At 39.3% G+C, this 72,089-nt stretch overlaps 1 protein-coding gene across 1 annotated transcript; it reads left to right on the plus strand.

Moving 5' to 3' along the window:
• Window positions 1-21,178: 21,178 nt before the first annotated feature.
• On the plus strand, window positions 21,179-50,208 carry LOC145991398 (neuropilin-2-like). Its single transcript, XM_083127387.1, has 5 exons — window positions 21,179-21,323; window positions 22,275-22,397; window positions 25,729-26,005; window positions 27,753-27,898; window positions 47,243-50,208. Exons 1-5 carry the CDS (start codon window positions 21,179-21,181, stop codon window positions 47,353-47,355), a joined length of 804 nt encoding a protein of 267 aa, XP_082983513.1. The 3' UTR covers window positions 47,356-50,208.
• Window positions 50,209-72,089: the final 21,881 nt, after the last annotated feature.

Here is a 72,089-nt window from a genome sequence, read left to right on the forward strand (position 1 = left end):
ATGGTTAGTTTCTCTTTCTTCATTTCTACCATTCTTTCTTTTTCTCTTTCACTTTTCTCATTTCTGTGTTTCGTTTTATCTTTCTTAATTTCCATCTTTCTTCGTTTCTATCTTTATCTTTCTTCTTACTTTATTTATTGATTTTCTTTGCTTCCTCCTTCCTTTCCTATTTTTTTTCTTTCTACCATCCTCCCTTTGTTGATATCTCTGTCTGTCTTTCATTCTCTATCTTTTTTATTATTATTTCCTCTCTTCTCTCTCTTTATCTCCACCTTCCATTATCTATCTGTTTCTCTCTTTCTTTTTCTATCTCAATGTTGTGTTTCTCTAGCTTTTTCTAATAGTTATTATGTTATTTTTTATCTCTCTATCTATCTATCTCCTTCTCTCTTTCCTTATCTATCTTCCTCTCTCTTTCTCTGTGCGTGTGATTCTCGCTCTACTAATTCTGAGAATTTCACATTTAAGACTATTGCACGGTAGGCTGCAAACCACCATCGCACACCCGATGACAACGCCCCTGGTCACAGAATATAGTTCTTTTCCGCCTGCTATGAATGTGTGAAACGGTTAGAAAATACACAAAACTACAGATGCTTATCATTGCTCCACTTATCATCCTTAAAAAATGCAAGTATTTCCTTATAGTTGTAAAATATTATATACTACATTATATATATACTTAGACGGTCCCACACAAAACAGCTTCATTTGCTTACAAATGGTTGAAAACCTGTGCACATAAATAACCAGTACAAGCAACGGAGAAAGGTCGCCCAGACATTTTCACCTTGCCAATAGTAGTAAAGCTGGAGGATTTCACACAGCAGACTTCTGCGTTTTCTCACTGCTGTTTAAGTTTACATCAGACCCTACTTGTCACTGCCCCGTGTTTACAGGTAAACTTCTTTTATTACCCGCATCCTGGGAAAATACTTTATAATTATGTATTTTATTGCTGGGTAAGAAAAAAAAACTTGGAAGAGCATATTTCATTGTCTGTACTTTCTCATCGCAGATGTTCCCTGCCATCGTTTCATATTCGTGACTCTTCTGTACAGCCTTGCTTTATGCTTCAGCCTCTAAAAATAGTCACTATGTTACGCGATGGGCTCTGGAAGATGGGCTCATTCAGTGTGCAGCAGTAGTTCACCAAGGTCACGTCAGGGTCGTGCTCTTATTCCGAAGTAGAGTCAGGTTATTTTGGGAACAACTACAGTTGACTGTGTGATTCTAGGCAAGGAGTGAACCCACAGTGCAGAGCAAGAGTACTAGAACATTTCAGACCGAAGCGACACGCGGATTTCACACCTAAGCGGCACGGGCCCATTGACTCTATAGAAAGACATCCATTCACCTCGCATGAAGAACAGACCGAGGCGACACGATGAACGGTACTGATTGATTGATTGATTTAGTTTATTTTACTTCGCGTTTTGTGCCTCTTGGCTAATTTGCGAAGATGGCGATGAGTAATGAAATGATGAAATTGATGAATGAACATTAACAAACAACCAAGCCCGAGCGGGATTCGAACCCGGGACCCTTGGCGTCACAGCGCGATGTGCTAACCACTCGGCCACAGGGTCCGGCTAACGGTACTGAGAAAACAGACCAGTCCGAGCGACACTTGCAGTTTGTAATGTCACTTCACTTTGGAAGATGGTTGATTTTCAAGCGACACATTTCGGTTGTTGCGTGCTGTTTCGGTTTAAAAGCTTCCCAAAGAAGATTTCATACCGAGGTGGCAAGCGGCAGGCGACACGTGTCTTTTGAGGATTTCACCAATCGAACGCAGGGTTGTGCAGTCAGTCATGGCGATATGGTGTGCAATGTTGCTGTTGATTGGCTCGTTCCTAAGTGACATGTCGCTTGTCGCTTTGGTCTGAAATATCTATAAGAATTTCACCAATCGAATGCAGGCTTGTGTGAAACATTGCTGTTGATTGACAAGTTCCCAAGCAACATGCCTCACGTGTCAGTTTAGTCTGGTGAACTAGCGATACGGAGCTTTCAGACCAAAGCGACACGCGCAACTCTAGTGTGTGAAAAATCACTGTACATGCGCGACCACAAGACCGAGACGACACGATGCACAATACTGAAACAACGGTCGAGGTCGTGCAGCTTGTAACGTCACTTCGGTCCGAAAGGCTGCATTTATTTTCTTGGGTTCGTTTCCAAGTGACACGTGTTGCGTTTCGCCTGCGGCTTTAGTTTGAAAGTTCATGATGATGTCACCGGTTAACTTGGCAGTTATGACTCGCTCCTAAGCTGCAAATGTGGAATAGCCTGAGATTTTACGAAGATAATCTCACGATATCAGCGAAAAAAAGTCAAACAGCTTCAGGAAGAGCATTGAAGCATACACAGGCAATAATTTACTATACCCCCACCTTCTCCTACATTTTCCCACAAAGACCTACTACTTGATGGTCATTTCGTCATTAATTTACCTTAAACAAAGTCATATTACACCCCTCTCCAGATCAATATTTATAGATATATAGAGTTGCCACATGAGTATAAGGGAAAAAAAATAGGACACAGTCCCAAAATACAAGCGACAACCATTCACAGTAAAAGTTAACTATCAAAAGTTAACAAACATGTGAAATTAAAACATTTTCAGTTCAAATAATGCATTTTGTAGTGATTGCATAATTTATAACAGCACTTCACGTCATCAACTGGATTGTCTTTATAAAAAAACAATAAAAAAACAAAAACAAACAGGAGTGCAGGAGTTAATTATACTCTTTATGCCAGGCTGCAGAGTAACAAATTATCCCAGGAGAGTTATATACAGTAAACACTCAGTCACACACACACACACACCCACCCACCCACACACACACACATATCCGTGGGTGATATGATCTGAGTGAATTGACATGGAATGGTCCCGCCATTATGTCCAAATTCCTATAAAAAACTACTGTCCAGATTATGGACAGCAGTTTCTGTTCCATGTAATAAATGTTTTTCCTTGTTCATTGAGGACTGCACTCGTAAATAATTGAAAATAACCCAGAATCAGTGCCGGATCTACAAGCCGCAAAACCCTCGGTGCAGGGGCCCCGGAGACAAATAAGCCTTTAGGGGGACCCTTAGCCATTGCCATAGTACAGGGTTCGTATATATATGCGTATGTAAAATTAAATGTAGTTACTCAGGGGTACAGAAACGAATACAATATACCTTGGAATACAGGTAAAGGTAATATTTCCTGTCCATATAGCACCGTGCCATGAAGGCACATTTAGGGTATGTGGGCCCCTCATATTTTCGATGTCGGCAATCTTGGAGGTGATGTGATCAGCACCACGCTGCGGCCGCCTTTAGTCCTTCTCCCCCGGTACCATTTGATTTGAGGCTGGGTGGGTCCTAGAGCCGTATTATGTTGGGACAAAGCCGGAAAAATCTCGACCTAAGATCACCCACTCCGTGTTTTCCGCGTGGCAGTCAGACTATAATCAAATGAGGCTAGAATTTCACGAGAAATGCAGTGGTGAAGATTTCGTCAACCTATCTTTCTTTAATCAGGAAAGAGTTACGACTGAATGATTGCAACAAATGTATCATTTTCCAGGTGTAAGAAAGCAGTGTAATATATACTATATCACATCACGCTCTCTGACATCACCTCCTTCCCATTTAAAAATTGTGACTTGAATTCAATATGGCAGACGTCCGCTTTGAACACAACAATGTGGTTTCCCCCCTAAGCCTAACCTGTTTCGATCATGACCATTTGTACCCAGCCTAACTCCTTTACTTTTTATAGGGGATATTAAGTGACTGGAATCACTCAGTATGCCCTTATATGTGACTTTGTCATTATGAGGTCTATAATCACACACACACGCATACATTATATATGTATATACATTTTTATATACACTCATGCTCATCAATTAAGGATAATAGAGGTTTTGGTTCCCCACGATACAGCACTGAAACAAATTAGTTGTGGTAGCACAGACACATGTTGAACACACAAGAGACATATCCACATTCCCTGTTTAACCCTGTTTATTACCGAAAACGTGAGAAGCGCACATATGATACAAAGCAAGGAAGATTGTAAAATGTTGTTTCACAGTTCTTTGAGCATGTGCACAGGTTTCAGTATGGAATGTGATGCCCATGCACATTGACACATGCAGTACAACAACTTGGCATACTCTGGAAGGGGTTGTCGAGCAGCTGTTAGGGTATGGCCTCCCATTCTTGCACCAGTAACTGTCGGAGCTCCTGAAGAGTCCGAGGAGGTGGAAGACGTGCGGCGACACGTCGGCCTAGAGCATCCCAAGCATGATCGATTGGGTTGAGGTCAGGGGAATAGGCAGGCCACTCCATTCGTATGATGTATTCTGTTTGAAGGTACTCCTCCACAATAGCAGCTCGGTGTTGCCTGGCATTGTCATCCATCAGGAGGAACGTAGGACCGACTGCACCTCTGAAAAGACGAACGTTATCTTGCAGAATAACATCCCGGTACACCTGACCTGTTACAGTACCTCTGTCGAAGATATGCAAGGGTGTACATGAACCCAGGATAATGCCATCCAACACCATGACACCACCACCTCCATACTGGTACCTTTCGACGATGGTACCGGGTCGGTATCTGGTTCCTGGTTCACGCCAGATGGTTACACGACGAGAATCATTGTTGAGACTATACCTGGACTCGTCAGTGAAGAGTATCTGAGACCATTCTTCCATTGCCCATGTCCTGTGTTCTCTACACCAGTTGTTACGGGCTACTCTGTGACCCTGTGACAGTGGAATGCAAATTGCAGGCCTCCGGACGAATAAACCGTGCCTGTTGAGTCGTCTGTACAGTCTTAGAAAAAAAATACCTGGGCCACGGGACGTAGAATTTCGTAACGTCTTAAAGCCTGTTGTTTACGCAACCCAAATAACAAAATATTCGCTTAAGTTTGCCTGGTGATTCTGAGTTCTCGGGAAGGATTGAGCTTTGATAGCATGAGTCACATGACTCGTGCCCCAGCCACAACAAACAGCTGGGTGCTACGATGCCTCCAGAAGAAAATTTCAGGAACTGGTTTCTTGACAAGAGCTACTCGTAAGGAAATACTATTCTTTCAAGTGATATTAGAGTCATTATCAAGAAGGTTCGCTGAAATGATGGTTCACATGCCACATGTTAATTGTTTAAGTCCAGTTCATGCACTGGACCTACAGATTAAAATGGGATCCGAACCAAATCCTCTCTATTTGGTATTGAATTCGGAAGGCTTTCATTACATGGCGAAGACGTTACCACTACGACATCAGAGAGGCAATGAAACGCCTTGAGAAAGAGATAAGCGAAAATTGCTACGTGACAAACCATATTTGCCCGTAAATTTTAAAAATAAGACAATATTTTGTACTGACAGTTTCGAACCGTGGGAGAGGCATATATATTTTTGTACCATCGTCCATTTCACGAGTTTATAATTCTTCCTCACCGACACGAGTAACGCGAGTGGTAGAAGAAAAGCGAAGTAAAATAACTGAAATAGAAATAAAAGGAAAAAGCGAAATAAATTTTATTCATAATATTCTGCAGTCACTTGAGTTGTATTCACGGGATGCTATCTTTAAAGAAAGCCGTGGTCTCTTCCTTGTCTTTTTCGCTTCCTTTGTGCTCTTGCTTCCCCCGTCACGATTGGTCTAAAACTAATTAATGCGACGTTAATTAAACAATCCAAACAACGAAACAATGCACAATCAACTGCACAAAACAACATTCCAAATGTTTTCGAATCGGAAAACAATTGAGATGCTGTAAAATGACTTAAGATGCAGTAATAAAGTGGGAATTCGGTACCGTATAGAATTAAATCGGTAGAGATGTTCGATTTGATTGGATGTTTGTTATTTAGATTTGCTATTCTTTCACTTTTGGCAAATAGCGACGATGAAGATGAGTGATGCTGTGATGAAATTGATGAAGGGACACTTACCAAGGACACCCACGCCCAAGTCGAGATTCTAACCAGGGACCCATGGCATCGTAGCGCGCTGTGCTAACCACTCCTCCATGGAGTGGACATTATAGCATATTTTGTGTGCTCAATTTGGATCAATCAATGGAATGAATAGGCATATTATATTATTAATAAATTCATATCATAATACCACGTCATATTATTCGGCACGAAGTAACATCAGAGACATTCAATCTTGGATTTTTGCCTTTCAACTAATTCTTTGAATTCAGGTTAATCACAACAATAAGATAAATTATGAAGCAAATCATAGTTATTACGAATTACCTGACAGAAACAACATTAAGCAGGCTCGGTGGTCAAGCTCATTAAGTGATTGACATTCGATATCGTCGCCAAAGTTCCCGGGTTTGAGTACCGTCCTTGTCGGGGGTGTTTGACTATTTCGTCATCAATTTCATGTAATGGTCACTCGTCCTTATCGTCGCGATCATCGAACAGGGAATAAAAATTATAAAAATAAATACGATGGAAGAGTACTTACTTCATCTCTCACGAAATCTCCTACAAAACCGGAATATATAAAATACATGTATATTCATTCACATACATTTTCGATTTCTATATTTAACTAATCGAGACCGAGAACGGGAGAGCAATTTTCAATTCGAGAAACCGAGAGACGGAGAAACTGCCAAGTCTCGTTTCTTCTTGGCACCTCCGTAATCGAGTTGTTCTGTTTGTCATTGGCTTTGTATTGGCAATTATTGTCATTATTCTTTCCCTGCAGGTAAACCATAACGATGAATTATGATGAAATGAAGCAGATAAAAGGGCAAGAACAAGAAAGCCATGCCTGTTCGGGACTCCAACCCAGAACCTTACGTAACGAGATTTGAAATTCTGGAGAAGGCGTCCGTGTTTCGCTTGGTTTTCTCTTTCCTCTACTTCCCTTATATTATCATACATGTATAATAAAAATGGATCTGATACGATATGTTGCGATTCATAATTGTGCTGGTTAGATGCTACAGATGTGAACTCCAACCTGCAATATATTATTCCCTTTTGTTTCGTATCTGGTTGAACATGAAATTTTCTTACACTGTGACAATTTCTTTCTTAGTTTTGGTTTGGTGCACAGATATGCTAATCTGGACTCGACCTTCAGTTTAAAGTGGGATACTAGCCACTATGTGCATCCACCGTGTATCAAACCCGGGATCCACTGATTACAAGGCGACGACGTTATCACTACGCCATCGAGGAGGCCCCATGACAAAATGTTATTCACTCGATCTCTACCATAATTTATTTCAGCATTTACATTTTCGTTTTCTTCTTCTTTTTTCCTTTTATTAACTACTCTTATACAACTCTTTTTGCGTCTTCGAATTTCTTCTTGTTTCAGGAAAAAATAATACATGCAGGCTGTATAAATATCCCCCGTTCAAATAGATAAAACGTTCACTCTCGAGAACTAATTTACATGTTTATCACTAACGTAACCATTAGGAAACTATTGAAATGTTAACTGATATAACTGCAGATGAAACAATACTTACAGCCATTAACGAAATATCTATTCTTGTGTACCCTCACAGACAACAAGTATCTGGTGAGTCATTCACTCTTGCTGACTACGGGCGAAGGTCACTGAACTAAAGGGTGGTGGCAAGCAAGCAGGCTTCTGCTCTACCAAAGACGAGGTCACGTGTTCCAGTTATCAATGGCGTACGAAATAAGGAGAAACACAGCTATCTGACGTATGTTTTGGTCCCGTCATTGCACGTAGAACACTTTATCGTCGTGGCCTTGAAGTTCCCTCAGGGCAGTACTACGTAAAGGCTTCTCAGCTAGAAGGATATCTTCCCCATTGAGTGGAGGAAAAGTGGGTGCGTATAGAGGTCCTTCAACTTTCGTATTCTTTTTCATTTCAGAACCCGTGCTGTATCGTCGACTTAATCCAATCTATCCGATGTAGGTTTAGGTTCTGTTTCTGTTCGGTTATTTCACGTTGTCTTCCTGCTTATGTTATTCGCGACAAAGGCTCTGGATTCGATAATCTGGACAATAACGGGATTGTGTTGGTTGCTTGATTTGGTGTCTTAAGTCCACTTTATGTCCTGTTAGGCTAATCGTGAATGGACCTACAGTTTAAAGGGCGATCCGAACCACTATGTTCCTCCACCGAGTATCGAACCCGGGATCCCTTAATTACAAGGCGCCCACGATCCCACTCCGCCATCGGGGATTGTGTTCGCAACGAATGAATCAAATTTGAGTTATATGATATGCAACCATTGGAAGACTATTGAAAGAAAAGCAATGGGAACCTGCCAGTTTTTCTACTGCAGACAGGAAACCATAAACATGGAAGAGAAGCTTATATTCTATGAAACCTGACGCTATGTGCTCGAATACTGGCTAAATATAATCCATAGAGGCATAGCAACGTTAAACAACCTCTTATATGATACATATAGGTTTAAAAAGGTCGAAATACAAAGATTGTGTGCGCCTCACTGATGGCGTAGTGGTAAGGCCTTGTAATCAAGGGGTCTCGGGTACGATACCAGGTGATCGCACATAGTGGTTCGGATCCCACTTTAAACTGTATGCATTTCAGATTAGTCTATCTGTGCCGGTGACTCAGTCGGTAACGCGTCTGACTACCATGCTATAGGCCCCGGGTTCGATCCCCGGCCGGTTCAAGCCCGGGAACTTTTCTAACGTTGGAAGCGACCCCGGCGCCCACCCAGCGTCGAATGACATGGGTACCTGGGGGAAACCCTGGGGGTAAAGGCGGTCAGGGGCGTGATGCTGATCACATCATCCACACTCACGAACGAATCAAGAAAGTGTGGGGCGGCGTGATGCTGGTCACATCACCCCCACTCACGAACGAATCAAGAAAGTGTGGGGCGTTACCCCCACACCCCCTATACGACTTCATGCCGTAGCGCAAAGCACAGGTGAGAACTTTACCTTTTTTTTTTTTTTTTGCATAAAGTGGACTTACAACAAAATTTAAACTTGCGATAAAGATTATGATAAGGTATTAAAGATTTGGGTCTAACACATTTTTTTATTGTTTACCAATGACATTGTTAACTAATATTCTTAATTTCAGTTTCAAGATGAAATGAGTATGATTAAATGAGTATTTAATTCCTGTTTTAGCAGCTTTAAGAAACCTGATTTGGGGGGGGGGTTACAAATGCCCTTTCTGCTCCCGTCAAGTTACGCCTATGACAAACAGGAATTCAAAGTAAAAGACTGTCCCGACTAAATCGGGAGACACGTCTGATAGATTTACAATTGGGAAAATCATAATTAAGCGTGTAGTTGAAAACAACCTATTTTCATATATTGCATGCAGCTCTACTTTTTCTGCAATGTGGATCAAGAACTGGGGACGTGGAGAAGCACAACACTCCACGTAACCAATAGTCACGTGACCCTCTTTGCTTTCCTGTCATGTTGACCTTCGCGTGGAACACATTTCTCGGTGTTAAGACAGGCAAAATCATCCGATCATCGAAGGGTGCAATATGTGTTGCCTACCCTCCTGCATTACTTGCTCCTATTAAAGCCTTATGGGGAAGAACTTTTTTCCATGACTGTACACAGGGTGTCTGGAAAGAACTGTTCCAGTGGCAGTTGCAAGGTCTCGAGCAAGGCCCCCGACAGTACTCCGTCAGTGTCTCTGGGCACTTACGGTGAGATACCTGTCATCTCGTGGTGTTGTACACTGTGGACGTCCACTGCTGTAGCGCCGAGACACGTTTCCAGTCTGTTGGAATCGTTGCCATATTCATGGGATGACACTTTGTGGCACATGGAGCACCTGTGACACGACCTGCTGTCTTTGTCCCGCCTCTAGCCGCCCAAGTATCCTTCCCCTCATTACATCATCAATATGTGTTCGTTGAGCAATTTCACACAGGCACTCACCATTAGCACAACCGAACACAACTGCACACTTCCTATAGGCACTGTACTCTGGTCAGAAATTTCGCTCCTGTGAGTCATTTGTCTGCGTACAGCGCCACCACACACTGGATCAACGTCATAGTCAACACAGGTTCTTTGGTACAGTACCCGGACATCATTTCAAGCTTCAACGTGCAAATCAAATCTTTCTTTGTACAAGATTTAGCATTATCCTTAATTTATGAGCATGAGTGTATGATGTGTGTGTTTGTAAAAGTAGGTAGGTAGAGGGGGCCTTTGATAATATTTTGCGGGGGGGGGGGCAAGCTTTGTAGATCCGGCACTGCCCAGAATACTTTGTTTCTTTACAATAATCTAAATATGCTTTCCGCAGAAGTGTGCTTCCACGACTCCACAAAACAATGGATGATATTCAATGTGACGTCAGCGGCGGAGAGCATGATGGGAAATCTGGCCAAACCGCACGTGCTCCGGGACTTAGTCCGGCAAGCCATAGAAAGCGTGAAGCAAAGTAAATGCTGCTTGCATGAAAATGAGCCGATGTTTAACAATTTTAATTGTATTATTACTATTATTGTATATTTTCAAATGAAGTTTCCTTTTGGCGAATTAATGTGTATGTGTGTGTGCCATTGATTATGTATTAATTGTGAGAGAACATCTTACCTTTATACAGTTTCGTCGGTGATTAAGATGGCGTGATTTTTCCAATCCGGGGTGAAATATGAATCGTATTTTAAGGCAAGTACTATGTTTATAGCTAGCGTTAAATGGCTTTTGTGTTACTCTTTACATCCGCATGCTTTACAACACGTGTAATTGTTGTACGATCTCTAATAATGTTCACATAAAATTTGAAATACTACTTATCAATCAGCGGGTTCGAAGTATGCGTATATTTGTATATACTTTTCAGCATACTCTATGTGATCAGAAGTATCCGGACACCCACCTGAAAATAAAGTACAAGTTTGGGCAACCTTCCATCGGGAACACTGGCAGTCAATACAGTGTTGGCCCACCCTTAGCCTTGATGACAGCGTTCACTCTCAGAGGCATATTTTCAATCAGGTTCCGGAAGGTTTCCTGAGGAATGGCAGCCCATTCCTCGCAGAGCGCCAAAATGAGAAGAGGTATTGATTTGGATCGGTGCGGTCTAACACGAAGTCGGCATTCCAAAACATCCCAGAGATGTTATATGGGAATCAAATCAGGACTCTGCGCAGGCCAGTCCATTAGTGGAAGGTTGTTGTCGTCAAACCACTCCCCCACAACCTGCAGTATGGACGGGTGTTCGGTCGTGTTGAAAGACACAATGGTCATCCCCGAACTGGTCTTCGACGGTAGGCAGCATGAAAGCTGTTAAAATGTCAACGTAAGCTTTTGCCGTGACATTGCCATGTAAAGCAACAAGGGGGCCAAGCCCCCTCCAGGAGAAACATGACCACACTGTAATCCCGCCACCTCCGAATTTCACTGTCTGCACTACACAGGCTGGTAGATGTAGTTCACCAGGCATTCGCCACACCCACACCCTACCATCGGATCGCCACATTGTGTACTGTGATTCATCACTCCACACAACAGTCTTCCACTGTTCTATGGTCCAGTTTCGACGCTCCTTGCACCACACAAGGCGTCGGTTGGCATTTGTCTGTGTGATGTTTGACTTATGGGCAGCTGCTCGGCCATGGAAACTAAGTTGCCGCACCTTGCGCCAAACAGTAATGGTGCTTGCAGTAGATCCTGATGCAGTTCGGAATTCCTGTGTGATGGTGGCGATGGATGATTGACGATAATGCTGTACGACCCTCTTCAACACTCGATTGTCTCTGGAGGTCAACATGGGAGGTTGGTCTGCACGCTTTTGGGTTGTACACATCCCTTCACTATAACATCGGAAACAGTGGACAGAGGGATGTTTAGGAGGGTGGAAATCTCACACACAGACTTCCTACACAGGTGGCACCCAACCAACTGATCACGTTGAAAGTCTGTGAGTTCCTCAGACCGTCCCATACTGCTGTCTCACACTGTCTGCAGACTACTGAGTTCGCTGACTATATGTTCCATGCGGTAGATGGCAGTACTGTGTCGCCTTCTATGATAAACACACGTTTCGCGGTGTGTCCGGATACTTTTGACTACATAGAGTATCTTCTATGCCTGTCTCAATACTCACACGAAAAGTGACAGTGATACGTTACGGCCTTAAAAAATATAGTATACAATTTTGTAATTCGGAACATTTCTATAAATTATTATCATTTTCAAGAGACAAAGTTTGTTTTAATTCACTTTTTTGAAAAAAAAATATTTTTAATTTTCTTTAAAATTCCCTCCAGCGGGAATCGAATTTCGAATCCTTCGATTACAAGGGGATCATTAGCCACTGCACTATGGGATAGGTTCGATTGATTCCATGAGAAACAGGTTTCATAGTCCTGTATTTTTTTCGTATGTTACGTAGCTTTATACAACGTTGTTTTGTAGTAAATAGCAGTTTTTTAGATACTCTGGTCATTGTTGAAGTCTACGTTTCGTATATAATCTAATGTGAAAGTCTAAATTTGGTTTATAATCGTTATATTTGTACCTTGAATCACTGTCACAAAAGCTGTGAGCGCAATGCTTATCAAACGTGTTTTCAACACGCTCAGTGCGTGCTGCGAAACGTTTGCCGGAATCATGGCCGCGGGTGTGCTCTCGCGCAATGAATTGTGGGGGAAGGTGTTCGCTGAATATCATCCATTCCTCTAACTGCCCGAGCATAATGTTGTCCATTTAAAGCCCTTTCAGTTGAATGTGAGTCCATCGTTCAAGTTTTTACAAAAAAATTCAAAAACTAGGACATTTCGGTAGGCTGAGGAGTATTATTATTGCAGAGAAGATGGAAGTAATCAATAACTTCAAATATATCATATTAAAATACATTATAATTACAATCATTTCACATTTGTGCACAGGACCAGAGACGACGCGACGGGTGGGCGAGGGTGGGCAAGCGCCTACCCAAATCCTCTGCCCACCCGATTGCACATCTGAACAAATTCAAGACGAAAGTGTTTAGGAAAATATGAATGCTTCAATAAGAAAAAAGTATATTCTTGTCTTGACTCCGTACACATTTTTATATTGAATATTGTCGATACTAGAAAGGCTCACAAATTATCCTATAAGAAGTTTCGCTGTTTTTGAATTCATTGGAAAATTGTTAGATAATATGTTGATAAATTTACCTCATATTTAAAACTTGAAACATGATATAGTTAATACTTCTGTGGCTAGAAGTAATACAATTAATATCTGGCTACAGCCAATCTGCACGTTTTCCGAGGTGGGGAAACAAAACCATACAGGATAAAACAAATATCTTAAAACAACCAAACACGTAAATAAAAACACCTTCTTCACCTTACTTGCATGTGGTATGAAAAAGAGCTTTGATCCGTGACAAGGCTTCCCTATCCTAGCGTTTGAGTAATGGATGTCCCATTTCGATAGTGTGAATCAGAGGGTGCCACCTTCATATAAACATTGCGGAGGGGCAAAATAGACAATATATTTTTATGTATAATGTATACACTTCTTGAGGAATTTTGGGGGGGGGGGATGGGAGCGTTTTAAAGTGTCATGAACAAGAGAGGTATTGCCACGTAGCTTGATCAAATTCGATGAATTTTTTGGTCTATATTACTTTCCACAATATAGTATGTTTATTTCCTTGGAATCCCATTGAGCATCTCTTTTCCTTCATTGGCCACATGAAGATTTACTTCAGAAAGGGATCGCTTCTGTAATGACGTCAATTTTTCGACATTCATTTTGCATAAATTCATTTGTTTTTACTATTCAGCTATATCTTGTGTGAAAATTCTAGTTTTTATGCTGGGAACGTTTATTGCGGATTGAAAAAAAATTGCGCATTCCTTGTATGTTATAAAAATTTCCCAATAAGGCATTAATTAAATGCAAAGGTTCATGAGCACTTATCAATTTGGAAAAGCCGCCCCATGAGCCAAGTAAAAGGATTATTCATTAACCCTCATCTAGGAAGGAGCACTCTTTTTAAACTCATAATATTAAAACTGCATATTCAAGATCACTCAATTGAATTATGAAGATAGCAAAAAAGTATTTACTGTGGTCGGTGATTACATACTTTCTGTCGCCTATAATGTACATAGAGCATGTGTCTTGTATTGAAAGGAAAAAAACAAAGTATTTCTTTCGTAAAGGACGTTAATAGTAGCAAATAAAAAAGGGCAGTTGAAACTTGCGCAACTGTAAATGCAGAATTTGGGCATAACTTGCTTCCCAAATCTAAAACGCTAAAATTACATTACAGTTGTTAAGTCCATTTTATGCACAGTAAGGCTAATGGGGACTGGACCTACAGTTTAAAGTGGAATCGTGGAATCCGAACTACTATGTGCCTTCACCGGGTAAATTAAAATTACATTTCAAATATTCTTGCTGCTAGGTTGCTTCTCCCCATGTAGCACGAAGCCTTGCTCCTCTTCTGAGGCGACGCTGGTTTCACACACGTAAATACTTCTTGTAACCTAATAAATTTCGCTGCCCCTTGCATTGGGAAATAATTTCTTCCATACGTTTCATAATTTTAGCATGAATTAAACAGTACAGCCCTACTGGTATTTGCTTCGTTCACCTAATAAATTCCTTCTTAACTGAAAGGAATCAAAGCGAAGTACACAGTGAGCAGTTGAAAGCATGGGCAGGCAGGTACAATGAAAGGAAGAGGGACTTAAATGAGAGAGGAATAGGGAGATTATATCAAGACTGGCACAGGAGAGAAAGAAGAAACCCTTGAGCAGCTACAAATCTTTGAGGGGGAAGACCCGCCAAGTATTTTTGCAATAGGTGATGATGGCATCGAATCCCTTAGCCACATCTTTCTAGAGTGGAGTGGATAGAGAGCATGCAGTGAGAAATTTGATTAGATGAATTGACGAAAGGATTACGCTATGTGTGTATGTGTGTGTGTGTGTGTAAGAGAGAGAGAGAGAGAGAGAGAGAGAGAGAGAGAGAGAGAGAGAGAGAGAGAGAAAGGGTAAACACAAGCAGAGGGAAAAGGTATGCAACGGATAAATAAGAAAATGTACACCAGCAAAAATAAGTGGGGAAAGAAATACAAACGAAATCGGAGAGAGAGAGAGAGAGAGAGAGAGAGAGAGAGAGAGAGAGAGAGAGAGAGAGAGAGAAAGGGTAAACACAAGCAGAGGGAAAAGGTATGTAACGGATAAATAAGAATTGTACACCAGCAAAAATAAATGGGGAAAGAAATACAAACGAAATCGGGAGAGAGAGAGAGAGAGAGAGAGAGAGAGAGAGAGAGAGAGAGAGAGAGAGAGAAAGGGTAAACACAAGCAGAGGGAAAAGGTATGTAACGGATAAATAATAAATTGTACACCAGCAAAAATAAATGGGGAAAGAAATACAAACGAAATAGAGAGACAGAGGGACAGAGAGAGAGAGAGAGAAAGGGGAGAGAGACTCATGTGTAAATTGTCTTATATCTACCCACCCTAATATATCAATACATGGATCCTGCCCACCCTGGCGCCGCTCCAGTACAGGACCTCGTCAATATCGTATTCAACATCGCCTTTTAATTTCCGGTGAGAGTGCAGAGCATAAAAGTGGGCTTGAAATCCTTTCATCTATGAGGAAGTTGGACGTTTAGTTTAAGAAACGAAGTATATGAATTATTATGAGTTATTCACAAAATAATAATAAAATGACGGAATCTTGATCAAACTATTTATAGAAATATTAATATCAAATTGTCATCAATTTTACCGATACACTGATATGGCCGACACCAATACAGAACTTGTTAATTCCATACTGCAATCACCGTTACATTTATGGGTTTGAAGTTCTATTTAAGTCCACTTTATGTAAAGGTATGCTAAACGGGACTGGACCTACAGTTTTAAAGTGGTATCCGAACCATTATGTGATTTCACCAGGTATCGAATCGAAGACATCCCTCATTACAAGGCGACGACGTTACTACTATGCAATCGGGGAGGCCTAAGTTTACTGGCATAATTTTGGTAAGGCGATATTAACGCAATCTTCGAGCCAAGTAATTATTTGACCTGACCAGTGTGCGAATTAACGGGAGGGATGCCGAGGATTACCCCCCACAAAAACTAATTATCCCCTGCAAAGAAAATATATTGTTATCCCTGCCAGGGATGTTTTTAACCCCCTCAAAAGATTAAATTGAAAGCATATAGTATACCACTTCTTAACTACGAGTATGTAACCAACACAAATGAAAAATAATTTGTATCCATTAATGGTTCAGCCATCAAAGATTTCCCTGATGAAAAGAATGCAGCCTATGGAATAAAGGACACCAACCATTCTGCAACTTGATTCGTTGATTGAGTTGGCGTTTTAAGTCCACTTTGGCACATTAAGGCTAATTGGGACTGGACCCACAGTTTAAAGTGGGATCCGAACCACTATGTGCCTCCACCAGGTATCGAACCCGGGACCCCCTTGATTGCAAGGCGACGACGCTGCCATTCTGCAACTGAACAACTGACCGAGCCAAGACACAGCAGGCTGTTTTCCACTTAAGTTTTCATGTATAATAGTGTCCACAATAAACTTACGTTAGATGGACACTAAGTTTGAACTTGGCATAGAAATTTGGTCACGTTTTCGATAATACTAATTCGTTAGCTCTTTTCGTTTATGTTTTATTAGCATGTAAATATCCGAAGTGTTTCTAAATTACGTGTAAATATTATCATAAGACTTAATAAAAACCAATGTACTAAGGTAGTACTTAGAACGGCAAGGCGATTGTTTCGTTTACTGAGTGACAAATTTGTTTACCCAAAACAACTTACCTCCGGAAATGAAATCACAAATACACCGGTTAGTGGGTATCCGCCCCAAGAAGAAAAAAGCTTAATTCGCACAGTGGACCTGACCATTCCAAACATGGCGTACATGTTCATGAACACGTTTCAAAAGTAGCAAGCACCAGCATTTAAGCTAGTTTGTAGAATCGCTATTAATCTTCCGAGCGTAGCATGAAATCGTGACTCGCCTCGCAGCTACCGTGAATGTAAACGAAGGCAGCTGCATAGATGACGCTATTCTCGTGCACAAGGTCAGCCTGCAGTACGCAGGATTATTTTCAAGAAACAGCAAAACCGGACCGAGTAGCGGCGAGGCTAGAAGACAACAGATATAAATATGTGTTATTACGACTTTATCAAATCGTAAATTCCTGGAAAGAATTTTAGCTGAAGAAGATGCTGGGAACTCGATGCTATCTTGACAACGAAAAATGAACATTCCCATAACTACAATATACACCTACCCTTGAAGATGCCGCCGTTCACGTCTAATCTTGTTAGGATGATAGATTTATGTACCACATTCTTCCACACGCACACTAACTATAGTGTGTAAATGTTTTCCAAATGTATTTTCAAATTAAATTCTAACGTTTTTCTTAATAATCGACCACTAATATTCTTACCACACCATTATGGACAATTGAGTTCTATGTCATTACTGCACCGACTCCTTGTTTTGGAGAAAGTAAATGCGTCACGATATTATTTTTATTGCTGGATAAATTCTCTGCGACAGCTGATATCAAAGTGACGTCATACTGGTGTACGTACCAAGATCAACTACTGACGTCATGATGTAAGGATGACTGATTTAATTTATTTTAAGCCATTTTTTACTATTCGTGACTGAAAGGATGAAGGGTGAATGGATAAACTGCATGAGGGGATATTTACTACCACGCATGGACAGGACAGGATGTAAATTAAATATGTGTACTCCAGTAACACATCAAAATGCATATCCTGCTAGTGATGCACTTATGGTACACTGAATGCAGGATACTTTTATTAGCTGTTGTTCTACGCCAAGCACTTAAAATGCATCAGTTGGGAAGGTCAGACACCACCATTTGAAATGAACTAAAATTACACGGTTATCTGTGCCAAATGACTTGATTTTTTTCTATATAAACCAACCAATATATATATATGTGTACGTTTATCTGCCGTCTGTAATTGGAGGTTTTACCTCTGTTCACGGTATTAAATAAATAAATTTCTAATTCTGTGACTGTGCACATACTAGCTGTAGGTTCAGGTACGAGAGAGATAAAAGAGAAAGATAAACATAGCAAGAAGGAAGAAATAAAGGAAGATGGACAGAGAAACAGGGAGAATGGAAGATAGTGATAAACATAACAGGAATAAGAGGGAGAGAGACATAAACGAGGAAAGATATAGAGAGGAGAAAAGATAGAGAAACATGGCAAGAATAAGACAGAGAGAAAGAGAGAGAGGAAGGAAGAAAGGTATGGAGAGGAGGAAAGAGAGAAATACACATAACAGGAAAAAGAGAGGGAGAGAAAGAGAGATATAGATAAACATAGCAGGAATAATAGAGAGAGGGAGAGAGAAGGATAAAGAGAGATAGATACATACAGGGTTTGTCCGGAAAATAGGACTGATTTTTTTTCGCCGCGACTGTACTTCGGAGCGCGCGCGCACTGACTGTATTCGGTAGAGGGGGTTCCTACCTAACCTACAAGCGGCTAGTCAGTTGTCTCCGAGCACCCGGAGAGTCAGGACAGGCTTTTTCGCGCGACGTGTTTCTGTGAGTGGTGCAAGCCGAAAATGCAGCGTTCGTTAGAGCAGAGGTACGCGATTAAATTCTGTGTGAAACTCGGTAAATCTGCGACAGAGACGTTTGATATGATCAAGCAGGCTTACCCAGATGATACTTTAGCAAGAAGTGGTGTGTCACAGGTGACGAGTCATGGATCATTGAGTATGATCCCGAGACAAAGAGGCAATCTTCCGAGTGGCACACGACGGCGTCTCCTCGCCCAAAAAAGGCAAGAATGAGCAAATCCAAAGTGAAAACGATGCTCATTGTCTTTTTTGACATCAAAGGCATCGTCCACCATGAATTTGTTCGTCCTGGACAAACCGTCAACGCCAAGTTTTATGTGGAAGTGCTCAAGAGACTCAAACGAAGGGTCAATCGGGTCCGACAAGACATCGCAGCCGACTGGAAGTTGCACCACGACAACGCCTCGGCTCACACCGCCTTTCTTGTGACCAGCTACCTGACCAAGGCAGGCATCCCAACGCTTCCGCAGCCGGCCTACAGCCCAGATGTGGTCCCCCGGACTTCTTTTTGTTTCCTCGCCTGAAAAGGCCGATGAAAGGCAAGCATTTTGAGACGACAGAGGGGATCCAAGCATCTTGCACGGCGGCTCTAAAGGCTATTCCGGAGAATGCCTTCCGTGACGCCTTCAATGATTGGAAATCGCGCTGGCAGCGCTGTATCGACGCAGAAGGAGACTACTTTGAAAGTTTTTAAAGAATTGTAACGATTGGCTCAATAATTTTTTTAAAATCGACTCAGTCCTATTACTTTCCGGACAAACCCTGTACTCACACACACAGCACGAATAAAAGAGGGAGAGAGAAACAGAGGAATATAGAGAGATGATTGAAAAGATGGAAGATTGAGAAGCATAGGTAGGGAAACAGAGAGAGAATCTTAGCATCCATTATCATCGAAGCACATTCTACAACACTAACGAAGATATCGTGCCACTTTACTGCTTACTACAATACAACCAACGTAGTAGCATACCAGTATGTATCTATTATTTTGAGACACGGTTGAAAATGTTCCCATTTAAACCGAGAACTAGTCATATTTGCAATTCGAGACTGAGAACGTAACAAGTTTAATCTCGGTACCAGCACAGACAAGAACCCATAGCTGTGGTACCATTGTAGAAAATAGCTGCACACTAACCCAACCTCCCATTTTTAAACCCAGTCAGTTGATACTCCAAACGTTGAAATTAGAGATGCTGTATAAGGGGAAATACTCTTCGACTTCATGCGTCGAATCAAACTAAAATTCTGGGCACTTCAGCCACACCTTCCCAATCCAACAATTAGTGAAATTGGATTGCAAAATCCACGGGGACACATATATAAGCTGCCAAGGATGGACGACTAATAAAGGAACATAAAAATATATCTAGAACTGCTACGACGGTATTAATTAAATAAATAAATTTCTAGTTCTGTGAGTGTACACATACTAGCTGTAGGTCAAGGTACCAGAGCCTTATTAGCCTGTATGAATCCAGTTCCAGGTTGTACTACGCTTGAAAGACAGGGTCATGGTGTATGACATACATACAGGGGATGCGAAATTTGGTGATAATTGTTTTTGCCACAGATTGAGCTTTTTTTTTCTTTTGTCTTTTGCTAACATTAAAAATTAGATGTCTAATGTCCCTTCTGAAATTACTGTACCTTCCGAGAGATATTTGACAGTGGTAGCGTCGTCGCCTTGTAATCAAGGGGTCCCGGGTTCTAAACCCGGTGGAGGCACATAGTGGTTCGGATCCCACTTTAAACTGTAGGTCCAGTCCCGATTAGCCTGACTGTGCATAAAGTGGACTTAAAGCACCAAATCAACCAACCAAAATCAACCAAGAGACATTTGAAAATAATTTAACTTATACTTATGAAACTATTTATGCAGATTGTGCTAGAATTGTAATAGCAAAAAATAACGATATGCATAATTACTCATCTAACATCGAGTTCTGTGTTTATTTAATAGACGCATCCAGTTCGTTGGTGTTATTTTAATATCTTGCCGCCTCTGATACAGGGAAATGAGTTGTGAACTCATGATCTTTCTTCGACCGAAGGTTCCGAGTTTGAGTCTGGCATGCCGATGGCATTTCTTGTGGGTGTCCTATCACCAATTTCATGTAATCGATATTTACTTTCATCGTGCGATCGATTGTTTATTGTTTTTTTTTTTTTTGGTTTATTTTACTTCGACTTTCTGCCACTTTTGGCTAATCGCGAAGATGAGGATGAGTGATGATGTGATGAAATTGATGAGGAACAACTAACACCCATGCCCAGTCCGTGATTCGAACCAGGCACCCCTAGTATCGTAACGCGACGTACTAACCACTTCACCACGGAGGTCGGCTCGTGTGATTGAACCCGATTCTCTTGGATTATAAGGCAACAACGTAGCACTTACGCTACCGGAGAGGTCCTGATACATATTGTATTCGTATTTAATTAAATAGGATAAATTGTTAATACATGCTGATTCTGATATCATTTTCATCAATCTAGATAATTTTATTTTATTATGTTATTACAGAATCGATGCCCATCTCCTGCTACGTTCGCTTGGAGGGGGAGGAAGGGTATTTGGAATCTCCGAATTTTCCCAAACCATATCCGGCAGAACACGATTGCTGCTACGACATATTACGTCCGTCAGAAGACTATTGCGGGGTTAAATTGTATGGTGAGTTTTTAAATTGTGCATTCTTAGCAATTAGGCATTCTTCTAATTAGGAAATTTTATCAAAGTGTTAATACGAGGGTAGCTGATTTTTCTTGTTTTTGCAATATGTTTGCTCCTTCTTTACCTGAAAAAGTCACAAAATATTTTTATAATAAAAACCGATAACTTAGATCCAAGTAATCTCCTGAAATGAGTCAGAATAATAGCAATAATTTTCCTTCTTGATACAACAAGAAAATATTGAGAAATCTAAATTTCCGTAAAAGAGGAGAATATATAAGTATTTTCTAATAACGAAATGCGTCTAGCTTTTTTGTTAGGTTAACGAAATTCTTTCCTAAAAAGAATATATTAAAGTTTTCCATCAAAAAGTAGAACAAACCAGTAATTTTCAACTATTTATTTGTATATTCTTTGTCAGAACTACAAAAATTGATAAGAATTTGTTGCTTTCATTTCATATTGTAAATTTTCATTGCTGAACAGTCAGGAAGAAAGAAGTGAACTGTTCACTTTAAAATTAATAAGAAGAAAACGCTTTTTTATTAAAGAAACGAAACAAATAGTATCTTTAAAATAATACAATATTCTTATTCTTAAAATGAGACACCAAAGTACCTGGTTTAAATAAAAGGAAATTATTTTCTTAAAAACAAAGAGAACAAAATCTCATTCTTGTGAGTGAGAAACGAGTTTTTAACCTTTCCCAAATCAGAAAACAATAAAATAAGCCTTCTCCAGTCAATAGAGTGGTTAATTAAGCAAGAGAGATGGGTTGCAAGCTTTGTTTAAACGATGGAATGAATAATTTGAAGGTAAAAATTCAATTCAAATAGTTCTTACAATTGTGATCTATAATTTTTATGCTGAAAAAATATTTTCTAAAATTAATTACCCTTTTCAGTAGATCATGCATTTATAATTCTCTCATTTTGTTTTGTTTTATTTCAGCGGAAGAGTTTCAAGTATTCGAAACTCCAGGTGAAAATTTCTGCAAAGAAGATTGGTTGTCAATGGAGTCATGTGTTCCCGAAGGAGGAAGCAGGTTTTGTGGAAACCTTACAGGAAGTACATGTAAGTATAAATTATGTTCTCTGTTAGTGTGAGGCAAATGCCGGAATAATCTAATGGAAATAAAGATATAACTGCAGTATACGCTTTCACATTCACCTCATGGTATTAATGCCTTTGAATGTACTCAAATATATGTGCTCACATTGAAAGACACACACCACTCATAATACTTAATATACACATGTCATAATAATTAGCACAATGTATTGATAACCGTTTCGTGGTCAAATGATAGTAATGTTAGTAATAATAACTGCAGAGTTGTCATATTGTAATTTTATTAAATTTCTATAAAGGTTTTAGGCACATACGTACCTCGTCCACGCCTTACATTTACTGTAACCTCTCAAGAAGTGGGTTCTTAAATTCTATTTAGAAACTGAACAAACTTCAAATAATAATTATTATTATATGTTTATTATAATGGATATAATAACTAAATCCATTTAAGGCGAAGAGGGACAATTACGCACTGCTATTTAAAAAAGGGATTAGTATGCAAGAGAGTATGAATTTCTCTCAATGTTGCAAGTGGAAACTGTTTTTCAAATTTATTAGTAAGCTAGACACGATGTTTGAAAAATATGATTAATAAGTATTTACAGAATCCCATGTATTCCTTATGGGAAATGAACTTCAACTTCAAGTTACGGCTAATCAAATGGGAGTTTCGACTTTTCCTACTACTATGACATAGTTCAACGTGTCCTTTTTCCGTCCGTGTACTTTTTTACATCATTAGATGTCTCGTATTACCGAGAGAACGAATAAAAGAAAAGCCCCATAAGCGTAATGCATTTCTCCTTGCCTCATACGGCCATCCTGGTAGTGTTGCCAAACCTGATGTGCATAAAAGAGCTACATTTAACCATTAATAGAGCTAAATATGACTTTCAAGGAGGTAGGTTAACGAAGGCTGCATAAAGTGCCTCCTAGGCTAATTTTAGTTGTCAGAGGGGTGGGGGCGCTGCTATTACCGTTAGCTTTAAAGTGACGGCAATTTATTCTTAATTTTCACTGCCTAGATTTGGAGGCGTCACGCATCTTAATAATCCACTGATGCTCATATGAAATCGAAAATAAAGGATTCCCGGATAACAATATTGTCATTTTCACCTTGGCCACGGCACTATATAAAAGTAGCTGTGAAGGTAAGAGGAGGTGGGTGACGCAGACAATATAACAATATCAAGTCACGTGCAAAATGTACACTCATGGCAAAAGTTGGTCCTTGTGAGCCGGAGCCAGTGGTGGCATCATAGTGGGACAGGGGGCGGGTGCGACAGTTCACAGCCAAACGAGTTCACGAAAGAGCCAGATCTGGCTCCAAAAGAACGGAGTTAGCAACAGTGATCGGCAGCTGCCGCAGGAAAGACCTTAGGGAAATTGTCCTTCTCCCCCTGAACTTAAATATATTAAGTATTCCCTAATTACTCTTCTGAGAAATAGTTTTGCAGATACCTGAAAAAGGGTGTTTTGCAAAAATACAGAGCATTCCCTGCAATTCGCTACGAGACTCGGCGGAAAGCTGCCCGGCATCAGTGCTTCTGTTTCCCGGTGAACGGGTCCGCGACAGTCGCTAGAGTCGGCTATTAAAATTACAGTTTTCATATTGTGTAGTAACCTTGACTGCAGAAGGTGTTGAAAATGATGTCCCTCTGCTGCAACACATTCCTGGCATCTCCGAAGGAAATTGGCATTTCCACGTACAAGTTCGTCTACTGTAATTCTCCCGATTTCTCGTACAATACTCTCTTTTAACTCACGGATGGTGTGCGGATCGTCTTTGTATACTTTATTTCCCCATTTTTCTTTCCACTTTTATTCATAACTGACTTGTTACTCTAAACTTTTTTACGAGGTTTAATATATGCGACTGTGGCGGACCCGTTCACCGGGAAAGACAAGCGCTGATACCGGGCAGCTTGCCGCCGAGTCTCGTAGCGAATGCCAGGGAATGCTCTGTAGTAAGTTTCGAATATCCTAAATCGAATAGCCTGTGCAAAATTGCAGTTGAATGTTAATGCATAAAGAAACATTTCTTTCGAAAACGCTTCGTTTGTGAGATATTTCGAATTATCAACTTTAATAGTCTACCAAGTGTGTGCGTGCGTGCGTGTGTGTGTGTGTGTGTGTGTGTGTTCACATATTCGGAACAAGAGCTTCAAAAACCTTATAGTATTATTATTGGGGATATTCTGCTTTTCGACTCTCAAGACAATGAAAAATGCGTTTGTTTTTCCTTTTGCCTACAGATTAAATGTACCAGTAATGTATACGTGTGTGTGTGGATTTTTAACAAAAATTGTGCAAAATGTTACAAGAAGGACACGCCCTAAGAGTAAGGTGCCTAGGGTATGAGCGGGACTTAGGAGCGGAGGTCTATAATGAAAGAAAATCAGATGAATTTAAGATATCTAATAAACCTCTTTGTTTCTCGATCAGAAGCACATGTGTCTATTCTAAATCGTCACAATACGGAAAGATATAGTGGGCAATACACTAAACATAGCGCATGATACTGTCTTGTACCATAAACGTTCGAAACCTCGGAGGGAATTATGAATCACCTTACCCCCCAAATATATATATATATATATATATATATATATTGGTGTGTGTGTGTCACATGTGTGTGTATTTGTAGAAATATAAATATGTTTATTGAAAGTGTTGTGAACAGTACATCCTTTACACAACACTGGAATACATTAAACATAATAAGATAAATTATGTTCAATTAATTACATAGTCGATACCCGGTGGAGGTACATAGTGCTTCGGATCCCACATTAAACTGTAGGTCCAGTCCCGATTAGCCTTACTGTGCATAAAGTGGACTTAAAACCCCAAATCATTCAATTAATTACATAGCGTAATATTTAAACCAGACCAGAAATTAATTTGGCATGAATTAATATTTAATATACTTTAAAACCACACATACAACTACAAGGATAGTTTCAATGGCCTAAACAGTGGTTCTCAAAGTGTGTACCGCGAGATGATCCAATATTTTCACTGAAATGACACTTACTTGTTAGTCAATGATATGATTGTTCCAAATATGTGCTTATTTAGTACTTTTTGCACATAAAATGTTTCTGAATTTGAAATATGTGTTTATTTTTTAACTAAGGCAAGCAACGTAAACACATTAACTGAGCGTTTCAAGTGTTAGATAGGCCTATATTTGAACTTGGGCGCCGCGGAAATATCTTGAAACATGAAGACGCCGTGAAACATATTGAAAAATCTACAATATAAGTTTTAATTAAACATAGTACGAATGTATACAAATATAACATTTTCTTCATTAATCTTTCTCCAGATCAATACTTATTCCAGCCAGGGTCCATGGCGCTGAGGTTCCACTTCCACTCGGGAAAAGCCTCGAAGTCAGCCAATCGGAACCTCGGGTTCAGACTCCGGTACAGGACTCTGAGCAACTGCGGAGGGCTCTTCCAGGAGCCGTCCATATCGCAGATACCGGGGACGGAGGACACGCCCTGCTACACGCGGATATCAGACAAACGGGGCAGCATCAACACGCCTTACTATCCGAAGAACTATCCAGAAAATATAGACTGCGTTTACGAATTCGTCAGGTAAGAACTTGTAGTTTTTGCTTTCATTTATTTATTTATTCAAAGTTTCAGATACAGCACTTTTAAGGCCATTTTACACTGAAAACTCTAACAAATAACAAGAACAAGTCAAGATGGTTTAAGGTAAAAACAAGAAAAGTTAAATATAATCATAAGGCATAAACAAGGAAACAAACAAAGATTTACAGATTCATTTTTAGGGAAGATCGGAAAATGCTTTCAGGGGCAAAAATGTCTATGTTTGTGGGTAGATTATTGTAGAACTGGGGCAGCCTGTGGAATAGAGCGCGCTGTATAAGGGAAAGCCTAGCTGTGGAGGTGTGGAACAATTCAGTGTTTCGGGTCGATCGAGAGGGAACTCTGAAGTTGAATTCTGTAAGAAGAAATTCAGATCTTAATTTCCCATTGATGATTTTATAGAAAAATTTCATATCGGCCATATCGCGTCGGGTCTGCAGTAACTGAATGTTCAAAGTAGTCAGGATATCAGATTTCTGAAGATGCCGCAAAGAAGGAATTCTATGACGAACAATGGCGGTAAAGAAGCTGAGGACGGAATCCATGCTAGAAAGATTTGTATTGGAAGCCATGGCCCAGACTGGAGAGCAGTATTCGAGAATCGGAGTATTGAATGACTTGAAAAACAGGCTAAGAGAAGTTGGAGTATCAATTTCAGTGAATCTGTAGAGGAGGCCTAAGAGGCGCATTGCACTTTTAGTTGTAGCTGCGATGTGTTCCTTAAAGTTCAGTTTTTCATTTATAACACCTAGATCTTTTTGGGTTGCAACTGTAGTAATATAATTGTTTTCAAGAACATAATGAGAATGTATTTTGTTCTTTTTTAAAGAGACTGTGAGGGAGGAACATTTCTGTGGGTTAAGTTGTAGATTCCACTGCTTACACCATGTGGCTAGTTCGGAAATAGCATTCTGGAGAATCACAGCATCTTGCGTGGTTGTATGTTTGAGTTCACTTTATGCTCGGATAAGTTCATTGGGACTGGGCCTACAGTTTAATGTGAAATCCGAACCACTGCGCAATGTGCCTCCATAGGGAATCGAGTCCGGTAATTATTGTTCTATACTGGTTACTTCACTCGTTTTTCTGCTGGTTCGAATACATATTGAAGGACGCACATCCATTTCGAAGCAAGATACCTATCGTCGTATGGAAGTAAAGGGTTGGTGGCTTCTAGGCTACATAGGTTATTTAGAAATCTACGAAGATTGCAAATATAAATGAAATGGGATACAAACAGCCTCTTATTTTAACTATGTTATATTCTATTTCATCTTAGTCTAAAACATTTTCTAATAGTTATCAAAATAATGAAAGATTTAAACTCTGCATCGTTTTATTAAAAGCGCCGTGTTTTGAACTCTTTAAATCCTTTCAAAAGTTTCACGTATTTAATTGTTTGCTAGTCTCGTTTCGCAAAATTTCATTTACAAGCTGTTAAGATACAGATATATCATTAACGTGATGGATATCTCGTGATGATTGATTTGGGTATTTTACTTCGCATTTCTACCACTTTTGGCTAATCGCGAGGATGAGGATGAGGATGAGTGATGATATGATGAAAATTGATGAAGGGACACTCACAAAGAACACCCTTTCCCATACCGGGATTCGAACCCGGCGTCATTTTCTCGTATTCATGGCTGGGCATATATTTCAGCGCCAGAAAAAAAATGTCCATCCCAAAACATTTACATCCCAATACTACATGTTGTTCTCTTTGCAGGCCAAATCCTTTCATCTGTGGAATCAGGATGAGGACAGTCCAGTTCCAGCTGGAATCTTCTCTCCAGACGCCCTTCGGAGGGGCTTGCTCGGATTTCTTCCAAGCTCCAGGATGTGGATTTCTGTGCGGGAAATTTGATTTCGTGTGTAAGTATACAAATAAACTTATCATTGAGCACATGTTCTTGTGAGTCAGACATTCTGGTAAAGAGTGGAACAGTAGGATGTCTGTGATCCAATAGGACCAAAACAATGAGTCGTGATCTAGTTCAAGTACCGGGTGGCCAGAATTAAAGTTACCCTATTCAGAGCCCTCTGTAGTCTGTTTGAGGCATCGTAGAACTCTGAAATTTGGTGAATCCACTATGCAGGCCATGGGGAAGAAGATGTCAATAAAAAAAAACCAAATAGTTCAATTTTCCGCCACCAGGTTGAAACGTGGCTGGCGCTGTACTTCCATGATGGGTTGTACGTACAAATAATCGCATTAAGTGATTTAGCTGAGTTATTAATTAGAAACACATTTGTTAGTGGCTAGAAGAATACAAAATCTGTTCCGTCATATATATATATATGTTTGTGTGTGTTTGTGTGTATGTGTGTGTGTATAGTAATTATTATTAAACAGCTTATTATATTTTATTGTTATATTTATATATTTATTACATATGATAAATATATAGTTATTGAATATATGAATATCCACAGTGACAAAGCCTCATAAGAGATAAGAGGAGGCCCAGAGGCCTCTATTACGAATAATCTTATTACTTATAATTCCACTAAACGACGCTTAATACAAGAAAACTGAAATATTATGTCTTAGTGTAATGTAGGTGAAACACACCTATACAATGTATATATATATTTTTTTTAAGTTTCGATATGTTTCTGTATTTGACGATCATCTTTTTTTAAAATGCTAGTTTTAAAGTACTGGTTATTAATTTATCGTGTTCGAACATTATTTCTCAGGTTAAAATCAAATTAAACGTTCAATTTAATATAATAACAGCACGTGCAGCATGGAATTCCCCATGTATTTAAATGGGAGAAAAGTTACCTGTCTGAAGCTAAAGGGCACAACTATCGTGCTGCCACCTACAATTAGCTTTGCCCGACCAGCCCCATTCCCATAAGGCAAGGAAGGCTACGGACACATTTCACATTCAAATTTTCAATTATGGGATTAATAATGTAAACTTATATTCTGAGTTCTGTCAAATGTTTTTTGTTGTTTTTTTACTTATGCTTAGTTTTAAACCCAGCTTACCCATGCCGTACGAGAAACTTACCTGAGGGGGTGGGGGCTCACAGGCCCACATTTTTTTTACTACTAAAATTCAAGAAACCATTTTGCTATTGAATCACTGCTTTCTTTGTTATTTATGTAGGTGTAGTTATACAGGGTGTTGCAAAATACCTGTTACAACGTTTGGGAGGTGATTCGACAAGTGAAAACAAGAAAAAATGCCATGTGAAAAAAGTCGAAATCGGCACCGTTTTCGAGCGACAGGCATGCGAGAATCGCCGCACAACATCTCAAGAAGGAAGAAATATATCAATGCAAAGAAAGTTGTACCTGACGAATACGATGGTACAGCAATTGAGGCCTAGTGTAAATTGCGCAAGGGGACTCACAAATAAAGTGGTGAATCCCTTACTATTTCTACATAATGGAAGGATCGGAATGTAGCCAGTAAAAAATGACGACGTATGTCCACATGTCCCACTACTGCTGGGACACCGTCCCACACTCCGGAAAGAGGAAAATAGCTGCAAATCTCCTGTTGCACATGGTTCACATTGCGGTACGAAGAAGAAAGGAAACCAATTTGTCGCATGTCCCACTACCGCTGGGACACCATCCCACATGGAAAAAGATACGGGAAAACCAGGAAAAAACGGGAAAACCAGGGAAAAACGGGAAAACCAGGAAAAAACGTTTTCAATCCCCTAATGTTGACACAATACTTTGCAGTACAACAAAAGTTTAACAATGGCTACATTTCGTCAGGCTGTACATACTACAAATAGAGCTCCCCAAAGAAAGTGGGTAATCCTCGAAGAAATGAAGACGGAGAATGGCGAGGAAATGCACACAATGGCATGTAACATTTCCAGGCACAGCACATCTTGAAGGGATTCCCCTCAGAAGCGCAGAACCTCCGCACATGCAGATCGACGGTATGTAGTACAGCGATCTCCAGCATCTTCACTTGCATCTTTAACTAAAGGACACTATGCGGTGCTGATAGGGCTTACAAACACCGGTATACTCAGAGACGTTGTTGAAAATGTCCGCCATTGACTTCAAGACAAAGATGGCATCGGCGAAGCACTGATTGTCTGGTACGAGCAAATACCTCTGGCATGTCACCAATTGTCCCAGCAGCGCCACTAACACGAGCAACGAGGTCCTCAGCACTTTCCACATGGGTTTCATACACGAGCCTTTTCATTTCTCCCCACACAAAGAAATCCAGTTGTGTGAGGTCGGGGGAGCGAAGTGGCCACGGTAAAGGTTCACCCCTGCCAATCCAACGATCGCCGAAAATATCGTTGAGTAAGGCCCTGGCTCCCCGGTCGAAATGTGCGGGGGCGCCGTCGTGTTGAAACCAGATACGTTGTCTACCAACCAGTGGCACGTTTTCCAAAAGTTCAGGTAATACGTCATGTAGAAACACCCGAAAATTCACATCACACAAAGTAGAGGGCGAAATGTACGGGCCTATCAAGTCGTCGCCTACTACGCCACACCACACATTCACTGCGACCCTATGTTGATGATGGCGCACAATGATTGCATGCGGATTGTCTATATCACAGACGTGACTGTTGTGGCTATTGAACATGCCGTCCCTGGTGAACATTGCCTCATCGGCCCACAAAACCATTGTTGGGAAATCTGGAATGGCAAGAGTTTGTTGCACGTAGCATTTGCAGAAATCCATGCGTAGGGGAAAGTCCGTGGGCAGTATGTGGTGTACCTTATGCAATTTGTATGGGTGCAATCCCTCCTCCTGAATAACGCGGAACACATTGCTACGGTGGGTTTGTCGCGTACGAGCAATGACACTTGTGCTGGTGTCAGGACGGTCTCGTATCGCGTCCAACACGTCCTCTTCAAATTGCACAGTGCGCACAGTGCGGGGTCTTCCACAATCCCACCTACGGGGTAGTAGAGATCCAGTTTCACGCAGTCGAGCATCAAGGCTTTGAAAGAGTGCATGTGCTGGTAACCGCCTATTGGGAAAACGTTCGTGATATGAACGCCGTGCTTCACGGCTGTTTCGCTTTGCCTCTCCTTAAAGGAGATGCATATCAGCAAGCTCGTGGATAGAGTTCTCCGCCATTGTCCTGTTCGAGAACTGACCAGCAACGGGGGTCACTTTCCCTCCGAGTGACGGATCACAACTACCGTGATTATCACCCACGTAATGTCACACGGGTGTCCACGCAGTTGTTGGAAACCGAGAAAGAACACTGGAATACGTACCCTACGTACAATTCTCCTTGGCACAATTCAACCACACACATCCGCACAGACTAGACTCCACGCTGCGACACGCACAACAGACAGGAAGAACAACGGTCGACTACACTCTCTACGTAGTATCCACCAACTCTAATACACAACAGGTGACCTACACTCCCAGCGCCTCAATTGGGGCTTTCTGTATCACTAAGCTGAAATCAATCTCAGCGTAATCTGACGGCACAGCGTCATTTTCGGGTGAATTTCCTATTTCCCGACCGAGGGACATGTGGACATGGACGTCCGCAGGATTTTTTCCAGGGAGGGGCAAGGAAGGTTTTTTTCAGGGGGGGCAAACGAAGGCCAATTTTCCCCAAAAATAGTGTTGTTCCCTAAAAAACATTGCTTAAATTTGAATTTATGGTGTTCATGCAATAATTAACACATTATTGTGGTAAAATTTAAATTATATGTGTGAAACACATTTTTTGGTTGACTTTCATTTTCCAGGGGGGGACACGCCCCCCCTTGGCCCCCTTCCGGACGCCCATTCATGTGGACATACGTCGTCATTTCTTACTGGTTACATTCTGATCTCACCATTATGTAGAAAATAGTAGTAAATTTCCTGTATTTTTCATCAGGGGATTCCCCACTTTCTTTGTGAGTCCACTTGCGCAATTTACACTAAGCCTCAATTGCTGTACCATTGTATTCGTCAGGTACGACTTTCTTTGCATTGATATATTTCTTCCTTCTTGAGTTGTTGTGCTTTAAATATGGTGTGCGGCGATTTTCGAATGCCTTTCTCGAAAACTGTGCTGATTTCGACATTTTTTCACATGTTCCTTGTTATTCCTTGTTCTTACTTGTGGAATCACCTCCCAAGCGTTGTAACAGGTATTTTGCAACAACCTATATATATTATTCATAATAATTAGAAGAATTACCAACATTGATAAAAAATAATAACCAATTATTGCATGAGTGTGTCACACACATATTTTATCATTCACTCAACCTAAAATATTAATTTTTCATCAATGCTTTTTTCATATGTACAGTTAAATAATAATTTTAATAATAACAAAATTTTCTAGCATTACCAACCAATTGTACACTGTCACTGGCAGGAGTAGCATGAAGAACACACATCCAAAGAGGGGGTGGGGGTGGGCAAAAACTCCTGCCAAGTGGATTTTACTTCCTATGTACATTACATTTATGTTTTCGTGAACAAAAGTAATACAGAAACAGAGCAAACACCCCAGAGAATATTGTAATTTATTTTCAATTTTTTGTAAAAATGTTCCCAGTTCAAGAAACAAGAAATGGGGCGTCTGACAGTTCTCCCTTTGGTAAGCTAGAAAAATAAACATGCATTTTTCTCACAAGTATGTCGTTACGAGATGTATCAAAATATGTTCGACAATTCACTGTATAACAATTTTGTATAATCGGACCTAGAAAATCAGAAGGGGACTTCTTAACTCTATTAATTCAATATTAAGAAGTTTTGTACGTATCTACTATAAAAATGTTTACAAAGACAGAAATGATTGTGTTTATTTGTAGCAAGCCGTAAAACATATTTAAAATTTCAGTTGGTTTATTTCATAATTGTATGTCTATTTACATATAATCTTCGCGACAATTGAAAAAGCTCTCAACATTACATCAAATCTTCCCGAACCCTTGGGGATTTGAGTACCACAGGTTAAGAACCTCTGTTTTATAGTATTCAATCTTCACAAAATATGGCAGAACTTAACAATCACTTATTACAAAACTATTACTGTGTGGCCGCGGTGGCTCAGTCGGAGTCGACCTCCATGGAGGAGTGGTTAGCACAGCGCGCTGCAAAGCCAGGGGTTCCGGGTTCGAGTCCCGGGTAAGGCATGGGTATTTGTGTTTGTCCAAACGTGAAAAACTGAGAATACTGTAAAAATTGAAAAGTGTAAAAGTTGAAAAAGTGTGAATGACGGGGGATACCACCGCGTAGGGGTATTCCTTTTAATAATAATAATAATAAAAAAAGTCGGTAACGCGTCTGACTACCATGCTAAAGGTCCCGGGTTCGATCCCCGGCCGGTTCAAATCCGGGAACTTTTCTAACGATGGAAGCGGCCCCGGCGCCCACCCAGCGTCGAATAACATGGGTACCTGGGGGAAACCCTGGGGGGTAAAGGCGGTCAGGGGCGTGATGCTGATCACATCACCCCCACTCACGACAGGATCAAGAAAGTGTGGGGCGTTACCCCCACACCCCCTATACGCCTTCATGGCGTAGTACTATGCACAGGGGAGCACTTTACCTTTATTTATTATTCTACGACAAAACATAACCTTCCATAAAACTTTAATCCAATCAGAGAAAGCAAGTAACGAAATGGAAAGTAAGTCTCAAAATATTATAATTTACGCAAAAGAAGACGTTAAATGAAGCAATATCGCTGGTAGGAATTATAAAATAAGACTTAAAGAGAAATGAACACATAGTACGTTAATTGTGTGATCAAGAAAAAGACATATACCCAGTTAAAAAGTATATAATTTTGAAAATAAATATTTCAATAAAGTTTAACTTGCGTTAATGCTCAGTTAGGCAAATCGGTACACGAACAGCTTTGAAATATGCCTCCAAAGGAATTGGAATCAATTACCCCATGATTACGAAGTGATGATTACTACGCCATTGGAAGACAAATAACATTTCAATAAAATCTGCCATTCCAGTGGCGTAGTGGTAACGTCTTCGCCTTGAAATCTAAAGATCTGGGCTTCGATACCCAGTAGAGGTCCAGAGTGGTTCGAATTCCACTTTAAACTGTAGGTCCAGTCCCGATTACCATATCTGTGCTTAAAGGGAACATAAAACAACTACTCAACAAGATTTCAATGAAGTTATCAGTTGTGAGAAATTTATATCAACAAATTAGAAATATTCAGTTCAACCAATTACTCAATAATCTGAATATTTGTATAATACAAAAATGAATATTTGTCAACATTCAATTCATTAAAAAATAATAAAACTCATAAATATAAACTTTTATTTATCGATATAAATAAACATTTGAAAAAAAGAATCACACCATGATGAAATTTCAGGGAGTATATTGCTGCAAAAAAAAAGCTATACATTTAGAACAAATTTATTCGTGGAAAACTATGTCCACTTTCAATCTAATGCAAGTACCTCGTGGAACAAATTCTTCTAAAAAAAAAAAAAAAACATTTATAAGTAATTAAAATATATTCATTTGTATGGTGTTGAAGAAAAACGTATGCACCGTTGTTGAAGGCTCCATCTTCATCATCGACAGAAAAAGCCATATACCCAGTTGTCGAGGGCGTCTTCTTGATTCGTCGCCAGAAAAATACATATACCCAGTTGACGAGGGCGTCTTGTTTATTCTTCGTCAGAAAAAGACATATACCCAGTTGACGAGGGCGTTTTCTTGATTCTTCGCCAGAAAAATACATATACCCAGTTGTAGGGGGCGTCTTCTTGATTCTTCGCCAGAAAAAGACAAATACCAAGTTGTAGGAGGCGTCTTCTTGATTCTTCGCCAGAAAAAGACATATACCAAATTGTAGGGGCCGTCTACTAGATTCTTCGCCAGAAAAAGACATATACCCAGTTGACGAGGGCGTCTTCTTGATCATCGCCAGAAAAATACATATACCCAGTTGTCGAGGGCGTCCTATTGATTCGTCGCCAGAAAAAGACATAGCCTACACCCAGTAGACGAGGGCGTCTTCTTGATTTTTCGCCAGAAAAAGAGATATACCCAGTTGACGTGGGCGTCCTCTTGATTCGTCGCCAGAAAAAGACATATACCCAGTTGACGAGGGCGTCTTCTTGATTCTTCGTCAGAAAAAGACATATACCCAGTTGACGAGGGCGTTTTCTTGATTCTTCGCCAGAAAAAATACATATACCCAGTTGTAGGGGGCGTCTTCTTGATTCTTCGCCAGAAAAAGACATATACCAAATTGTAGGGGCCGTCTACTAGATTCTTCGCCAGAAAAAGACATATACCCAGTTGACGAGGGCGTCTTCTTGATCATCGCCAGAAAAATACATATACCCAGTTGTCGAGGGCGTCCTATTGATTCGTCGCCAGAAAAAGACATAGCCTACACCCAGTAGACGAGGGCGTCTTCTTGATTTTTCGCCAGAAAAAGAGATATACCCAGTTGAAGTGGGCGTCCTCTTGATTCGTCGCCAGAAAAAGACATATACCCAGTTGACGAGGGCGTCTTCTTGATTCTTCGTCAGAAAAAGACATATACCCAGTTGACGAGGGCGTTTTCTTGATTCTTTGCCAGAAAAAATACATATACCCAGTTGTAGGGGGCGTCTTCTTGATTCTTCGCCAGAAAAAGACATATACCAAGTTGTAGGGGCCGTCTACTTGATTCTTCGTCAGAAAAAGACATATACCCAGTTGACGAGGGCGTCTTCTTGATTCTTCGCCAGAAAAATACATATACCCAGTTGTAGGGGGCGTCTTCTTGATTCTTCGCCAGAAAAAGACATATACCAAGTTGTAGGGGCCGTCTACTTGATTCTTCGTCAGAAAACGACATATACCCAGTTGACGAGGGCGTTTTCTTGATTCTTCGCCAGAAAAATACATATACCCAGTTGTAGGGGGCGTCTTCTTGATTCTTCGCCAGAAAAAGACATATACCAAGTTGTAGGGGCCGTCTACTTGATTCTTCGTCAGAAAAAGACATATACCCAGTTGACGAGGGCGTTTTCTTGATTCTTCGCCAGAAAAAGACATATACCCAGTTGTAGGGGGCGTCTTCTTGATTCTTCGCCAGAAAAAGACATATACCAAGTTGTAGGGGCCGTCTACTTGATTCTTCGTCAGAAAAAGACATATACCCAGTTGACGAGGGCGTTTTCTTGATTCTTCGCCAGAAAAAGACATATACCCAGTTGTAGGGGGCGTCTTCTTGATTCTTCGCCAGAAAAAGACATATACCAAATTGTAGGGGCCGTCTACTAGATTCTTCGCCAGAAAAAGACATATACCCAGTTGACGAGGGCGTCTTCTTGATCATCGCCAGAAAAATACATATACCCAGTTGTCGAGGGCGTCCTATTGATTCGTCGCCAGAAAAAGACATATACCCAGTTGTCGGGGGCGTCTTCTTGATTTTTCGCCAGAAAAACACATATACCCAGTTGTCGGGGGCGTCTTCTTGATTCATCGCAAGAAAAAGACATATACCCAGTTGTCGAGGGCGTTTTCTTGATTCTTCGCAAGAAAAAACATATACCCAGTTGTCGAGGGCGTTTTCTTGATTCTTCGCAAGAAAAAGACATATACCCAGTTGTCGACGGCGTTTTCTTGATCTTCGCCAGAAAAAGACATATACCCAGTTGTCGTGGGCGTCTTCTTGGTCTTCGCCAGAATAAGACATATACCCTGTTGTCGAGGGCGTTTTCTTGATCTTCGCCAGAAAAGACATATACCCAGTTGTCGAGGGCGTTTTCTTGATCTTCGCCAGAAAAAGACATATACCCAGTTGTCCAGGGCGTTTTCTTGATCTTCGCCAGAAAAAGACATATACCCAGTTGACGAGGGCGTCTTCTTGATTCTTCGCCAGAGAAAGCTATATATACCCCGTTAATGGGGGTAATGAATGTCAACCTGAAAGCATATACATATTTCTCACTAAATTTGTTGCAATTACAGTAATTTATGTTAATTATTATACGGACGTTGCATGAAAACTTCAAATAGAAAGAGTGTTTTTTTGAAGGGACAATACTCTTGTGGGGAGAAATATACCTCGTTGCCCCCTGGACGGAAAAAATGCCTTGCTTGCCCCTCGCTGGAAAAAATTCTGTGGACGTCGATGTGACAATCTTTTTACTACCTTTTTCTAAATTGTTCAATAAGGTAAGTGAGCCATAGGTAGCCCCTGTTCCGAAGGTGGCCTACATTACGAAAATCATATTAGTATTTAACACATTTAACAAATGACACTACATTTATATACCCAGTCCAACTCATGTTCACCATGCAGAAAACGAACAGTCGGGGGCTGCCATAAGCCATTTTATTTAACTTATTGTAGACCATCTGTCGTCGTAGGGACTGTGCAGACCACAGGAACGGCGCGATGGCGAGGTGGGCAAGCGCCCACCCAAAAATTGCCCTGCCTTGACTCCGAGACGAATATTGTCAATACGAGAAAGGCATCATCCTGTACGAAGTTTCGCTGCCTTTGGATTTACATTAGTTTACCGTATGAGATAGCAAAAATCGTAGCAAAATATGGTGAGGGATAATACCTAATATTTGTAATAAATCATCCCATATTTAAGACTTGAATCATAAGACTTATGATCGAATTAACACTTCTCTGACTACAATATGTATTTCAATATCTATCTACAGCCAAAGTGCACTTTTCCCGAGGTGGGAGGAGTACAAAATCATACAGGAAGATTATGTAGAAAAAACAAACAAATAAATAAAAACATCTTCACATTACTTCCACATAGTATGCAAACGAACTTCGATTCATAACTAGGCTTCTTTCACCAGCGTTTTGTGTAATGGGCGACTTTTTTCGCTCGTGTGGCAATTGTCAGTCACTGAAACTGTTTCTAAGAGTTTCAAAGGGCGGTAAACAAGAGAGACTCCATTTGTATGAAGGTAAGGTGTGAACAGGAGAAGAATCGCCACATAGCTACAATGATCAAATTTCATTTTTTTTCCTAACTTACTTAAACGTGTTTGTTTTCTCAATCTCTATTGAAGCACATCGAGCATCTCATTTTCCTGCATCAGTCAGGTCACGATTTCAACAAGTGATGACATTGATTTTTCAATGTTCATCTTGCACATATTCCTTTATTTTTACAATTTTTAAGTTTATTTTGTGTAAAAATTCAGGTTTCTATGCGAGGAAAGTTTAATGCAGAATGAACAAAAGTACTTTGAAAGATTAATTAAATTCAAAGATTCATACAGGTGACTACACTCCTATGAGCCAAGTAAAAGGATCATTCATTAAGCCTGAACGAAGAAGAAGCAGCGCTCTTTTCAGTTAAAAAACTCATTATTAAAGTTGAATATTCAAAGTAATTCATTTGAATTATGGACAAAAACTAAAATGTATTTCTTCACTATTGTCGGGGTTATCATACTTTCTGTCATTATCCTTGAATGGTTAACAACATTGTATCGCAAGGAAAAAACAAGTTATTTCGTTTTGGAAAGAACGTCAGTAGTAGTAAATAAAGGCGGGCAGTTGGAACTTGAGCAACTGTAAATGTCGAATTTCGGTATAACTTGCTTTCCGAATCTAAAACGCTGAAATTACATTTCAAATAGTTTTGCTGTAGGTTGCTCCATTCCATGAAGCATTAGGCCTTGTTCCTCTCCAAGGGACGGTGCTAGTTTCACATATACAAATACTTCTTGCAGCCTTCGGTGCCTCTTGCATTTGTAAAGAATTTGTACCACATTTTTCATAATTGTCGCATGAATTAAGCAATATAATCTAATTCTAATCTACACCTACGGGCGCTATTCACCGGATGTTTACATTTCTGTGCTTCCTTGGCGCGGGCGGGGACTGCACTTCCGGTTTTGAAAAGAATAACATTGAATTCGATGGTGTAAAGGCAGTGTCTTCGGAAAAGACGACAATATTTGTATGGCTTTTGGTTTCAACGCGAGATAGGGAACAAACAATTGTTTTCAGGTATCTATGCATCGTTTTCAAACAGACCCGATACGGAAAAATCAGTGGATTTAGGTAGTAAAGCGAAAATTCCCTCTGAAAATTGGCATCGTTCATTTCAAGTTGCAAAAAAGCAGAAAGTTTGTTGTTCACTTGGTTTGTATTCGAACTGAGTAATAAATGTAAAATATGCATTAGATCGAAAAAAATGAGTGAAAATACAGGAACCAGGATATATTTTCATATTCTACCATTTAATCCAAAGAATAAATGGTTCCACAGTTTTCAGAATTTGAAAAATTATAATTTTAGATGAGTTCACACAATGTAAACTTTGTGAGTATTTTCTTTCTAACTTCTAAAGTCATTTCTTGAACGACACTTGCAAACGTTAATAACAAAATACAATAACTGTGCATTTCCGTATAGTATGGAAAATAATTGTGCTGGATATATTCACTTAGCTTGTGGATCGAATAGCTAGGTAATAATTGATTGATTGATTGATTTAGTTTATTTTACTTCGCGTTTTGTGCCTCTTGGCTAATTTGCAAAGATGTGGATGATTGATGAAATTGATGAATGGACATTCACAAACAACCAAGCCCGAGCGGGATTCGAACCCGGGACCTTTGGCGTCGCAGAGCTAGATAATAATAATAAAACAACAACAACAGTAATAATAAATTTGGATTAAAATTTACTTAATTAAATTATATTATTAGTGTATAATAATTTTAACAGTAGCAATTATTATAATTTATTTTACTGTTGTAATCGAAGTATTTCAATGTTTATAATTAATGTAATATTCATTTCAACCTGGAGAAGACTTTTGAAAAACGAAACTGTTGGTGGAAGATCAACATTGCCTTGGAAAATAGTGTTGTCCCTTATATCTGCATCCAAAAGATCCGGGAACTTCCCAATTTTTTGAGGATTTTTTGTTTCTCTTTATCACTTAAAAATTTTTAAGTGATCCAAATTGTATCCGATCTTTTATAACAAAATAAACTCGAAGACAATCTGTATTCCACTTGTTTACATTGGGAACTTGGCCAAATCGGAAGTTCCATCCACGCCATCGACAATCGAATTGTCAGATTGATCTCTTTTTATTGAAGATTAGGCACACACAATTTCTACGATCTTTTTTTTGTTTACTCAGCAACATCCCCCATACTCTGTCCCGGCTGTATCTGTAAACAAGTCTCTGCGCAAGTAGTGACGCGAGACGGCTCCATCAATGAACATGTGAGAGGGAATGGGATTGCGTGAAGGGGGAAGCGACTGCAGTTATCAGTATCTGTGTACTGCTTCGCTCTGCCCACTCGATTTCCCCCTTCTTTTCCGCTATGCGTGGCCTTGCTCCAGAGATAGCCGGGACAGAGTATAAATGTCAACATTTCTTCCACGTTCCACTCTGGACTGTATTTTGCAGACTAACGAGTCTCTGGCGTCTGTACTCACATCCAGTATAATCCTCTGTGGACCATATCTTGTGATCTGCCCATGTGTGTTTGTGACTTTCCTTTTTTCTATTTCATCTTATCACAATTCATCTTTTTCTTCGCGATTAGCCAAAAGTAGAAGAAAACGAAAGGCAAATTAAACAAATCAATTAATCTAATCTGCTTCGTTGGAGTATTCGCGATTAAAATTACGATCTGAGCCCTAGTGGCGCTTCCAATATGGCCGCTCTATGTAGGATAAATCTTTGTTTACATTCAGTAGTAGTACGACTACGAAATAGCAGCGTGTTGTCATGGCTGGTATGGTAGAAAACGTTTAAATTACGAAATATTTTTAAATATTGCGAATGCGATTTGAATTCCAGGAACTCTAACGAAGGTGAAGCTGTGCTGAGAACGAAGCATTTAATTATGATAGGCAAAAATAACACGGAAAACGTAGACGAAACTAATGTATACACACTGGTTCTTCAAAGCAGTGCTGGATCATCTGCACCCCAGGTTGTAACTGGGCTTCTCGAAATTATTTGAAAATAAAGAAATTGCCCTATACTTGAAAAGCTGACAGGAGAAAAATTGCGAACATATCGTTGCAGTTCTTTCTCGAAAGAGAAAGGCTGGTTTAATAATTATATTCATGATTTCATGACCAGGCTATCCTCACTGAAAAAGGACATCGTACTGAATGGAACAGCTACATTATCATGTTCATTTTCTTTTTCTGGTTACATTTGACATTCATTCATTCTCAAAATATTTTCATCTTCTTTCTTAATCGACTTCCACCTGTTCCAAATTTCACACATACATAATACACATGGATGCATTGGGTAAGACGCTTCATGACTTTTCGACAGAAAAAAAATACTTATAAAGTATAATTTAAAACTTTACTTTCGTGGTAATATATATGTACCAGACTCGTGCATTCTTCGTAACTTCCTTACCGAATTACAGTGTTGTCCCCCATGCGAATCTTCTGTCAATCAATTACGTTTTCCCTGATTTATTTACAAATTTCATTTTCTTGATTCCACGTGCTGGAAACACATGAAAACTTTTCATTTGTTCTGATCCATAAAACGATTTAGAGCCAAAAAAAAAAAAAAAAAAAACTGAACAGTAGATCCTACTCTTTCGCATATTCCCCATTCTTTAAACGACTTCAACACAACGTACGCTACATAGAGTAGTTTCTGAAAATCCCACCAGATGGCATATCGTTTAATTTTAATCGCGAATAGTTTATGTTATATTGATTCTTAATTGAAAGGGATAAGACAAAATATCCACTTACAGAGTGAAGTACACAGTGAGCAGGTGAAAGACGTGGACAGGGAGACCCAATGAAGGAAAGGGACACATGAATGAGAGAAATAAGGAAGGTTATATTACGATTCACAGAGGAAAGTTAGGAATGATAGCCAAGCATCTTTACAACAGGTGACGACATGGAGTCACATCCTACTCTTTCCTAGATTGGAGTGGATTGAGGGAAATTTAACAGAAGATTTGGCGAACCGATTACCCGTGCGCAAGCATGTGTGTGTGTGTGAAAGCGAGAGGGAAAGGGGGAGAGTCCATAAAGTCCTGCAAAAAACTAAAACTCTATAACTTGAAAACTATTAAGTTTATTAACAAAATATTTTGTGTGTACTTACAGCAAGGTTCAAAGTTTATTTCCTGCTTGTTAGTTCATCGCCAAACCTCCAATTGTGCACCATCCACGTCCAAACACTGTTGCAGTCTTTTTGTGAAACCGAGAATTGCGTGCTGACGGTGCTCTCCTGCGATATTCAGTATCACATCTCTTATTTTTTTCTTTTAGGTCATCCAGATTAGCTGGTTTCTATGAATACACCTCGGTCTTTACATGTCCCCACAGCCAGTAATCGCAAGGTGTCAAGTCTGGTGATCTTGCAGGCCAAGGTGTGGGTTCTCTTCGGCCAATCCATCTCTCCTGATTCACAAAATTCCATTATCATGTCACAGTCTTCGTCTATCAGCTCGTGTACACATTTTAACTTGTAGAGCCGCGCCTTCACCTTCTTGCGTTGGATCTTGTGTAACGTTGACTTCGGTATTCCCAGTTCCAAGGATCTTCGTTTAAGCGATTTCATTGGACTCCAGCCTACGCTGTCCTGCACTGTCTGCATCACATCGTCACTCGTTCCTGGCGTTCCACACACTTCCCGTTGCCTTGAACTTTTCATACCATCTCTTGATACTTGTGTCTGCTGGGGGTGGTTTCCCATACGTTGTTTGGAACGTTCTCCGCACTGAAACGCAATATTTTAACTCTGCAAACCACAGAACACACTGTGCCTTTTCCTGGATGGACGCCATCTTAAGTGACATGATCACGTGATTACCAGTGCAAGCGTCACTGAGCAGTGTGGCCAGAACAAAACTTTAAACTTCCACCCTTCTCACCGAAAAAATGTGTATTGTTAAATGCAACAGCTAAAAAGTTATAGAGTTTTAGCTTTTTGCAGGACTTTATGGACTCCCTGTACAAGCAGAAGAGATGGTAGAAAAATATAAATATGACACACAACAGCAAAGAGAAAAGGCGAATGAAATACAATGGAATGTAGGAGAGGGCGAGAGTGAAACTTCAACTTTGTATCTGCCCACCCTAATTTATCAATATTTGGCTCCTGCCCACTGGCGCCTCCCCTGGCAAATCAGTCCTCCACAGAGGTCGACAGTTCGTCGTTACTGCCTATAATGCATGTCAACAATCAAAAGTTGGACACCAACAATTTTCTCTAATAAGATATAGAAACGTGAATACACATGAATAAATATGTTTTCTTGAGCACAAGCATCATTTTCTAAGCCATGGGTTACCTTGGGAACAGATTTAACGGTTTTGTATTTTTTTTAAAACGTTATAAGCAATGCTACAAAATATCAATTTCGTACACGTTATTAATTCGTTATAGGAGTTATTTCTTTCAATTTCATAAATTTATCTCTCATTAGAGATTCGTAAATTGCCCTAGGAGCTTAACTAGGGCCAGCTTTGCTTCAGCTACCTTAGTGCATTTAATTATAATAATCTCTTTATCATGAGTTTTGAGGAAATTAACCCAATCTGATTCCTTGCCAATATCGTTATACCTCCATCCCAAAATTGAGCAGCATCGTTTACATATCACGTGTCCTTGGATTGTCATGTGATGGATGCAGTTTAAATAAATGGCAACATTTCTAAGTTAGAATGGGTGAGAGAAGAAATTTATAGCAAAAATATTCAGGGCATGTCCAGCTTGTTTGTTTCTTGTAGTCAGCTTATTTGTAAAATTACATAAGAATTTAAAATAAATATTTAGTTGAGGCAAATAACAACATATTTATTTTACATGAAATCTATAATTGAATTCACGATTTATTAATAGTAATCTATTTGAATCCCAGAATCGCGCAGAAACAGAGAGATGACTGGAAAAATTAGTGGTCCAGATTACCTGATTATAATCAGGGGTAGAGAAATAATTCAAGCTACCCCTTTTCCCAACGAGCCAGCATTTTATGTACAGGAATATGAGCATGTATATTTGCAAATGCTGGCTATGAAAGCGATGAATCCAATCAAGATAAAGCTACACATTTTGAAATGTGATCTTAGAACATTTAATTTATGAATTCATACAAGACTGGATTAATAGTAATTGATTCTTGCGCCGGAGTGGCTTTCTAAACAAGGCTCTACCGGTAACAGCATGAAATAACTATGCATTCCAATACATAGCCAGCCGACTCTACATAACACTTGAGATTATTAAAAATTCGACTAGCAACATTGCAAAAAAAAATATCCATGTTTATTGTTCTGATTTAATGATACCTACACATGATACAGACAACACAATTTTTTAAAAAAAAAACAACAACATACTGTTATTTTTTTAAAAAAAAATAATGGAAATTTTCAAAAGTGAGCTCGAAATTTAAAAAAGAGAACTTGGAACTTAATTTGAAAATTCAGACGCCAGTTGCAAATTTTCAGGCTCCATGGCGACTGGGTTCCCTGTACTTTTCTACCCCTGATTAAAATAACTAACGCACACTCACACAAACAGAACGCGTGGCTAGAGAGACAACCCTGGCACCGCGTGCTTCAGTAACCGTAATGTCAAGCTTACAGTCAACGGCAAAGATAATGTTAGGTAAATTGTCCACAACTATCTTCATTACTTTTTAATTCTACATCTTGTGTTGTTTTAAGGAATTAAACTATGTTGGTTTGAAGCAGACATTGTTCTCTGCTTATTGACATATTTATTTAACTTCATTGTCTTCACATTGTGTAATTCAGACCGAATGAATATCGTGGTGCACAATTTGCCTACTGTTTCTTTCGCCGTTGGATGCACAAACGGTTATTTTTGAAGATAATATGGGGCATGCTTTGTTAGATTGATTTGCTTTATTTTACTTAGCTTTTCTGTAACTTTTCGCGAAGATGATGATGAGTGATAATATGAAATTGAGGAAGGGACAGTCATAAAGAACGCACTTGTCCAGGGCGGGATTCGAACCCTGCATGCTTTATTTATATATTATGATGCTAGGATGGCGTGCGACGCTTTTACAATTCGAAAACAAAATAAAACATATTCTGTCCACGAGTTTTTTAAGTACTATTGTTAACCTTAGTAGGAATCAAATGTTTAATAACTGTAGTGCAACCTCAACGTGAAATATGGTATAACCAGTTAGTGTCAAGGGATGTAAGGAGCAACTTCTCATGGTACTCAACCACCTCAGATTCACGCTGTACAACACACTCAACTGCATTGTTGAAGACTAACAAGGATCTGGACCCACAGCCAGTATAATCCTCTGCTGAGCTTGTGTCCTGCCCATGTGTCTTTATGCGATTGGTTATTTATTTATTTATTGTGTTTGCGATTGTCCTTTATTAATTTCGTTTTACCATCACTAATCTTCTTGATTAGCTGAAAGTGGTAGAAAGTCGAAGTAAAATAAACCAAAATCAAGCTAATATCAACAATTAACGTTTGTCACATGTTGATTTGGTTTATATCGTCGTATTTCTGTCATTAGTCAAATGAGATGTGATATTCTTGTATTGAAACTTTAAGGCTTCAAACTACAGTTTACAAACGAAGATGCATAATTATAATACAATGTTAATAACGCGTGTGTTACATTCTAGGCTATATTCACGCAAGAAGACAACGTTGCAACAGTGACGTGCCCAAGAAGGGGGGGGGTGAGAATCATAACCCCTCTTTGGCCCAGAATTAAGAAAAAAGGCGGAAAAGATGACAAAAAGAGGTTGACTACTAAAAAAAACCACGTAGACCCTCTTTTCGAAAATCCTGGGCACGCCACTGGTTGGCAATAAGTGCAAAGACGTGACTCACCTTCACTTTTCCTTGTCTTCAGATACCAGAGTTAATAGCAATCATCGTCCCAAAGTTGATCATCGAAAACACTAAATAAATGCTCTAATAGGCAAGTTCAAATCATAACTATAGAAAACATAAGAATGATGAACAAATTGTTACAACAGAATTATTATATTGTTTGCACGAGCATTGTTGTGTAAGGTTTTCTGAGATAAAGGGTTGGCGATTTTATTTAAAGTTTTTTTAAAATTTTTATGTGTATAATACGATAATGGACTAAAAATACCGTCAATTATAGGCGGAGTTTTGTCAGCTGACTTGAGAGGTGGGGCTAATATTATTCATGCTTATATCCATTACGAAAATCATCACGGGCACTCTCCTTGGGGAATAGGTGATCCCACGTCATCACATCCTGAAGAAATGGAATGTGTGCTGATGTCGATTTGATTTGATGAAAATATCCTGTATACGGGCCTTAATAGCACCATATACAGAATAAAGATAAAACACGAATGCAATACTACAAGTATGAAATCTTATTGATCATTATTAATAGAAAGCAAGAATTAAATAAAATCTAACACTTAGTAAAAACATTGGAACTATTTTGCAGGTGTATCCAGTGTCAGAGTAGTGCAAGGAAATTACGTTCAATCAGCTAGACGGAAAGCGGTGTTCAAGTTCAGAAGATTCAACAAATGCCTGTCTGCTGCTTTAAACGGTCATTTGATTAGTTAGCACACACCACGTGACCATACACCACACATACACCGGTCCGGAAGGTAGTGCAGACACCAAATACACTACTTCACTCCAAATTAATGAACGAGACGACTCGGTGTTGCACGTGGAGCCAACTAGACGCTTCGGTGCAAAGAGAGTCAAAAAGTGCGGCGAACTAGATGGGGCTTTTACAATATATATGTATATATATGTGTGTGTGTGTGTGTGTGTGTGTGTGTGTGTGTGTGTGTGTGTGTGTGTGTGTGTGTGTGTGTGTGTGTGTGTGTGTGTGTGTGTGTGGGGTGGGGGGTGGTTTTTTTTAATGTTAAATGAACACGTTTTCCGATCTGACCCTTCCCTAGACAAATCCTGGGGACATGCCTGACTCTGATACATTATTCTACAGAATATATCTTTGAAGTGATTTAAATCAGTGTTAAAAAAAATCACCTGATTTAAATCAACCCACCTTGCCACTCAGCTAGCTTGTTAAATGGTTAAGTATGTTGCAGAAGAGTATGTCGTTCAGCTTTCCAAAATGAAGGATTGTTTTTCACACAATGAAAACGTTATTGCATATGTATTGTCGCTACACGTCATTGCAACAAGCCACAGATATGCATGAAAACGAATGAGAGGTTTTAATTGGTATCATTAGAATATGCTCAAAATAGGTTTTTTACTGTATTTAACATTATCTTTTCCATTTCAGGGACAGCAAGATATCAACCAGGAGCAGTCAGCCTGAAATTCCACTTCCATTCAGACGAGCGTGAAAGCTATCCAGGATTCTTAATCACATTTGAACAAGTGTACCATTGCTAGCAGTACCTTCCTACTGCCCTTCTCCTTGTCGTTCGAATCCAGTGGTGGATCCAGAAGGTACAGATGGGAGGGGCGAATCTCAGCCGGGTACCTCATCTCACCGAGAATCAATTCCAACCTACAATTGCACTATATTATGTAAACAATATCTCGTGTTCCATTGTTTTGCAAAAGTAGGGATCCAGAATGGAATAGATTGTTATTATTGCATTTCGTCGTATCGTAATTCTCCCCTTTGCACGATTAACTGAACGATGATGTCTAAGGAGTAAAGTGATTAAGCAAAGATAAAAAAAACTCAAGGGATGTTGGTTCGATCCCTTTTGAGGCATAATGCACAGTTGTTTAAACTGTAGATCCAGTTCCGATTGGCTTATCATGAGTATATAAAGTGGACTTATATAAAACTTTAAAAATGTTATTGAACCGTTTAAATTTGGTGATAAAAGAACATTTGAATCTTCAAAATACTAGGCATAATAATATGTCCTGAAACTTGCCAGTTGGGAGGGGCAATCACCCCTATCGCCCTTCCCGTGGATCCGCGCCTGGTCTCAATGTAGTTCATGCATTTGGACTTTTACCTCGACTTTACCTAGTACGATATTTGCGTTAACTTAAAAAAAGCTGACATATCTACATACTAAGATCTCTACCAATCTGGTTTATTGAAGGATATTATCAAGGTTGTACTTGAAAGATTTCCAGTTGGGAGAATTCCCACCTTCTTTGGAAGCTTCGAAATATTATATCATGTTCCCTAATTGCTAAAAATTTGCAACCAGGGAAGGAGCAGGGAATTTTGAGTGAGATCTACTAACCAGAAAATAAACTCCCCATCTCACCACCTTTCCAAACATCACCTTTGGTATAGGGCTTGAGAAAGCCTAGCAACTTAGGTTAGTGTTGCAAGACTTGTCCGTCATATTGAAATCTGATGATTTTCACATAATGGCCGTTATGTCAATTTGATTACGTCCCCGTTTGCCTCATTTCGCCGATCTCATGGTCGAATTAAGGGAGGTGTGTCCTGAGGAGCGGGCTTGGGGACATACTCCTAATCTTTTTTCCCAACGATCATGCAAAATAAGAACGTCAAATGCAGGAAAAGATGGAAAATGTAGAACATATTACTTCTTCATGTTAATAAATACCCTTACGGAATGTCTGATCACTCCACTTGGGTAGATGAAGGGGGTGAACTGCCCCGAGCTTCCATATCAGAGAGCTACGTGGTTTCAAAATCATACTAGCTTCACTGCAAACTGGACTGTTTCACTACAAATCCAAAGTGGATAGAGATACGACTACATCTTAGTTTATATTTAAATTATTCCTTTAATAGTTATTTCAGAGTTTAGCTCGGAAATATAATCATTTACTTCTCTGCACATTAGATTAGTGACAATGAGTCCATACCAGCATGAAATGTTAATTAGGCATTATCCATTGTTTATCCACGTACAATGCTTCCTACACTTTACTTATTCTGAGACTTCGTTTCGAAGCGTAGTGTTGGAAAAGGTAGCAATAGAGAGAAGTATACAGTGGATAATGTCCAGCAACGTCCATGCTAGTATAGTCATTTACTTCACTGCTAAAATAATATAACTTTTTCTCCATAAAAATTCGGACTATTCAAGTGTCCCATTTTCTCCGCGTTTTGAAACTTATAGTCCACGCGTTTACCTCGTTAACGTCGAAGAACTAAAGAAACCCGCCGCCACAAACGTGGGTGGGGATAAATAGCGGGCGAGTTGTTTTCGTCCAATGACACTCGACCTTCTGCCAATGGGCGCAGCTGTCATTCTGCTCGTCTACTCCACGTGGAGTCTCAGTCACACGACTGCGGATACGCTGTTGGCGTACTTTGCAACTTCAATATGGAGACTGTGGGAAGGTGGTTGTGCGCGGAGGGACAAGGTGACGTAGAGTAGATGTGTGGCAACACTGTGCGTTGAATTTGATTGTTGCAGCTGGTGGGCGCGCACCGTCAACTTCAAAGCCAGCCGGTCGTTAAAGTAGCTAGCGCGTCGACTATACCAGTTCTATTTCTAAACGTTCTTAAGAAGAGAATATTCGTAATTCATCTATACCAGCGCCCTCACTTTATCCTTCATTGTAGCATTTGCAACAACCTGATAGACTTTCGCAAGAATACATTATGAAGGAAGAAGCGACGTAATTGGCCCTTACGGATGATGCTTTACACGTCACATTAAGCACATGGAACACCCAGTCAGACGAAGATGTCCTTGAAATATCTCTTATGCTATTCGATAACGAAAATATCACCGGCTGCATCTTGGTCAATGTAAAAAGGGAACGAAGGGGGGATGATCCCATCAACAAAGTTCGACACCAGATGTCACCCTTACAGCCATTTATGCATTTAAGGACATTCTTATGTATGGGGCTGGAAAACTATACTAAATTTTCATATAAACAAGGCGAATTGTAAGTTCGTAAGAAAGTGAAAGTCACACGCCGCTATATTCAAGCCGAAATCATGATTGCATCAAATATCCCTTACGAACAAAATAAATGTATTGTGAAATGCATACGTATTGTTATAGCTGCAAGGTAGGTTGTAGTTTTACTACATACTTTTGACGAAAAGTGCCTGTAGAAGGCTTGGCAGTGCCCACCCTGTAAAAATGTTCCAAAGCTAGTTTTTGTCTATGTTTCAGATAAAATTACCAAACAATGCACAGGAATAACTAAATCCGTTGCAAGGCCAACAATCACAAGTCTTGTATTACATTGTGTTCATTCATTTATATATTCAGGGAAACATTGTATATGCATTTATAAGTATTGTATAGACTTTAATGATGTTCTGTTATTCAGAAACAATTCAACAATAAAGTGCTTATTGTATAAAATTAGTGTTTTCTTATTACTTTATCGTTAGAATCAAAAGAGAAGAGAGAGGTACTTAGAATCATATAGTGGCGACGCCAAGGGTATGGCGGACAATTAAGTCTGCCCAGACCTATTTACTGCCGTCAATCAGACAAGAATTTTAAAAATAAAAATGAAATTTAGAAAGACACGAACTTTTACCAAACTATACATGTGTGGGTATACAACTGTTCCTCCCAAAATAGTATTGTTCCTATGCACCCTTTAGTTACTATTTATTACAAACTTATACCTATCTTTAAGTAACACGTTGCTTTCTGTCTCTTGTGGTTTCGTGATAACAGTAAATTGATTATGAAACGAACTTGAGACCCTCATCGCTGTAACTTTCAATAGCCAATTGCAGCACAGTCTCATTTGAACGAAAATCTTTCCTAGATGACTACATTTGAAAAATAACTTCCAGCACCACTCCATCAATGACGGCAAGAAGCTCATTGCTACAATCTGTTGGGAGAATCTATAGAGAGAGCAAATCAAGTCTCTGCGCAAGTAGTAACTGGAGGGCTCATCCAATGAACACGTGGGAGTTAATAGAATTGCGTGGAGAGGGAACAGCGACTGCAGATACCAGCCTTTGCAGAGTGTACTGCTTCGCTCCTACCACTCACTTTCTCCTTCACTACCGTTATGCGCGGCCTTGCTCCAGAGATTCCCGGGATAGAGTATACCTTTATGACCGTAACAAAATTTCTAACATCAGAAAGCCAGTGGGTGTGTCAAAGCCAATCACCTGCTATTCTTGTACAGTCAGGAGAAATAAAGTAGTGTTGTGAATACTATACCGACTCTAGCTGAAGAATCCTACGATTCATTATCTGCAGTGGAAGCTCGCATAATATATGTGCTGTCCGTAGATAGGGGATGCACATTACAGGAATTTCAGGGAGCTTTTCAACGATGCTTGCGAGAGTATATGAAGGTAAAACTACACTGAGAGTTGAAACACCAAACTAATGCATTGCATTAGAAGAGTAATGTACAGTCACGAGAAAGAGTGCTTAAGCTCAGATATTAAGACACAAGTAATATTGGAGTTTCAATTTTTCAAGAACTCTTTAATCCAGGTCACTAACATAATACAAAAAACTTGAGCATCACATACCATTCAAGGAACTCTATTGCGAAGAATAAGGACAAAAGAATTGGATTCACAGTAATGACGTCAGTGAAAGGTGTATTGTAAGCCATATTTAACATGCAAAATGTTATGATCATGAAGTTATTCATACCAATTACGAATATCATATCGAGTGTCCCTCGCAAAGTGAGAACGTTGACTATTCTTTCTGGTACAATGAAATAAACGTTGATTACAAGTGTTTCTCCTAATTGTAACACTCAACCCAATAACCTTAATAAGAACTATAATTGCTACACACACATCTCTAAAATGTAACATAAATCTCCTGTTCGGCATTTCTGTCTATTATGTTTTAATAATAATCCGTTGCGCAACAGCCCATGAAGGGCCAAGGCATACCTACCGACTGCCAGTCTCCCTCCCACGCTATTATGTTTTCCCGAGAATAAAAGTAGACTAACATACGAGTATAATAATATTTTGGATACTGTGAACTACTTTGAGAGTCTGATGTAGACACTGCATCCACATATGTTCCTTCAGAAGTTGAGAGAGTACGTTACAGAGGCGCAACCACGAATTTTTGTCGGGGGCAAGTACCTGGTGGATAAACGTACTAATAATAATAATAATACTAGGAAAAATTATAATGGTATTATTATTGACATTTTTCCTGGTATTTTTCAACACGTTCAATTTCACATTACCTAGTAATGGAAAACAAGCACAAAAACTGTATTTTTGAAAGACACAAATAACGAATATAATTCCTTTTATACGTACACATATGCAACATAGAGCGACGTAAAATAAGAAAATAAATGTAGCTACATATGCAACATGTTAACAATAAATCGCGCACGTATTCAATGTTTCTTTTAGTACACATACATACCCACACACACCCACACACACGTACGTGTAAACGTGGTCTTATAAGGACCGAGTGAGTGTACATATGTTGTTGGAACCACTATAATTTGGTAAATTAGCACAATGAAGTTCATCTTAAAATGTCGAGACCATGCATATGATTACAAATACTACAGTGGTTATTCAAAATTTTCATATATGCAGTTTTCCTCAAGAAAAAATGGTTACTATTCTTGTTGCAACCTGGTGTCAATATCACCTGTCTAATTTACGTGTTGTAATTTTAATAAAATTGCATCCGTTGTTTGGTACCAATCTATATTGCACAACCCGTCCAACCAATCACAATTCTTCTAGGTCACATGATTTTCTTGCTGTGTGTAAACAGCTACGTGCCATACCGAATTGGGCAAAAAGTTGTGAAACGCGCTAGACGGCGCCAATTGAGAGCATGTGAAGTGTCTGTCTCGGCGCAGCGATTTGAGAGGGGTTGGAGATGAGTATTTCTCGCGCCTGGGTTAACTGTCGCGCAGTCAGTGACATATTTAATGGGTTTTAGCCCAGCTGTGGAATGGAGGAAAAAATACACATTTTGTCGTATGTGTGACGCTTATTGCGTAAATAGTATGTATGGTTTATAAGACCTTTGAAGTAGTCAAGATGTTGATAAAAACAGATGGTGTTTTGTCTTGTATAAATGGAGTTCATTATAGTTTGTTGAATGGTAATTTTCTGATCAATTAAATAATGTTGAATTATACGTGCATATCATTTATAATCTATTCGACACCTTGTGTAAGATCTGCATGTGTTCCAAATACACAAGAGATGTATTAAATGGCTACGAGAAAAATATTTAACGGCGTAGTACAGATTTACGTGAGTTTTGTCTATGATTAATTGGATTTAATTGTTGCTGTAGGCATCATGTCGTATGTGCCAGGATTTGACAAATATGATCCAGATGAAGGAACCATTAACTCTTATTTAGAAAGATATGATAATTATTGCCGAGTTTTTAACATATCTGAGGAAAGCAAAGTTCCTAGATTGATATCTGTAATTGGCCCCAAACCTTATGAAGTGTTACGCGAGTTGTTCTCTCCAATACTACCAGAGAAGAAATCGTTCAAGGAAATCTCTGATAGGCTCATTTCTTATTACAATCCAAGTAGTAATTTTATAGTTCAACGCCTAAAATTAAGAAAATGTACACAATTGGATGTGGAGAAGGTTGAAGATTTTACAAGAAGGCTCCGAAAGATAGGTGAAGCATGTGGATATGGTGAGTTTTTACCTATTGCATTGTTTGACACGTTCGTGAGCGGTTTTAGGTATGACGTTATTAGGAAGAAAATAATAGCAGAAAATATCATGGAATTCCAGAAAGCTTTTGAGTTAACTAGACAAATGGAGAAACTCGAATGTGATATGAAGGATTATTACCGTGAAGTGAACTTACAAGGCACAATGAATATTAAGTGCAAGGGCAATAACAGAAGATTTCATGAAGCGAATAAGGTTTCACGTAAAAATGAGAATGATTCCAAATTTAGCAATCAGCAAAGTAATATTCATGGTCAAGGTAATAATTCAAAACCATATGAATCAAAGTCCAAAGTGCAAGTGCATTATGAAGGAAGTTACTGTTCGTTCTGTGGGAAGCAAGGCCATAATTATTTGAAATGTTATAAAAGGATTAACATTGAACGTAGAAAATACACAAATTATAAACTCAATAACAAATTTGTTGCTCATACAACTGAGTTAGAATCCGCACCTAAATCTGAACCTAATCCAACAAACACAGCTGCTAATCAAGATTGATTTATTGCCACTATTTTTACACATTCTAATGATGCACAAATCAACTTTAATAGTAAAGTTGATAAAGAAGAAATCGTGGATCATGCATCCAAACTTCAATCATCACAACATGTGATCAACGATTCGGACAATGATATAAAAGTGTGTACAAGGGAACTAGATTCCAACATTAACCAGCGCACATATTTAATAGAAATTAATGTTCATGGTCATGAAGCAAAGTTTGAGATTGACACTGGATCCTATGCATCTGTAGCTAGTAAAGACTTTCATCAAAAGTTTCTGCAAAATGTACAAATGTCTGAACCTAACTGTACATTGAAAGGTGCTGATAGTAATGTGATACCTTTACTGGGAAAAGTTAATGTGAATGTTGCGTGGAGAAACCAGTTCTATCGTCTAGATTTGTACATAATTAACTGTCATTTAGAATATCCGCTTTTAGGAAGAAGTTGGATTCAAATTATGATCCCCAAGTTACATTGTGAGCTGACTGAAGTTTGTGCAAGGGGAACTTGTTCTCCGCAGTCTGATATTATTGCACACAATGTTACAAGAAATAATGCAATGAACTCTGATGTTCGTAATTTCAAGCATATATTAAATAAATGTGACAGTTGTATAAAAACTAATGATATTCAAGGGATCGTCGATATTCTAAATGAAGAATTTCATTCTACATTCGATGGCGATTTAAGCTTACCTACATATAAAGGATTTTAGAGCTGATATTTCATTAAAACCGGACGCAACTCCAATTTTTAAGAGATTTTACAGTGTACGTTATGGAATTAAAGATAAAGTAAAATCAGAATTGGATAAATTGGTAGAAAATGGCATTTATGAAAAAGTCAATACTAGTGAATGGGCCAGTCCGATGGTTGCCATTAAAAAGAAAAATGGAGATTTAAGCATTTCTTGCGATCTAAAAAGTACATTGAACAAATATGTAGAAAATGCATCTTATCCCCTACCACTGTTAGAGGATATTTTCTAGAAAGTTAGAGAAAATGCCGTATTTGTTAGTTTGGATTTACAAAAAGCTTATTGGCAAATAGCTTTGAATGAAAAAGCAAATAGGTTGCTTGTAATGAACACACTATGGGGATTATTACAACACACAAGATTACCGTTTGGAAATAAAATTTCGTCTCAAATATTTCAGAGAGTAATTGAACAGATATTGCAAGGTCTGCATTATGTAATTCCATATCAAGACGATATTCTAATTTGTGGATCTGGACCGAATGAAACGGTTAGCAGATGTATTGAGGTCATTCACAGGTTAACACAATTTAACGTGAAGGTTAATTTGGAAAAGTGCAAGTTCTTTAAATCATCCATTCAATACTTAGGATATGAACTTTCTGCGGAAGGAATTAAACCTTGCCAGTGCAAGAGTGAAGCATTGCTTAATTGTCCACGTCCGCATGACGTGAAGGAATTGAAGTCGTTTTTGAGAGGCATTAATTTTTTTCGAAGGTGCATTCCAAATATGTCTATACTGATTCCAGCCTTATACAATTTATTAAAGAATAATGTGCATTGGAATTGGAGTGATGACTGTGAAAGTCAGTACAAAAAGGTTAAAGAAGCACTGCAGTCATCCGAAACTTTAACTCCGTTTGATCCTAGCAAGGATACAGTAATCATATGTGACGCTTCGAGCTATGGAGTAGGAGCTCAGATGTGCCATAGAATTAATGGGGAATTGAAAACAATAGAATGTGCATCTACTACTCTTTCGCAACATGAAATGGCTTATCCTCATCATGAAAAGGAAGCTCTTTCAATTATATTTGCCGTGAAGAGATTTAGAAAATATATTTATGGAAAGCAATTTTAAATATTGACTGATTCACTACCCGCAAAACAACTACTTCAATATGGAAAGGCTATACCCATTATGGCTTCATCCAGGATTCAACGTTGGTGTTTGTTCTTGGCTAATTATGAATATGAAATTGTGTACAAGAAGAATGTTGAAGTAGCGGATCTGTTGTCGAGGTTGCCATTGCAAGGGGAAACAGTTGATATCGACGGGATTCAGTTTGTAAATGCAATCAAGCTCACGGATCGTCTGAAAGATGTCTTCCGAACTTTGCAAGAACAAGATGAGATGTTGAAACAGGTCAAAAGGTACGTTATGGAAGGTTGGCCAGAATCTAAGATTAATGATCCAAATATAGATGCAAGTGAATTCGAAGCGCTGAGAAGAAGAAGAAATGAACTACAAGTACAATGTGAAGAAGATATATTGCTGTGGAGTTCTAGAGTTATTGTACCAAATTCAATGAGGCAGCAAGTCTTGGAGAAGCTCATGAGAATCACGATGGCATAGTAAAAATGAAGTTACTATTGCGTGAAAGATATTGGTGGCCTGGCATAGACAAATGTATTGAGGATCACGTAAAATCGTGTAACGTTTGTAATGCTGTAAAACCCGACACCAAAAGGAAAGAATACTATAATTGGAAGGAAGTAACTAAGCCGTGGGAGAGAGCACACATGGATTTCTTCTATTTTCAAGGAAAAGTGTTGCTTCTCGTTGTTGATGCATTTACTAAATGGCCAGAATGTGAAGTTGTATCTTCTACATCATTCAGGGATGTAAAAGGATTTATGTCGAGACTAAGTTCAAGGTATAACCAGCCATACACCTTAGTTACGGATAATGGTCCTCCCTTCCAATCTGCAGAATTGAAGAAATATTGTGAAGATCAAGAGATTGCTTTGATGCATTCACCAGCTTATCATCCGGCTAGTAATGGACAAGCTGAGAGACACGTACAAATTATAAAAAGTGGTATGAGATGTAAATTGTACGAAACTAGAAGAGATGACAAGCATTTTGATTTAAATAATGCTTTGCTAGATGTGCTACATAGTATCCGAATGGCTCCAAACACCATTAATTTGAAATCTACTGCTTAAATGATGTATGCACTTGAGCAGAGACCGAAAGATGATGTAAATCGGTTGAAGGATATTCCTGATAAGAACAAACGTGAGGATACCAGAGGAGGTGTCGAAGTTTGGGTGAAACTTGCCAACCGAGATTCCAGTGGTGCATCCTATGTTTAAGGTGAAGTTGTCCGGAGAGCAGGGACATATACGTGGTATATTAAAGTTGGTAAAGATGATAAGTTAATGCTTCGAAACCAGATAAAATGGAAGAAAATGGAAATCATCATGATAGTGATGAAACAGGCGATAAGAATAATGACGCATCTTCAGAAGTCCACGAAGGAAGATATTTAGATGCGAATGATACGTTTAAGGATTACGAGAGAGGAGACAATCATGAAGTGGTGGAAGAAGCTGCAAGCGGGGACATACATTTAGATAGACGTGAAGCAGCAGAGTCAATAGTGTTAAGGAAAAGTCAGAGGCAAAGAAAACCACCTGACAGATTGGATTTGAGTGATTATGGTTAAAAGAAGTAAAAAAATAAAACCAAAATTTTGCTAATGCAAAATTTCATCGACGCGGGGGAATGTCGTATGTGTGACGCTTATTGCGTAAATAGTATGTATGGTTTATAAGACCTTTGAAGTAGTCAAGATGTTGATAAAAACAGATGGTGTTTTGTCTTGTATAAATGGAGTTCATTATAGTTTGTTGAATGGTAATTTTCTGATCAATTAAATAATGTTGAATTATGCGTGCATATCATTTATAATCTATTCGACACCTTGTGTAAGATCTGCATGTGTTCCAAATACACAACACATTTGCCCTAATTGCTGACTTTTAAATTTTACTTTGCATGTGTTCTTTGAGGATTTTGCAAATCAAAGCGAGGCTTGTGCGGCCTATTATGTGAAACGTAGCTCTTGATTGGCTCGCTTCAAAGCGACACGCAATAGGCAACAACGGACAAGCTATACGTATCCTTAGGAAGTGAACCCTCAGTAATCAATTCAACCTTTCGAATCTATGCGTCAGTGCAAGCTGAATAGGTCGCTTGTCGCTTACGTCGCTCGGACTGCTCCGTTTTATCAATAACGCGCATCTTGTAGTTTCGTTATGTTTTTCGCGCATGAGCGTTGAATGTTTTGCTTTAGATTGAAGTGGCCCGTCATGCTTGTCGTTTGTCACCTGACGCTTGTCGCTTCGATCTTAAATTTCCATGAAGGGGCTAAGGGGGAACTCTGACTGAAGGAACAGTGGGGTTTCACATCGACAAGAGTCATGGGTCCCTTTAGTCTTATAGACTAAAGCATTCGCCGCGTTTCAACGAACAACAGACGCAGGCGTCACGACGCGATGCACAACATTGAGAAAACAGCCATTTGGAGTGACACGCAAGCGACAAGCGATATTTGCAGCTTGTCGTGCTGCATCAGTTTCGTTTCTTTGATTTCTGAGGCGTGTCGCTTCAGACACTTCAGTCTGAAAGCTCCATAAACGGCAGGCGACTAGGGACACGGGTTTCATACCGAAACGACAAGCGACAGTAGACCATTCAATCTAAAGCAAAACATTCACCGCACATGCGAGAAAAAGAACACGAGGCGACATGATACATGGTATGGACAAAACGGGCCAGTCACAGTGACACGTGTAGCTTGTCGCGTTACTTCTGCTCGAAAGTTCCAATTCGTTATTGATTGTTCGCTTCCAAGTGACTTATGTCGCCAGGTGACAAGCAACACGGATAATTCACACAGAAGCTGCAGGCGACAAACGACATTAGCCCAGTCAATCTAAAGCAAAACATTAACTGTGCATGAGCGAACAAGAGTACGAGGCGACACGATGTACGGTATTTACAAAACGGGCCAGCCACAGTGACACGAAAGCTACAAGCGAAATATGCAACTTGTTATGTCTCTTCCGTATGAAAGATTCAATTGATTACTGAGGGTTCGTTTCCAAGCGACACCTGTCGCTTGTCGCCTGTCGTTTCGGTCTGAAATCTCCCTAAAGTTTAACATTCCCTACGAACAACAGAGTTGCTGTTTTAAGTCCACTTTATGCACAGTAAGGCTAACCGGGACTGGACCTACAGTTTAAAGTGGGATCCGAACCACTTGTGCCTCCACCGGGTATCGAACCCGGGACCCCTCGATTACAAGGCAATGACGCTACCACTGCGCCATGGGGGAGGCCCCTTACGAACAACAGAAGGGGACAATACGTTGATAAACAGCCCGATTCGAGCGACACGCGAGCAACAAGCGACACTTGTAACTTGTCCTGTGGCATAGGTAAGAAAGGTTGCATTTATTTCTGAATGCTTGTTTCGAAGTTACGTGTGTTGCCTGCCACTTCCCTCTGAAATTTAGATTAGTTATTATTTTATTGAATTCACCTCGGGAAAGGAAGAGAATGCTCACACGAAGCCAGTCTCGGCAGCTCTCTTGCAAAGACACTCTTTACATTTGAAATTATATTTTCTGTACACACTCACCGTGGACTATAATTTATTGAAGCGGCCCTAAAAATTATTCGTTTTAAGTAGGTTTTCACTTTTTCCAACGGTTTGGAAGGTTAATTGTTAATATTTTATTGCTCTTGGCGAGAACAGAATTTAGAGACTACACTCAACAAAATTTTTACTTGCATTGGAATTATTTGCTTTGGGGGAGGAGGGGAACGCTTCATATCGCTTTTCATACAGACTATGTTATTTAAACAAAGAGAACGAAGGCAAAAGTCATTTTTTTCATTCCTTTGCAAAATGGCAATAGTGTTAATTTATCAACGTTCCAGTACAGTAAAAGTATATAAGTATAAGAATGTGTAAGTCTTAAGGAAATTTCAATTGAATGTTCTTTCACAAACAGATTCAATATATGTATATTTTATAGAACACAAATGTTTGAAACTAATAGGTATAAATCATAGACGTGCTCACGGTGGAAGGGAAGGAAATGGGGGGCAAGAGAACGTTAGTGTAGAGGAATCTTATCACCCTTATTAAACAGCATTAAGCATTTTCAAGCCGACGAAAGTTCCAACTACTCAAGTGTTGCATGACTTCCTATGCAATTGACCTGTACAATTTCGTTCTCTACGTAACTTCAGTACTTCTCACCGTAGAAAGGTAGGAGCCTCAAAACCTGCGCCAAAAGCAAGCGTGGAATCATTTGTAGTCGTGTCGATGGCCCGTCTCAAATGCAGAACAAAAAATAACCTTTTATCCACCTTGCTACCTCGATATCGCAAACACTTCACCCTTGCGATACGCAAACAAGGCTAAGAATGAGAAAGGAATCAACGTTCTCGAGGCTGAGTTGAGGATTATTTGTAAATGATCGCATCGTACAACCCTAACCTGATGTTGCGTTACGGTTTCTTGCAAGGTCGGCTAAAATAACTAGCTCATGACATGTCGCAATGAAACCGGTGATTACAGAAAAGTGAAGTAGAGGCTCCGTGGCGTAGCAACATATCACGCAACCCTGAAATTTTAAACAGCATCCAGGGGCCATGACCCCCCCCCCTCGAATTATGAAATATTATAATGTGAAGATAAAAAACTTACGAAAATAGAATTGACGAAATTTCAGATTGTGCAAGAATTTCGATTTCGTCTTTGAATATGTTTGTGAGTTGTTTGGGTCTGCAATCCGAAACATTGAGTAATTCTTGTTTTATAACCATTGGTGCAAGTCTATAGGACATTTAGTAGTGACAGTCCATTCTTTTTAATCCCTGTCCCGACGTTTTTCAAACTGCAGTCATGTTGCGAAATTGTTTCGTTGTTTTTTATATTATCACACATTTAGACATGTTAATAATCATTGCTAATGTCATTTAAATTATAATAAATTATTTTCTAACCATAGAATAATTATCATGGCTGTTTAGTGGTGCTGGTGTAAGAAATGAAAACATTGTTAATTGCGGAACACAGTACTATTCGAATACTTCTGAGAAATGAATGTAAACTGTAAGCCATGTGACAACCCTTGTCTGTAAGCGACTGCATTACTGATAGCCCAATCGGGGGAGGGGGTGGGGTCTACCGATTGGTTGATTTATTTTTCAGTTACTTTGGGCCACAACATTGCATCTCTACAATTGTACAGCCAATTGCAACTTGTGTTGATCTAAGGGGTGGAATTATTTTGATGCGAAGCTGATGTTGACATCTGCTTAGTGGCGTTTTTATTTCAAAGCATTATTATCACACTGTAGAAAACAGACGGAAGGAAAATACAATGGACATATTAGTTTTGCCGTTGAGTGTAAACACCCGTGATTCACCCAGTGACAGAATTCGGCTCTGTTTAGCGTGAGACACAATACAAGCTGATGTAGTGGTTAGGTTAACAGCCTGTTTTGTTAATATTTTCCCGCCCATCTTATGTATTAATGATATCCATAACAGTTACGATGAATAAACTCCGTGGCGAAACGGACTTGAATAACAAAGACCTGTTGATTGGTTGACACGTGGTAGTCTTACCGAGTCCCACCAATACCGAAAATTGCAATAATTAAAATTTGTTCAAAATATTGATCAATATTGGTGTGTAAATATTCTCCTCCAATTATATGCACCAATTTACCAAGAAATTTGCTTTAGAATATTCAAGAATTGCATCAGAATATTAAAATAGATATTATGTAGTCACAAAATATAGTTTTTCGTGCAAAATTAGTGTAAAATAAAAAGGAAGTTTTAATTTTGCATAATTTCTAGGATAATTAGACTGTCAAGAAGTCGCGTGGGATTTTTGAGGACCCCGTGAAAGACCAAAATGCCGGAAAGTATCGGCTGGTATCGGTAGCTGAATTCCAACCGTTGTTTCCCGGTAACGATACCACTGGTATTGGTATCGGCCCTAATAATGATATTTTTGAAACTTACTGTGCAATTTCAAAAGCCGTTGAAAAACATCTTGAAGATTGGGGGGAAAGAAAAGAAGCAATGATGGGTAAGTGAAGATCAGTGTGCAAAGATTTAGTGCAGGCTGGGTCAAATTTAAAAGTGATTGTGCCTCTTAGTATAAAATTCTTGTTTACTCTGCTTGGTACAAATGTTGGATGTGAAAGATTCTTTAGTGTTATTAAAACTTATTGGCTAGAGGAAAAAAGTACACTCCTGATGTCAACACTCGAACAAGTAATGAAAGTGAAATTCAACGTGGACATGACCTGTGAAGAGTTTGGACTGGCAATAAAGTATGATTTAAACATACTCAACATAGCAACATCCCAGAAATATGAACGATGGTGCCATTGGTATTTGTAATTAGCTAATTACATTAGACCATAAGTAGTAATTTGAATCTGTAGAGTGTAGGCCTATTTTATAGGGGCTGTAATAGAAGCAATAACAAATAGCCACCCTTATTTTCGTTTTCTTTTTATGTTTTGTGCATGCGTACCTTCAACCTATAGACTATACTCTATATCTATATCTATCTATATACGTATCGCACAAGCACAAATTATTTCAATTCGGCTCTGTGGCTGAATGGTTAGCATATCGTGCTACAAAACTCGGTGTTGTAGGTTCGGATACTGGCCAATCACGAAGATAATGAACAAATTGATGCGAGGGCAATAACAAATACGTATCGGGCAGTAAGTAGCACACAGTCCCACAGACTGATTGTGAGTCTAGACTCAAAAGCACCGTTTGTCTGCAAAATGTAGTCCAGGCTGAGCTGGAATTAAAAAAATTTGGGCCCCTAGGATGGACACTGACAACATTATTATTATCATCATTATTAATTTTGTTATCATGGTACTTTACTTCCAGAAATTGCATGCTCTGTACTAATACCACTTGTATAGTTCAAAATATAGATACATCTGATTAAAAATTATTTATTATACTTCGCTTTCCTTTAAAACCGCCAGTTTCAATATGCATTTCGCTGCGCAACACGAACACCCACACTAAAGGAAATGAAACCAACAGTACATTACGGTAGCTACACTGGACGCGAACCGAGAAACAAGGGTGTTGATTTAAACCGTCAATATCCCTCCACTTGACTTAATTGTTGGCATTCTAAATGCTTGAATTCGTTTTAACCAGGAACAATTGTTTGTATTAGAGCAATAAAATTTTACATTCACGGACACTTCTGGGTTGTAATGATCCCATTGGAAATTAATGGAATTTTTACAACCCAGAGCTGCCCGTGACTTTACATATTGTTTGTATTACGTGACCTTTGCAAGCAGGGTCAGGATGTGAGAACTTATTTAAGTGCTAGTTACTCCTTCGTTAATAAAATAAGCAAGTAAAGGAATTGACATGTTACATTTTGCTATTATCACAACGTTAAGAAATGTTAATGGTCGATGGTCTTTTTCACTTCTGCCCCTTCAGTGTCTAATTTTTGTGCGGCCGTAGGTTATAGCCTAGGCTAGCCTAGTGGCAAGCCCCCTACCCCACATCCAAGGTGTAAGACGTGGAAGAGAGGTTGACATTTAGGAGCTTACAGAGGAGTCACCCCTTAACGTTATTTAAGGAACACTCTCCACTTGTGGGCAGTATTCGCACCCTTTCAGTGGCGTAACCATAAATGCAGTAAAGGGACGTGAGCATAAGCGGGTTTTGAATTATTTCTTACCACTCATACATCATGACATTTTTTCTATATTTGACGTTTTTTTAAAAAAGAAAGTTGAGCAAAAAGGAGACTTTAAACCTCCTTCGATAGATACGCCAATTTGTAGCTGGCACATCACCCAGTAACAGAATTGAACCCTGTTTAGCATGAAATGTAATGCAAGCTGATGTAGTGGTTAGGATAACAGCCTGTTTTGTTATTTTTCCCCTCCCATTTTATCTACTTGTTTTAATCATCTCCATAACAGTTACGATGAATAGAATAAACTCGGTGGCAAGACGTCCCTTCAATAACAGATGCCTGTTAATCGGCTTCCTCATTGTTTGACGCGTGGTCAGCACATCAAATCGCATTGTCGCTGTTATCTGTTTGCTCGATCGCAACTCGCTAGTCCACGTAGCTCCTCAATTGCCTTCAAGAAACAGAAATGTTCGAGCTCCCACTGGTAATAGAACCTGTTGTTACCACACTAACTCGAGTTCTAAGTCTACCATATGCAAAGATGGGCTAATCAGGACTGACCTACAGTTAAAAGCGGTATCCCAACCACTAACCACCAGGTATCGAACCCGGATCTTCTTGATTACAGACCGACGACGTTACCATTACTTCATCGGGCAGGCCCCGCTTGTTAGTCCCTAACCGTTCGACTGCTTCGAAACTCCGACCATAACATGACGGAAAATGATAAAGCAAGCACAGCTACAGTAATCTTTGCAGTAAAACATTACCAGTACATACTTTGAACAAGGCAGCGAAAAGGTTCGCGAAGTTTCCGTCTTTGAGCCCTGAAAGATGAGTCAAACGTTCCTTTTGTAACACTTTTACTATATATTCCGTCCGGAGTCAACCACCGGACACGGTTCTTCTTGAACTGTATTTCATGTGATTAACTCAGCGCAGAAAAGAAAAAAGGACGCAATTGTTATCGCTTTCTTGCAAGGAGAGAGAGAGAGAGGCAGAGCAGACGCTTCTCGCACAAGGCATGGTTTTCCTGCATGTACTTGAAAGCCGAAAACGTATCAGCAGCAAAGAAAGTGAATAAGTTTATTAGCCGAAATAATTAGATTTCGAACTCCACCTAAGAAAAACGGAGATAATGATTTAAATGTAACAGCTTGGCCAAGATGAGTAAAGTCCACTGGCGCTGTTGCATAATTTTCAACAGTAAGGGAGTTTTGGGAGAGTGGGTGACGCAATCATCTGTTTACCATACAATCCTGCATTACTTAATTACTTAAGTAACATTAGTTAAGGTCCATTCAATGTAAAAGACACGTACTTGTGATAGGAAATGTCAAAAACCTTTTGCTGCTTTCAATTTCTTCAGTGTATGTATATTGTGCGTGTGTCACAGCCACTGGAAATATTTGATTTTATTATTTAGCGTCGCTTTTCTACCACTTTTGGCTAATCGCGAAGATGGGGATGAGTCATGATAGGATGAAATTACGAAATTGTTGCAGGAACACTCACAAAGAACACCCATGCCCAGGCGGAGATGCGAACCTGTTACCACAGGCGTAGTAAACTCTCTGCTAAGCACTCCGTACGGAGGTCGGTATATCTCTGGAGTTTCTTCATGTATAGTTGAAGTCCACTTTTATGCACAGATATACTAATTGGGACTGGACCTACAGTTTTAAAATGAGATCCGATCCACTATGTACCTCCACAGGGTATCGAACGTAGAAAGATGAGAGATTAAGATTTCCAAAAAATGTTTTGAATTCAATTCAGCTGGGAATAATGAACCAATAAATGTTTCTACATTTGTTCGCTTTGACTTTCAATTTGTCATGCTTTGCATTGGGTATGCAGTTGTGGTTAGTTAAGTAAATCATGTTTGATGGTTACCGGTGTAAATAGTAATTTCGTTCTATCCACGGGATTTTCTTCGCTTGCTCCACCGTCTCTAGTAAAAGCCGCTTCACTTCTTAACTCATATGTACCCAGAATACAACCTCAACTAATAGTAGCCCATATCACAAACCATGGAAGGAAAACTCCCGTTTAGAAAGAAATTAATGTTTATTTTGCGGTATGGAACATTCAACAAAAATTATTAACCGAAAACTAATGCATATTAGCAAACTTAAAATGAATAACAAATCTTTTCACCTTACAAAAATTAGATGATCTTTACTTCTCTGCTCTGCGGTGCTGCACAAATTACTACGTTTGCTGTTTTACTACATATTTAAGTGTTTAAGGGGCCTGGCAGGGCACCCTAAATATCTCCCCACCCCCATCCCAGTCACAGCTGGGTTTTACGGTTTATGGATCCGGAACTGAGACTGTTCACTTTATTTCGCGAGTTTCCTAAAATTCTTTCCATCTTTGTTGAGGTGTAGTTTCAGAACAATTATCCTCGCGACTGGCAGAACATGGAAATAAAAAAAGCTATCATCAATCAATCGACTTCTCACCGTCTGAAATCTGCGTTCACTATTCGTTTTAAAGTAAGCCATTTTCAATTTGGATTTAAGTCTATCACAATTATTACTCGTTCATTGGACAAACCATTCGTAATGTTATTTCTCTGCATGCTCTCTCGGAGAAACAAGTCGTTAGGACGTCTGACTAAAATGCGAGAGACCCGGGTTCGATCCCTGGTGATGGAGAACCGCGATTTTTTCCACCTGTCCACAGCCCCGGCGCCCCCCACCCAGCGTCGTATAAAGTGGGTACCTGGAGGAAACTCTGGGGAGTAAAGGCGGCCAGGAGCGTGGTGCTGATCACATCACCCCAACGTGATCAAGAAAATGTGGGGCCCTAACTCCACACCACCTATACGTCTTCATGGCGTGGTGCAAGGCACAGGTGATCACTTACTTTTTAATTATGTGTAGTAGTCGTAACAATGAGAATTGCTGTTTATATCAAATAACCAAAGTTATCTAATGTAATTTTTTTTGAATGATTCAAGAGAAGAACAAATGACAAGCGACATGATTTTGTTCAGTTTCGTACTGTGGCCATCTTAAGTGCTGTAGATTTGTTTAGTTTCTGTAAGGGACCAAATTTAGCTCTAAATTATTTTAACAAGTACACTCGTCTCACAATTCACTTATTTATACGGCATTCTGGTTCAATGTCTTTTGAACTGCACCTTGGAGTAAAATTCTGCATGAGGAAGCGGTACACTACTATATGTACTACAAGGTATATACCTAGCCATAAATACTGTCACATTATTTTGTGAAAAAGTTCAATAAGATTTCAGATTTTAATATTCCTTTCAGTATGTTACATTTATATATATATGACACACAAGTGGCACAAATCGGGTTTTCTAGATGTCCACTTTTGCCCCAACATTAGGATCGAAGACACTTTGGTAAGGCACCTATTGCAGCACGGATGGTCTCAATGGGAAAATCAACCTTTTCTGCCATTAAGGAGCAATTTAAATTTGCAATTGTAAGGTGTCTCTTCTTACGGAGAGTCTCCTCTAGCACTGTCCACAGTTTGCAGTCCAATAGGTTACAATTCGGCTACGGACAGTTTGAAATGTTCTTAGAATAATCGAGGATTAATAAAAAAGATCGAATATCTCGAATTATTACAATAATCGAATTAAACGATTATTTTAATCGATTATGCCTATCACTACGATGGGGTATAGTGGAATCCATGAGTATTACAGTGCAAATTGTCCATCACCATGTTCGTGCCCTTTATTTGACCCAATAAGAGCTTCAATCAACAAAACTCAAAACAAGCTGTTGACGACTTCTGCACCAGCATACATAAAAATCCATCGCTTAAAAACACATAGGATGTAAGATAAAAATTAATGAAAATAGTAATGGACAATTTGCACGGTAATACTCATGGATCCCACTGTAAAAGTTGCAAGTCGGGAGCAGCAACGGGGTATTTATTGTTAATGCCTTTTTTCTTGAAACAGTTGTTCGTTGTTTGTCATGGAAATGGAACAGCGGAATTTCAAGCAACGATGTGCGATAACACTTTGTGACAGTCAGATTTACCGTCATTATTATTATTATTATTCATGTCTGTAGTGGTAAAAAGATGTGTTGATTCAAAGTGTTGAGTGTTTTAATTTGTAAGAATACATATTTGATTTTTGCCAAGCCGACGGGAGGAACGAGACGTTCGCGTGTCTTAAGGGTGATTACCTGAAGGGTCACGTTATGCGTCTAAAGCTTAGGAAATTCGACCGTAATGACAAACATTTAAATATCTCGGTTTCCAGCGGTCAGATTCATGTGAAACTTATACCAGCGCAGCAGCATGTGTGCAAGGACGGATGTGTGGAGTTTCGTCGCGATCAAGCAACAATTACGGACGCCAGATCAAATCGGTTGTAATTGATCAGTTTGTGGACACCGGTTGCAATTGAGCTATGGGCGACGGCCAGGCGGAAGCTTAATCCGCACATACCGAACTTCGAGCACGGCCCGTCCAAGTTGGGAGACAATAGAGCGAAGTGGAATGACCTCTCCGGAAGCGTCACTTCAACGAGCGCCTAGCGTCCTTTTTCAAAATCCAAATAAAACGAAGGACATGGTTTTTCGATACACAGTCTTACCGCGATTCTTGTAGCGAGAGCATCTCCGTGCTACCTCTCCGTATACAGTTTTGCCGCGATTCTTGTAGCGACAGCGCCTTCGTGCTACCTCTTCGTATACAGTGGACTTTGTTGTGTTTTGCGAACACCAGTGTGTGATCAAAAGCTGGGACAAGTTGAAGCGAGACCGTGTTTCCGTGATTACCTTACGCCGTTTATAGTTTTTGTGAAACGAGGAACACCGGAAATTATGGCGGGCTAGAGGAAGAAGAGAGATGAGGGCGTTACCCTCGATTCGCCCGATGTCAGAAGGAACGACGAGCCATGCCTACAACATGCCCAGAAACGACGAGCTACGCCGACGACGCCTACCGGCCGCCACAGAGAGAGAGATGTTGAACGCCGCCCTGTCGACGCCCCGACACGCCGACGACGCCTACCAGCCGCCACAGAGAGAGATATGTTGAACGCCGCCCTGTCGACGCCCCGACGCGCCGACGACGCCTACCAGCTCACGGAGATGTTCACCGACCCCGAGAGGAAGAGAAGCCGAGGAACCAGACGTATGAACGCCCTTCGCATCTCCATCGTCGCGACCAAGGAAACCTTTCGTGTGAATACTATGTGTTTTCAATCGCCCATAAAGACGCCAGGATGCACCTCGGAAGCTGAGAGATGGTAATGTATTCATCTGTGTGATTGTCAGCACGTGACGGCCCGATTGATTTAAAGAACGCCCTTGAAATTCGTCAACATTTTGAAAACGCCCACACAACTCGAAACTTCATATCAAAACTCCCGTCGCGCTTGTCATTTGTAATTTATCTGTCTCAGGTCAATTTTTCTTATTCCTTGTGATATTTTTTTTAATGACCTTAAATTCATTGTTGTTTGTGCTCCTTTGTATTTGTTTAAAGTGCTTACTATTAGAGTGAAGCGCCGCCCACTTAATTGTTTAATCTACTTGAGGTTTGTTCATTTTTATGTGTCAGTGCTGTGTCGCTGCTAGCTATGTCAGGCCGCATATGTGATTATTTGTTAAAGTATTTGCCTGGTAATATGAATTGCTCGTCGCGGCGAAGTGTTTAAGTCCCGCCTGCTAGAGAGTATCTGTTTGCGTCACTCAACGGAGGTTATTTGTTGTGTTTGGAACCACGTGAGGTCTTGTAAAAAGGAAAACGTCCGCCCACGTGAATGTAATTGCAGTTGAGACGCCTTTGTTTATGCCGGACACATAATGTATTGTCACCGCGCCGACGTAGTTTCTTTTTAAAAAGGTGAACTTAAGTAAGGGCTGGCTAGGATTTGAGTAGCACTGGAGCAAAATCACCAATGACCTGATTAGACAAAAATTCAAGGTAAATTTAAATATGAATGCAATCATTAGGGCTTATCGTCATAAAACCTGTACATGTCATGTATCATTCTTTGTGTCGATGACCCCGTGAGAACTGAATGTGTGAATGAATGTGAGAGCGTGAAAGAGGGGGAGATGTAGTAAATTGATTCTTGTTTTGTTATGAATAGAATATACTTTTTATTTTCATGTTAATTTTTGGGCTATATCATTTCGTACGCATGTCGCTACCCGTGATTTTCAGGTAGGCAGCTAGCCGCTTCCCGGCTACAGGTAAAGAGGTGGTAATTTGAAAGTATATATATGTCTTTTTTTATTCGATACGGCTAATTACTATGCACTGTTGGTCACCGGTTCCTACACACGAACTTAACCTGGACCGTAACGCTATTTCGCTTGTCCGAGGGAGATTTTGCCGCCTCTATCTAGGTAGTGGTAGCATTTGTTTTCCCGGGCAAAGGAGGGCGTTTCACAACTTTGTGTTTTATGGCACATAAAAGAAGATAGAAGTTTGTGTGAAGTTCCGGAAAAGTACCATGAAAATGTTTGAAAGAATAAAACAAGAAACATGTCTTGTCGAGTCACAAGTGTTCAAGTGGCACAAGCCATTATCAAAGGGCCGTGTACCTAGCTGTAGTAAAGATGAACCATTCACTGGAAAACCTGCAACGATACTTCACACTGAATATATATTGTACGCAATCGATCAGCAGACTTTAACACAATTTGAAATTAAATTGCAAGTCATCAGCGCTCAACTGGTTTTCATAATGTTATTATACTTACATTGCAAGAAATAAACAACATAACTCAACTTCCAAAGTATTATTTCACTTTATAACATTTGATATAAACTCATTTTCGATTTCTGACACAAGACATTTTAAGTCAATCTTCTTACATATATCAAAAACGAATCGAAATCAACAACTTAAAACAAATAACGACATTAATACAGCGTTCTTAATCTCAATGGTTCCCTGTTAATTTTATAAACTTCTACACAATAGAAATAAAGTAAATATTTGTTACTTGTGAATTGCAACTGTCCCCAGTGTGGAGCAGTTAGTTGCAATATTTTAAATAAAAATAACTTTTCAAATGTTAATTAACACATTAGTATATTAACCAATTTCTACAGTCACTATAGTTACGAATAACAAACAAACTAACATCAACATTGAATAGAGTAGCACAACAGAAGTTTTCTTCATTCTTTTCAGATCATGCACAAAACTAAATAACAAAATATAATTGCAATAAATGTCTTTGAATGAAAGTTGGAAACCGGTTGGAAACCTTGACATCATACTTTGATGTAGAAATACGTATATTTTTCAAATGTAACATCTTCAATGTATCATCTTCACTTCTTCTTCTACTACTTCTTTGGCAGCAATTTCATTCTTTTCACATCTTCTTTACAGCCATCTTCAGTAGATTTATTCTTTACTGCAATCTCATTACCATTACTATTTCATAACCATCTTATATCCATTTAAAGGGTTATATTCTTCACTAGTGCACTTCTTCCCTTTGAAGCTATATGTGCAAATGAAGTCCTTAATTATAATGGTATACCATATTATATTCATTTTATCCTACATTACATATATTCCTTCTTATAGTTCTTCTAGCGAGACACTTTGTATAATTTCTCCGGTTCCTTCCCTTTTTTTATTCGTGTCAACACTCGTCCTTGATACATTGAAATACACCATACAGATGAGAATAGAAGCCAAACATAAGTTCTTATATAAAAGATAATATGATGATCAACAGAACAGAGATAATAAATTCATGCTAGTTTACACATGATAATAAAATACATAATGCAAACAACTAAACTCGTTACAACAAATGCAACCTTTATGTACAATTAAAAAGATAAATCAGTATTTCTTAACAACTTCTTTCTTTTCTCCTCCGAACAGTTAAAAGGTTTAATGTTTTCTAGGTTTTGCCTACCTTTTATTCCCTTTCCATCTAGAGAAACTACAGTCACACAATTGTTTCTTACTTCTATTACCAAGAATGGGCCAATAAACAAATCATACAATTTGTAGATAGTTTTGTTTAAAGCAGAGCTCTTAGCATGATTTTTAATCATGATTAACTCTCCTTTCATAATATTTTTGGTACCAGAGCTTGTTTGAACACTTTTAGAATTTCTTCGTTGTTTGAGTTTTTCTTTTAGCTCCAAGTATTTTGCTTTCCAGGATAATTCTTCAATATTCTCAGGCCAATCGACAATATTAGTTATATTATCTTCAACTTGATCGTGTAAAAATAGTTCCGCAGGTGTAAAACCAATAGATTCAGAATATGAATTGTTCAACAATTTGACAACGTTTGTCAAAAATTTAGCCCAAGATTTATGATTATCCTTGCAAAATAACCTCAGTAAACGCACAATCTCTTTGTTGTAGCGTTCAATTGGATTAGCGTGTGGTGAATATGGCGAAGTAAAAATATGTTTGATGTTCTTGGAGGTGATAAAACTTCGCCACTCCTTAGATTTAAATTGTGAACCATTATCACTTAATATAATTAGACATGCAGGATAATGATGACAATACGATTGGT

Source organism: Lepisma saccharinum, chromosome 8 (genome assembly GCF_977018435.1).
Source record: "Lepisma saccharinum chromosome 8, izLepSacc3.1, whole genome shotgun sequence".
Classification (NCBI taxonomy): Eukaryota; Metazoa; Arthropoda; class Insecta; order Zygentoma; family Lepismatidae; genus Lepisma; species Lepisma saccharinum.

What these genes read in the sequence shown, in the direction of transcription:
- LOC145991398 (XM_083127387.1), top strand. Translation starts at nt 21,179, where the DNA reads ATGCCCATCTCCTGCTACGTTCGCTTGGAGGGGGAGGAAGGGTATTTG. An exon ending in AAACCTTACAGGAAGTACAT is followed by an intron (nt 22,398 to 25,728) that starts GTAAGTATAAAT and finishes ATCTTTCTCCAG; the next exon opens with ATCAATACTTATTCCAGCCA. An exon ending in CGGGAAATTTGATTTCGTGT is followed by an intron (nt 27,899 to 47,242) that starts GTAAGTATACAA and finishes TTTCCATTTCAG; the next exon opens with GGACAGCAAGATATCAACCA.